Source organism: Sturnus vulgaris, chromosome 2, assembly GCF_052056855.1.
Source record: "Sturnus vulgaris isolate bStuVul1 chromosome 2, bStuVul1.hap1, whole genome shotgun sequence".
NCBI classification, from domain to species: domain Eukaryota; kingdom Metazoa; phylum Chordata; class Aves; order Passeriformes; family Sturnidae; genus Sturnus; species Sturnus vulgaris.
In genome coordinates, this window is record NC_142244.1 from 98473703 (window position 1) to 98545791 (window position 72089).

Genomic DNA, 72089 nt, shown 5'->3' on the forward strand with positions numbered 1-72089 from the left:
CGTATTGATAAAAACCCCACAAGAAATGGAAATGTACTCATATTGTAAAACTGGATCTGCACAGTCTTATTTGGACAAGTGTCAAATACTTGGGTCTGACTACAGAAGCACAACTGGAGTGCAAAAATACAGAATGCAAGTCCAGATGCATGGATCCCATTTACATCAGCTTCTGTTACATTCAGATGTGAGTGTTCTAGATAGAAACTATTCTGTTTTTTACATGTAAAATATGCAGCCTTTACAGACATACTCAGTTGTTACACTACTGTAATAATAAATATATAAGAATTGCAGAATATAATGCTGAAAGTAATAAATTTACATGATATAATGTCTTAAAAACTTTCTTGCTTTTTTATGTTTCTTTTATAGAATCATAGAATTTTTGTGTTGGAAGGGATCTTAAGGATCATCTAGTTCCAAAACACCTGTTATGGGCAGGGACACCTTTCCCAAGATCAGGCTGCTGTTTTGAATACACAAAATTGATAAAGCAACTCCAAAGCTGGAAAGAATAAACAATATATGAAGCAGAAAAAATATGTAATCATAAGACGTGGTGAAGAGTTGGCTGAATTCTCTTAATTAGGCACAAACAAAATCAATAGTAAAATGTAATTGATTATAGAAAAAAAAATCAAAAACTCCTCAAATACAACAAAATAAAAAATCTTGGTTTTCTAAAAGTATTATTTTGATCCCTATCAAATAGACTTTTCTCTTTAGAGAAATATCAGTATACTGTTTACTGTTAATATTCCAGTAATTAATAATAATAATAATTATAGTAATAATGATAATAATGAACTGCTTAATTTTATTCGTGACATAATATAACATACTGCTTGCATTGGTATCAGCACGAAGTAATAGTAATAATAACATAATAGCAATCTAGCAATATCCTTCAAGTAATCCCTAGTTAGTCTTTTTATTATGCATGAGAAAGCAATGGCCTTGTAAACCGGGTTTATTTGGATTTGGAAAAATGATTTGAGATACTCTGCAGATGCCCATTTTCCCAAAGTTTTAGGATTTATTACCTCCCAATTATCTTGTATTAGTAATTCTTCTGCAAATTCCTTGTCTCCTGCTGATCACGAAGTCATTATAGAATCTGTGCAGCATTATAATTCACCACATTTCTGAATGCATTTTCTAAGCTATCCTGAAATGTAAATCAAATGTGGAAATGAGATTTATATACAAATTATAAATTTTAATGGAACATGCTTGTTCTAACTCTATGCTTCCTAATATTCCACATGGACTTAATCAGTGTTCAGTTATTTCTGTATCCATGGCTAGCATTTAGTCTCTAGATACTCTTAAACAGTTTAACGTTGTTGGGAAAATATTTTATTTTCCTTTCTTAACTTGGCTTTCTTTTCATAATCAAATTCTTAGCCAAGAATGATACAAAGAACCTCCCACTGTTTCTGTCCAATTTGTCATTATTTATTTCATTGCATTTTAAGAACGTCGATTAGCAGTCCTTTGTTTTTCATCAGCCCCCAACCTAGATGGTTCAAACACAAGAATACTGATGCAAAACAATGGCACATTCCTGCAGTGGGAGAGTGGAAAACCAATTTCCTACCCCAGCCCAGCAGGGGTGTTTCAGCAGTGGACACTCTGCATGTTGTAATGACATCCTTCTATAAACAGCTCCAGTTTTCAGAGCTCACTCACATGGCTCTTCAGCTGCCTGGATGATTCAAAATCTTTCTTTGGTCAAACTGCTAAGTGTTCTTACTCTTATACAACAGAGCAGAATGTAAAAGCACAAATTGCTCATCTTTCCTCTGGAAATGATCTGGACCTCTCTTCTTCACCTATCTTGGTGATAAAAGATGTAACATGTTAAAACAACCATTACCCCCTCAGATTAAAGGTCCATCTAGCTTCATCCCTGATGATACCTCGTATCAAATGCCCGGGGAATTGTGAATATCTTCAAGAAGAAAATAATTTCTCAGATCTAATAATTTCAGTCTACAGCAATTTGACAGTAATGATTTTTTTCTGAGAGAGAAATTGTGTCTTTCCATTTAATGGCCTTGTTAGAGATTTTTTTCTTATTTTTTCTTAAAATCACTTTTTTGAAGAGATAGAGACTTAATATTTGCAAAAAGATTTCATAAATTTTATGACATCAACCTTATGACTTTATGACTATTTGCTATTAATACTGCTGTGCTTTTCGTGATTTTAGTAAATTATTATTCCAATTTATAAACTCTCTTTATTGTTCCTCCATTATTGGAAGAGGCAGGGTGAAAGGGAGTAGCTATTTGGAGTTTACTTCCAGGTGGTTGTTAAAACCAGCACATTACCCCAAGTTATTTAAGGGTTATGAAATCCTGAACTGATGTTTTTATAAAACAGTTTCTAAAACTGAGTGTATATGTATGCCATGAAAAAAATGTGTTTCATAAGTGCCTAAAACTTCTCTATTGCATGAATCAAAAGTTTTTCTAGTGGTTAGAGGTGAACAAAGCAATTTTCTTACAGATGTGTTTGAACTGAGCTGAACATGAAATAATATATACCTTACCACTTACAGCACACGAATGCACCAATTTTTTCACATAAATTTCTGTTTAACGATTTTATATTTTAGGGATTTAGAATATGTACTGTGAGTAATAATACTGTTCATAAGCATATTTCATCAAAACTATAAAATTTTGATTCAGTTTTGTTTGTTGGATTATCAATACTTCTAGCTAAATTATATCTCTTACTTATACAAACTGGTTGTTTCTTGGTTTTTGTTTAGGAATAATTTAAATTTCTGTAATTGTCTCAAAGATCTTAGAAAATTATTTTAGAAAATAAATCAACAGATTTAATTTTTAAATTTTCTTCTGATATAATTCATTCTCACCATGCCAGTATATGCAATTTTGTAAAAATCATCAAGTGTTGACATAAATGGGAATGAACATCCATATAGTCCTACTATTTTGTGGATTGTCTGTCCAGTGTGCATGTACTTTTAAGCTATATTCATTCCCTTTTTTCATGCTGACACCTAGACACTCAGTGTTACTTGTCCAAAGGAAGAAGTCTGGTTTTTTTTCATGATAACCAGACTACAGCTCCTGGACCCTAAGGAAGCCAGGAAAACTTCTTGTCAGGGGCTTCCTTTGCACATTTGCACTTTTGTTTTGTCCAGTCTATATTCTAATTTTTTTAACATTTTGGAACTGAATTTGCCTGGGTTAGGAGAGTCCAAATTTACAATAAGAGAGTAACTTGGCAGAGTGGGATGCTGCAAACACCCTTGTTCTTCCCTGTGGTTTGACAGAGACTATGAATCCAAATTCAGGGTCTACCACATGGGTTTTCAAATGCTTTTACTTCATTTACTTCAAAAAGACTGTAAAAAATATGCTCAAACTGTACCTAAAAATTTTAACACATTTTTTATTTCAGCTATTATTTTCAATGTGTCCATAATTTTGACAATACTTGTCTTAATATTTACCTAGCATTTGACTGTGTTCACTGTTCTGGAACAACTCTGCTTGTCTAACATACTAAAATTTTCTGTAGTAAATGCAATGCTTACCTGCACATTAAAAAATTACTAGTGATTTATTCTCAAAGGAATGAGAAGGAACATAAGAGGAACATATTAAACTTGACTAGGTCCAGTACTCACTTTCTCTGTAGTAAAATTCTCTCAGGAAATTTAAAAGTATATCTCTGAAAGGCTATATGAGAATTGGGATTATTCATCCTGGAAAAGAGGCTTCGGGTGATCTAATTGCAGCCTTTCAGTACCTGAAGGTACTTTCCTACAGAAAAGATGGAAAGATACTATTCGGAAAGGCACATAGTGACAGGACATGGAGGAACGGTTTCAGACTGAAAGAGGACAGATTTAGCTTGGCTATTAGAAAGAAATGCTTCACTGGGAGGGTGGTGAGACACTGGAGCAGGCTGCCTGTGAGTGCCCCATTCCTGGAAATGTTTAGGGCCAGGTTGGAAGGGGCTCTGAGCAACCTGGTCTAGTGAAAGGTGGCCCTGCCCATGATAGGGGGCTGGAAACAGATGATCTTTAAGGTCCACTCCAACCTAAACAATTTTATGATTTTGTGATTCAGAGAAAACAAAAATATTCACTCTGTGCAGAACAGGAGAGAAAAGGGGGGCAAGAACAAAACTACATGTCAGATTTCAATAATTATGCCTCATTTTCCAAAGTTAGTAACTTAGATTTGGTGATTATGAAGGGGACGTGATTACTTTGCCTAAGATGAGTTATTATTTGGTGAAGAATGCCACAAAACTCCATCAACAAGTTCTTGACATTTCCACACTTTAGTGCACATTTGAAACAACATCTAATTGCAAATTGTCAAATAAATTGAAACCAAATACACCATGTAGGCCAAATTCCTCTTCTTTTTCTGTCAGAATATTAGTAACTTATTATTTTGAGTATTCAATTTTTTAATTTAGTTAATAAAAAAAATCTTTTTATATATTTGCAATTCTGTTAACGAATTGCTACATATCCTCTTTGTTCTAAAATTGATTTAATTGCAGGTTCTGAGTTTAATAAAAACACTGAATTTCTAGAGTAAAATTGTACTTTACTCCTATTCCATTTTAGTGCACTCCATCCTATTAGAACAAGCCATGAATTCTCAGTATTAACTGATGAGTCACAGCAGTGACTTCAGAATCTAAAATATAATTACCTGGAATCCCAGGCCTTTTAAAGAATTAATGTTTTCTTTAAAAACTTTTAGGCAACAGTTTCAAAGCCATAGATTTTCAGGAAACATCAACAGCACCTGAGACAATTCAGTACTCTCTGACATTTGTACTAACTCTTAAGACATTGATGGGCAGGTGTTTAAAATCTTAGATCAGGTAGTCTGATAATAAACTCATTTGTGGTCTGGCTCTGGTGATGAGTCTCAGAATTCATTAAAAACTAGAAAAATTCACTCCCTGGAGCAAAAGGTTTTGCCTAGACTTTAGGCTTGACATAAACCAGAAAAACATTACATTTCCTATAGGAGTCAAAGGCTTTTCAAGAATACTGGCAGGTTAAAAAAAAAGATTCAAAACAAGAATGTGTTATTTCTCTTAGAGAATAAAAATATAAAAATATTCTTTGTAAATTTTAATGTTTGATGGAAAAAAATTAGACCCTTCAAAAAACCCAACACATACAAAGGTATTTAGGAAAATCAAGTACTGCATTTTTATTCTGTCTCTGCTATGAAAACACATTGAATAAGATAACTTCTGTGGTGTTAATTAAATATTTTAAAAGTTTTCTGGGGGAATATACTGTGACTTGACATACTTATTTGTGACCTAAATCTGTGCTTATTTTTTTGATTAACAAATAATAACTCAAAATCTTGCAAGTGAATATTGTAAATTAAGATTTAAAAAATTCTGGTTTTTTTTCCTCACTGATGATTCACATTTCCTTTTTTTTCACTTGGGGAGAAGATCTGAAATTTTGAAGTGCAAAGCACAGCTCATATTTTTACAAAGGATTCCATTTTATAAATAATTGTCTGCTTCTTTTCTACTGCTATATGCAACAAATATCAATTTCCTTCTCTTCAGTACATCCTGGATATCTATTTTTGTAATTTGCATATTTTATGGGTAATATGTTTGCCTGAGACTGATTAAACAGTTTGAGATGGAGAGTAGTTCTGGGCTAATAGTAATTTTATTTCTGCCAACACAAATCTTTGTTAACTTTGTTGAAAATTAATTGTCCCTTAGAAGTCATAGCATTGTCTTCAGTGAGATAATTCTTAATATTTTGTTTGTGTTCTTGCTCTACTGGTGACCCTTCAGAGCCACACAGGGATCCAAGAGAAGAGGAGCAGACAATACATTAATTTTAGCCGTCCAAGTGACAGCAAGGAAACAAGAGGAAAAGACAGCCAGCCTGGGGCCACCAAGCATCCAAACCCCATTTTATTAAGGATAGCTGGTGGAAACATGTCAATCAATCACATCAGTCCGGGAGGAGAATTCCACAGCCAGGAGGAAGGGAAATATACCTGAGTAAGTTTCTGAAATATGCAACCAGATACTGATTTTATTGACTGTATGCCAGCTAACAGAGTATAAATAACTGTGTTGGTCACATATCTACTAAGGAACAGTAGGAGTTAACCAGATCTCTTAAATAAGCTTATTAACAGAATATTTTTGATATTTAAAACATTTATCTATTTAAAACAATTTAAATGAAATTAATTAAAATTTATCTGTTTAAAACAGATAATGGTTCTTATCCAAAGTTTATGGTGGGTTTTTTTCTCCTATTGCCTTTAAGAAATTTTCTGACTTCTTTTTTAGTGTTAATAATGGCCTAAAACACAGTTTCAAAACTGAAATATTTCTCTTAGTGTACCTTGATTTCCTTGCTTACACATTCAGTTCTGAAGAGGCCCCTGCAATTTGCACTTGCCTTTTTAATCTCCTTCTCAATAAATATTTCCAAGAGGATAAAAAGTCTCAAGAGCTGCTACTGCAATGCACTATACTGGAAGCCAAAATGAGAGTGGCAAGCAACGTGTCTGGGCCCTGGAAGTGGAAGAAGCATTTTAAGAAAATCACCAGAAGCAATTTGAACTGTGAATTATACTGTCAAGAGTGCTCCCAAGATATGAGTACTAAATGTATTCTTCGTGGCTCTCTATTTCACTGTTTCTTAGCTTCAGAAAAAGCCTATTAAAGCTTACAGACACCTAAAAAATCCAATTTAATTCCAGCACTTGGTCACAAGAAAGGAAAACCTTACACTGAAGTTAGCAGAAACCTGTGCATTTTCATCTGATAATGTAAGAGAAGAGAAGAAACTTTGGAGTAGGAAACCTTGAGACATTTATGTAATTTCTTACCCTTAGAAGGATAACGTGAATCACCTAAATTCCTTGATTAATCAACATTCACAGAATAAATCAGACATATCAGTCTTGGCTGATTGTTTGCTTTCATTCATGTGATGAACACTCAGGTACTTAAGATTTAACGATTTAACAAGTAAAAAATCCTTTCTCTGGAACAGGAGCAGATACCAAAAATCTATTCTTGTCATGGTAATTAAACAGAGACATGGGAGAACTAGAATCTCACTTTTGTACAAGACATCTAGGCCAATGAGAAAAAGAAGTAAATGTGATCATATGTAAATGTGAATCAAAATTCACAGTGCTGTACAATAAAAAGTCTAAAGAAAAACTCATGGGGATTTCTTTGACATAAACCAGCCATGCTGCTGAAAACTGCTTTTAGGCTTTTATTTCAAAAAAACCAAAACAGTTAGATCTCACAGCTATCAAATTCCTTACACATAAAATACAAATCTATCTTATACTGCCATTTACATTTACATTTTTTGGCCTATTTTATATACCTATGCTCCAGAAATTAAAAAGTATTATGTCAGGTTCACATTGAAATAAAACTCACATTCCTTAGTGACTAATGTATTTAATTGCCTTCCAGAACAAACATGATGAATGTTTAAAAACATCCTTTAATTTTAAATGAAGAAGTGGATTAAGGCTAATTGGAGCCTTATCAACCAAATGTTATCTACACATGAGGGACTGACTCTTTGTCTTCTTTCAACAGTTCTTGCTTTAAATTAGATAATCTCCAAAACTAGTCTTCCTTTCACCACTTCTCAAATCCCTCTTCCCTACTTTTTCAGCCATTTCCAAAGGCTTTAGCCACACTTTTCTAAGACCAGACTTGAAAGTTAAAGAACAAGCCAGGTAAATGTAACGTGTGACACTGCAAAGTTTTATTAAAGCCATCGCATAAATACACATAAAATGTGTACTTCCACTATAAAATTTAATTGTTATTAATTAAAACATTTGTTTATTTCTCAAAAATAAAATGCAATTTATCAGAAACAATTCTTCTATAATAAATAGATAATATTCTATAGATAAAAAAATTAAATCTTAATTGATTAATTTTTTAATTGTAGTTCTCTTATATTTTTAATTTAAAACTTTTTGCATACTGGGAGGTGTCTTCCTGTATTCTTCATTCTAAAAATTTTCTGACAGCTTTGATTTTTTTTTTTATATTTGTCTTATTTACATTATGAAATGGGATAAATCTAACCCTTTCACGCAACTCTTTCAGAATCATTGTTTAACCATTTTCCAAGTAGAAACGTTTTGTTAAAAGATCTTATTCAGGTGCATTAATGACAATGAACAAATCTTTACCTTCATCTTGTAGTCCTAAAATCTTTAAAAATAATTTATATTCCAGTCACTTTGAAAATGCTTTTTTAAAATTAGCTCTTAACATTTTTTTTTAATAGGAGATATTCTTTTCCTTCTTATTCACCTCTCTCATATTTATCTTTATTTTAAATTGTATTTGAAGTGAATGTTACCAGAAATAGGTAAATGTGAATGTTTTATCTCAGGAATTTCACTGAAGTGTAGTCCCAAGTTACAGCATTGTTTCCAAGTCTCACAGAACTCTGCAGATGTTTTAGATACAGATGAAATAATGCATTAATCTTTCTAATCATTTTCAGTGTTTTAAACTCATGCCAAGTCTTTGGGTGCATCAGATTGTTAACACTCTGAAGTATCCTGCAAAAATATCTTCTGATATTAATGCTCTGTGCTTCAGCTACCAGGGTAACACCAAACTGTTGCTTCAATTACAGAGAAGTCGTTGAGCAAATATATTCTCCCGGACAAAAATGCTGCTTAATGTTCCCTGAGAAGCTGACATTATAGGGAAAACTTTAGTACAGTCAGAAATATGGTGACTCTTACTACTTTCCTTCCTCACATCAACCCATGCACTCTATTTGAGGAAATATATACAAGTGAAGAAAAATACCATGTTTGCTAAAAAACACCCAGTTGCTCATTTCTTTAGAATTCAAGCTGTTGCTTTCAAAGGTGCTTCTTTGCTCACGAAGTACCATAGTTAAAGGTTCTGAAATATGCAATCATTGTCAGAAAGGACAGTGCATCTCAGTTTTTCTAAATGGAAATAATCTGTGGAAAATTCTTCTTTTCTATCTTAGGTTTCTAGGCTGTCCCCTTCTGTCTCCAGAGTGCCTGTAAGAGATCTTCAGAACTGCCCAAACTGGTTTTTTTTAATGCTTTTGCTCTTCTCACCATCCACTTAGGACATAGGTCAAAAAGGGATACAAAGAATGGAATCATTTTACTCTTCTGTAGCTACCTCCAGATGACATAGTAGAAGAAAGAAAAATATGGGAACATTAAAGTTGGAAGTGATGAAAGGCTGTGAGTCTTTGAGGCTGGTCCAGGAAGCAGAGCAGTGGCCAGAAAGCCACTTCCCTTGGAAGAGTCTTGGCTGAGCAGATCTGAAGACAGAGCTTTCTGTGTCATTTCTTTGCTTCTGCATTTTGAAGATTGCCTTTTGGAACACATTGTAAATCACTCATGAACAATCCTAAAGCCAAAACAGAATTTCCTGTGGAGAAAAAACATAGTCAACCTTAGCCATCACTCATCTAAAAAGTTATCTCTATTGGTCACTGTTTGAACTTTGTTAGTGTTTTACATTGAGAAAACCATAACCTAGCAGAGGAGCATATAAGGTTTACTTTTACCCCAATTCACAGGTTCTGGGTTTTGCATTCCTATTCTAGCATCTAGTTTCTTGAGGAAAAAAGACTGATTTCAAGAGGTTCAATGGGAAAATACAGAGGACTTATCTACTTTATTCCTCGCTCTTTTTTAATATGCTTGACTTTGGTTTGGGTTTTAAGAGTAGAGTAATATTGATGCAGTCTTCACTGTTCTGGCCATGAAGCCAATCTGGCCATAAAGCTGTCTTTGTTGAATACCTTTCAGTACCAAACAGTGGTTTTATTATTTTAAATCCAGAAAGTAAAAACTTTTTGTCTTCTTGGAACATATTTTAGATGACTAATGTTTACTAGAAATCTCTACCAGAAAGAAATTAGATGCCATGTGTAATTAATTCAATAGAATTTCCCAAAAATACTTCAGTTTTCTCATGGCTAAATGGCATTTTCACAAATTGAGTTAGGCACTAGCTTGCACTAAATTTGGCAGAAAGGGATTTAGGAAAAAGTTGTAAATTCAATTGTGGCTCTGCCTTTTGAGCTCATCTAGACGGGGACAAAGATTTAGTTAATATTTTTGTATACATAAGTATAGATAAATAAGATGTGAAATGATAGCATCCCAACACATAGGAGACCCTCTTACTGCCCTTCTGCCATTTGGTTTAAAATTTAAGCTGTTATACTTGCAAATCTCAGAGTCCCTTTATCTCTCACCTTCTATCTGGTGTTAACAGGAAGTGATTTCATCGTCTGAAGTTTACATTTTTCCGTAGCAATACAAGCACAGGGACTTAAATAAGAAACAAAACTAGGGAGACTGGAGTAAGAACTATCTTTTTCCTATGGATGCGATCTGGTTCTAAATAAGCAAATGCTAGAATTTCGTCTGGCTTCAGCTACTTAAATTTTATTCTGGAGGTATATAATGAAAATTGCTACTTTCTAGTTGTCTCTGTAAAATCTCCTGAACTGCCCATGGCATTTTTCCAAAATCCAAAGCTGACAATCTAGTCTTAAATTGGTAAAAATTTGATTTATTTTTTAAGAAAATTGTATATGAAGGTGAGAGATTATTTTACATTACAAGCTTGAGTGGCAATTGCAGAGCTACTTTCATTTAACTTTTGAGTTAGTGGCATATTGTTCTTAAATCTGCTGCTCTCTTGCCTCGTCTGTAACAATGCCCCAAAGACAACAAAGAAAAAAACCTCAACTGAGTGGAGAGCTTCTCTGTGTTTCTTCTCACTCTGTTACCCCTTTAAGGTAGAAATGGTGTAGACGTGGCTATTTGCAATTCCTGTATCCATACCTTAAAAAAATGACTTCTTGTGCTCTGCTCATTTCCTAGTAGATATAGTTTATGTGCCAAATCCACCACCTTAAAAGCCAGTAATTGTCCCTCTGAATGAAATTGACAGTTTCCTATAGAGAAACCAATTAATAAATTGACTAAACAATTTTCATTCTCATGTCATCTTTGCAGGTGGTCCTTCCAGGTCTTTGCTGAGAGACACTGGAAAGGCAGCCAGAACTGTTACTCTCTCCTTTTAGTGTCCCTTTAGATAAATCAAGATTAAATGTCCTTGTTTGGCGGTCTTGCCCTTTATCCACCAAACATAATGCTAAATGCTTTACAGGCAAGGCTTGTGCAGGTATTAGAAAATAAATTTTACATTTCAGCATTTTAATTTGCCTTGGCATGGCTTTTTGTTTCAGTGCTTCTCTCCCAAGGACAGCAAATTGAGACAATCTCACTCGGTGAAGAAACGTGAATTAGAAATAATTAAGAGAAAGTAGGACAAGGTAGTAAAACATGTATAAAACTAAAGTCTGAACCTGAAACTTTACTCAGACTTAAACCTATGTGGGAATTGAAAAAAAATTAAAAGGATTGAAATTCTCACTATGCGACAGTGCAAAAATACTTGTAATGAAGAGTGGTTTTTTTGTTTCTTAGTCTTCTAAGAGAGTATTTTCACTAAAACTGGCCAGACATCTTTGAATATTGAAAGGAGTTTTCTTACACTGTAGAGTGATAAAAGCAACCTTTTGAAAGTTTCCCAGAAATTTGTGGCAGAATGTCCATTCTGAAAGGCTGGGCATTTTATTTAAATTTTTATACCTCCCATAATGTTATTTTTTTTCATAAAAATTTGTATTTAATGCGAAAGATTTCAGATTTTACAAAGAATGAATTTTGATGGTCAAGAAAACCCCATGCAAATTGTTGAAAGTATTGTCACGAATTTTGCTGTGGAGTATGCTGTAACAAATTACAGTGATTCAGTGTTCCAGTCAAGAAAGTATTCTAGCTAATATATTCCAAATGAGCTACTTTTATTCCATGAAAACCATATTTCCAAAATAAAGAAATTTCCATGGAAAATTTTCAGACACAACCCACTTCAGAGTTAAAAAAAGGAAAGCATACACAAATGTAAAATTTACTCCTTTTTTCCTATAATAGGAAAACCACATCTAGATAATGGCAAAATGAAACTAAAATAAAATGTTTAAATAAATAAATATTTAATAAAAATAGTGTCACAGTAATTGTAAATGGTTATCCTGCATTACCTGCATGTATTTCTTTTTAAGTGATGGAATACATGGAAGGAAAACTGGATGTGTGAGAATCGAAGAAGCTGAAGCTATAATTTAAAATAAACAGAGATTATATGAAGCAGCATTGCTTCCCAGACTGAGGTGTCACCAAAAAAACAGATGTGGCTTCTGTTGCCCACTTAAGTACAGTAAAAATGTTGAGTTTTGCTGTTTTGACCTCTTGATTAAGCCAATGAACGTGTAACAGTGGAATAATTCTGACTTGCTAAAGTTCTGTTAACAAAGGAACTGACATGGAAGTACTTAATAACATATTTTGATTATTTTTATGTTAGTAGGAGTAGGTAATCAAAAAAGAAATAAATTTTATGAGCTTCTATAAGACTAACATTTAAAATACTTTTTTGTTTGTTTTATTCCTTAATTGATTTTGTGCATACTATTTTCTCGTGTTCTGAGGAGTTGGACACCTTTCTTCTATTGCTTTCTTTTCCTCTATGAAGAACTTTTGCACACCAGACTGCATTTTCCCGCACTGCTGTAGATGTAATTAATGTTTATTAAAAAAAAAAGAAAAGAAAAGAAAAAAATAAGTTAAACAGAGAATTAGAGAAAGAGAGCTTAAATAAATGACACAAAATCTTCTTTGGAGAATGTAATACTTTCTGATATCATTACTTTGGTTAATAAAACATTTATTTAGAAAATGAAATCCAGGGCTTAATTTTCCTGGAAACAATTATAAATTAACGTTATGCAGCAATCACACCAATTATGCATGAGCTACAGAAACAAACACACATGACACAGCAATGCTTAGGAAATGCAAAGTTGAAATACATCATGAATACCATTTTTCTACTTCAGACAAAAACAAATGGTATCTAATTTCTCTTAGTATCTTATGCAACACCCAAAGATGCTAACTGGATTTATTTGCTTATACTGAACACAGCAAACAAATCACTGTTTGGGGTTTATATTCCTTTTTAAAAGTACATTCCATGTATATGAGAGTATAAAATTCCAGAACCTATGCTCTTTGACACTCTCTCTTAGCCATAGAAACATTTGCTCTCATTTAAAAGCAGGTCATATGATACTGACATCTACATATTGATTAGGATTAGGAACATGTTTATAGTCCATGTTTAGTAAGTCATCTAATGGTGAGGGCCTACATACAGCAGTTCTCATTAAATTTTAATCCTAAATGGGAAAAATAGGACACAATCAGTTCCTCTGATGGAAATTTTACAAATTCAACTCTTCTATTGAGACTGGCATTGGTGTGAACTGCATGGAAAATGATCTTTTTCAGCTTTGCGTTTTACTCAGAATAAACTTCAGGTCTGGAACACAGGCTTCCTGATGAGCCATTTCTGAAATGCAGAAGGGATGAGGTATGAGGTTTCAGACAACAACTATAGCTCATTTCTTTGAATTGGTTTCCTCAACTAATGTCTAGACACATAAAAGGAGACAGCCATTGAAATGCTGAGCACTGCACTGATTAACTTTTAAATGACTTGCTGCCTAGCTTGAGATGGATAAACAGGCTACAATGAATGGAGAGAATAATGACCAAAACTGGAATCCATGGGAGCCAGATTGTTGTGCAGGGAGTAGTTTAAAAATACCTAGAAGCAAATGGTGAGGATCAGTGATTGACTAAAGCCCCATTCAGGCAGTGACATCAGGATCTGCAATTAAGAGTTATGCTTCAAGGGTTTCAGCATCACTACGTGTAAGAAGGCAACAGTTGCCTGAGGAGCAGGATCCTCAGAGCTACAGGGGCTGTGACTGAACTTTTTTTGAGAAGGTGTTCTTACAGGTCAGCCTTCTTGAAGTGCTAGGGTGTCTAGGAACTGCAGAGTACCTTGAGAGGTGTGTAGGTCCTTTGACTGCCTCTGGGGAAGGCAGGCATGTCTTTCTCCAATTTAGTATTCACAGCACCATGGACTTAACATGGCTGCATCAGACTTTAAATATCCCTGTCCCAGTCTTCACTCATGTGGTTGAAGTACAGGAGATCTGTGGTCTGGCATTGTCTCTGAGGTGACTTTAAGCCTACAGATTTCACATATCAAAACATTTCAGCCTGGAAATGAATTATAATGGGTTTTCTAAAAAAAATCTAATTTTTTATCTTCCACATTTACAGCTGATGGGACAAATATACCTATTGATCTCACTGGGACTAATGTTTTCTTGACATCACTTTTGGAAAAGTTTACTCTAGAATTTCAAATACAATTCCTTCTAACCTAGAGGGCAGGTCCTCCACTGAAATAAAGTCCTGTGAATCTCTAGAGAGTTTCTTCTAAATTTATTATCTCAAAAACTTTGGTCTTCCATCTCAGAATAATGAATAAGGATATTACTAAAAAGATTTACAGGCAAAATAATGTCAATGCTTCATAATGCTTAACTGAAAAAATCATTATCTTGTCCTTGTTAGCAGATTAATTTTCACATCATCCTTGAAGCATGACAAGAATCATTATCTACATTTTACTGATTGAGAATGATTACAGCCCACATTTTCGAATATGGTCCCTTATTTGCATGATTCATTTTATGAGGTAGCAGATCCCAGTCTCTTTTTGAAGAGTTTATTTTCTACAACAGTTTTAAAGTCTTAAGAATTTTTTTTTTGCTGGATATCCTAAACTTTCTGAAAATTAAATTAGTTAACATATTTAAGAAATTTATTTAACATATCTTTTGGAATAATAGTTAAAGAATTAGCAGTAAAAAGATGCTAGAATTCAATATGGTATGAATTTCAGACCCAGCTGCTACAAACTGACCTTATCTTTTAGATCTTTTGTAATGCAAAACATGAAGAAAGAAACCAGATTATGTTATTGGAGAAAAGAAAAAAATCTTAGAATGCTCTCATTTAAAAGCAGAAGAGGTGATGACACATCATAAGTCTTCCTGAAGTATGTCATAGAGCCAAGTCTACAATCTTAAAGCTGCTGTTGTGGCCAGGTTGTGCAAGTGCAAATATCCCATCTGGTATACACAACTTGTAACAATGAAAATAGCAACCACCACAGTAAACATACAAAAAAAAAAAAAAGGAAAAAAAAGTTACTTCAAATAGCTTTAGAATTCACACCCTATTTATTCCTGTATATTCTGAAGTGTGATAACATCAAGATTTATATTTTTAAGAAGGAATCTATTCATATCAAAAGATGTGACATACCCTTGCAACTGACAAAGAAAATTGCTATTCCTTGGTTATCCCATGTCTTCACAGTCTCCAAATTTTGACTAATAAGAAAACAAATGTTATCATATGACTCACTAATGAAGCCAAAATGTGTACATTCTAAATTTGATTTGACTGGAGGATCCAGCTGGGAGCAGTGATAAATGCACAGTTCTGTACGTGCTGCTCTCAGGCCTTTTTAGTGCTTTGAATAAACTCCCTGAGTACAGTACATGAGAATTTGCACAGAAGCCTGTGCAACCTACTTGAAAGATTTTGCCCCTTTTTTCACTTTCCCTCACATTCTCTCATTTAAAAATTGATTTTTCTCCTTTTCAACCTCACATTTGTACCTTATGCTGACAAGAGCAATGTCGTTAAGGGATTTTGGAGGAGTTTTGGACAATAAGAAAAGGGAATCCTAAGAAAAAACAGAATGGAAAACTTAATGATGACAATTACATTTTTCTCCTCCTGCAGATGAATAGAATAAAATTTTAAGAATGTGCATTTAAAAGAATAATAATTATTATTTACTAACTAATATAAAATGTATTTATATTTAAAAAGACAATTTAAATTGCTAATAATATTTGTTATAGCAATAATAATATTAAATATTCTATAATACATGCACATGGGTTCCTATGAAATAAATGTATTTTATTGTAATTTTAATACTTTATTATTGTAGGCTATTATTAAAAATTAAATAATAATCTGCTAAAAAGTGCCATAACTCTGAGATGATGATATCTCTTCCCCCCCCCCCGAGTGAAAGTCCTCCTGCCCAGATGCAGAGCAATTTTGCAGGACCCGTCAGTGTGGTACTGTAATTAAATTAATGTATGGCATGACTGGAAGGGCCGTGCAGAGTGACAAAGGTCTGAACAGGGCTCCCAGAGGAAAGGTAAGTGTAGGTGGCAGCTGTGGCAGCAGTAGGTTTCAGTAGGTTTCACAAACCCCTTGTGTAATTTGGGAGGGAAATAAGGGCTCTTTCACAGACTGCTCGTTTCTGGTGTTGGGGCTGGGGGGGTGTCGTCTTTTATTTCCTTTTTTATATCTTTTTTTCTTTCAAGAAAGCTGTTTACAGTGTCTCACCAGCCCCCCATGAAGAGACAGCTGCTGTTGCTGTTACAATTACATTTTGTAGTTGTCATCGTTGGTGTTCTTCACTTGATTCTTTTTGAACAGACCTGACAGTTTGATTTCACTTGCTTTTTAAATGAAAAGCTTGTCCAATGTATCCTGCAGGAGATAGTTTAATGAATTTGAAGAACTAAAATTCCCTGGTCTTTACTGTCATGAGTACTTCACATCTAATCTGTAGGAGGCGGCTGCAAAGAAAGGAGAATCAACAAAGACCATGGTGTATGGATCCAGAGACTCCTCTGACTCATTTTTACTCTGAGGCAGACTGAGGCCACAGAGACCTGCTCTCAGTAAGGAACAGGCAATCACATTAATGAAAACAAGCAAAAGGGAAATACCACATTCTAATTGGAACCAATCACAATATTTTCACTGGTTTGTGTTGCAGCATGATTTTCCTGGGGTATGTTTTCCAAGAGTACTTTTTGGGATCCAGGAATAAACTGATGATAGAACAGGATAGAAAGACAAGCTATTTCCCCATGAGGACAGTAAGAGAGCATAGCAGATTCCCTGAGAGTCTGTGCCACATCTGTACCGGAGGAGTTTCAAGCTCCAATTTGTCCAAGGCAGGAGCAGTCTGGACTGACCCCAGAACTGGCCCTGCTTTGGGCAGGAGGTTTGATTAGAAACCTCCTGAGGCCCCTTCACAGCTCTAATGGTTCTGTGACTTCCCAACAGAAATCACACCAAAGCTTTTTCAGCAGCCATCATTAGTAATGATTTTACAGATATTCATAAATACACAGAAATCATCTCACTAGAACAGTTTCTCAGCATGAATTGGAAATCTTAGTATTTCTTCTCTTTCACCAATTTGAATATTTAACAATCATTTTGATTCTTTTAGCTTGGAATCTAATGGACCTTTTAATAAATCATTCTAGTCTATCATAGGTCTTCAGATTGATAACTTGGGAAGGTACATGATTGAGAACATTCTTGATGCTCTCTTTTGGTGGAAATTTGGCAGTGAAGAGAAATTGCATGAAATAGTTAAAAACTGACGAAGCAGAGAATGATATTGAAGTCTCCTAAGTTAGTTTGGAACGACAGAGTAAGACTGAAAACAGACTTTGAGACATTGGTACAAATTAGTTGAGAAGAAAAATACTATAATAAAATATTAGAAAGTTCTACCGTCTGATATTAGTTTATTCATTATACTTCACGTACGAGCTACAATTGGTTCCTCCATACCTACTCACCTTTTCATTAAGTCATTTTTAATTTTGTTTTTATTGTATTTAGGATGACGCCTACATTGTGCTCTGGGGTTGGTGACACAGAACAGTGACAGGACAGAGTATCACTCTTTGCCATGGACTACCTGTCAGGGTCTGTAACAGGCTCTGCCTGCCAACACTATTCATTCCCTTTTAGGAATTAGTAGGTCTGCTTTCTGTTGAGGGTGTCCTATCTACCAGCTGTAGAAGGACATCTTTATCTTCCCATGTGTAGCAGCCACTGCAATCCTCTCTGTGTTCCTCAGGCATGAAGTTGTGCTGTTTCTTGAGAAATCCCTTAGTACATTATTATCCTGGCTGAACCTTGCACCAACAATTCCACATTACATTGTTTAGTTCTTACTTGTCTTCTTCATATGGTGTGTTCAAGACCATATTGGCTTACATTTGTCCCTATGAGCATTGCTTTAATAAATACTGAGGTAATACAGTAATTTTCATTTGCATCCTACTATTTTGCTGTGTTGGAGGGCCCTATTTACAATTGCATCATTCAGAAAATAAGTATTGTATGAGAAAAAATTAATTTTAAAAATTACTTCATTATTTCTAGATCAATGAGAAGGCCTGTAAGATGACCAAACATTGGTTCAGCTCATGACAGAAATTATATACTAGCTTTCAGAAGATCACACAGTGACTGATGCTCCTCAGAAGTTAAAAGTAATAAATATGTGGTTTCATGGTATGCAAGTTAGAACCAGATAATGTATTCCAGATCTGCATCTTCTAGCCAGTTTTATTAGAGTCAGTTGCTCTTGGCTTTTGCTTTGCTCTCAGCTGGAGTCAGAGATCTCATATCTCCTGATAAACCATAACTCATTAAAATCCTTTTTGTCCTTGATATAGGCTTCATTTTGGTCTTGTACAGTTTGGATTGTTGGGTGTTTTTTTGAGGGGTGGGGTGATTGAGGGGAAAGATTGTGGGGTTTTGTTGGGTTTTGGGTTTTTGTGGGGTTTTCTGCCCCCTGAAGTTGACATAATGACACACAATAATCCAAAGTGTTTCACATTCTGGAAAACAGAGCAAATATCTGCCATCAGTCCTTGTCATACCAATCTAGTGCATCTTGTGCTCCAAATTTTTTTTTCAGCCAGTTTCTAAAATAAACACAGTTTATATAGATTTACATTTATGACTCTTGCCACTGATGAAAATGTTACTACTTCTCTCACTAGAGGGATAGAGCTTTGTGTGTCAAATCTATTACATCATTCAGCTTCAAAGAGCACATCTCTGGTGTCATTGGTGCTGTGGGAAAAAAGGAAGAAAAGCACCCAAAACCCCGTGTAAGACTAAGAAAAAAATGGGAATGCTAAGGAAACCCAGAACACAGACAGGCCTTGAATCAATATGGCCACTGGGTGTCATTGTTTACTCCACCATGTAACATTCATCCCTCTAAACATGAAACGCAGCTGGATGTAGACAAGTCTATTCAGTTATTGTCTGAAACTGGTGATCTATTTATTAGCTGGCAAAGGATACATACTTTTTTTCTTTAAGTGGAATAACCACATAGATATTAAAAAGTAATTTATCTTATTTTGTCTTGTTCAATGCTTCTTAGACATTGAAGTTTGTTTCTATAAACATGTCCATTAGTTCCTTTTCTTTTAAGCAAGCAGCTCTTTTTATAAATACATTTAATTTATTATGGAAAAGAATGACACTAGATCAATGATATTGCAAATTACAGTTCAGAGATCAGACAGACTAAGATGCTGACAGTGGAAATATTTACTCTCCTCATGACATTTATCCTTCATTTGGAAAAGCCAGCCTACAAATGTTTGTTTCTATCACACGGTATTTCAAGTTATTTTGAAATAAGATCATTTGCTATTGAATAGTCCAACCACCTTTCTAGGTCAGCACAATGAACTGAATTGTGTTTATTTTCACATCAATGAATCATGAATAAAATAAAACATGGTTAGACTTTCAACTGGTAGCTTTTTTATGTAGTGTCAAACATGATTTTACTAAGTCTGTGCTGAGCTAGAAGTCCTGGGGAGAGACATGTCAATTAAATCAGTTCCTTTCCAGCATGCTCAACAGCTTTAATAGCAGATGGATAGGAAGACCAGCTCATAAGCAGAAAGGATAATTCAGTTTCCAGAGCCATTCAGTCTCTGCTCAGGCAGCAGTAGATCAAGAGTGAGTGGACTGGAGTACCTAGATTCTTCCAGCTGCTGTGTGATATATTTGTAGCATGAATCATGCTCTTCATTAAATAGTCAACATTTGCCAAAATTCAGTGCTTCCTGACGTGTGAAATGCATCTCATACTTGCACAAATAAATAACTTCAGTACTTCAGGTCATTTACTCACTTTAAATTGCAACTGTTGATTTTTGTATGGCTGTGAAAATATTTCATAGCTGTTTTATGTTGATGTCAGAAGATAAATTTTCACAAAACAAAGTAAAGAAAAAGGCTTGAAATAGTTGTGCTTAAAGACATCAAAGGAGAAATTGAAAACAGCAAGAAAAGTATAAATTAAATACAATGAATAATAAGAATATTGTTTCTATCTTTACTTGCTAAGCTTATCAGTGCTAAAGTATTTTCTCAAAATAAGTAAAAGCCAGTCCTTTACTATACCAAAAGAAAAAGGGATCTTAAGACTGAATTGTCTTAAGAAATAAAGGCGGACAAAATGCTGCCCTCTCCTCCTGTCTGCCACTTCCATGCTCCATCTCCAGGACTGTGGTTTCTCTGTCTAAAGGCCAGTGGCAAGCTGGCTCACATAAAACACAAACACTGTGAAAGACTCAGTAGCCAGAGAGAGAGGTAAATGAATGTGATAGAATGCTAAAGGAGAGACCAAGATGAGGAGGAATACAAGCCAAGAAGGTCAGACCAAGGTATTAATTTAGGAAAAGTTGTGTGTCTGAGATAGTGTTTTTTATACTCATTTTCCTGTGAAAGTATACATCAATTTGCATAAACAGTAAACCACATTTTTAATCTATTTTGAATTATTTCCTCTGCAGAGGTTTTCTTTTAATTTGAACACACTCCCGCTATTAAGTATTTCCATTTTTTTCTTTCTCACTGGAATTGAGAGGAGATTTTTAATCAAACCTATGGTTTATCTATCTTTTCTGTTTTAATTTTTAAATTTATTTGCATGTCTAATTAAATGTGAAGATTGGAAAGAAGTCTGGATCTTTTGTTTTTTCATTTCTTTTAGTAATAAACTGCATTAAAACATTTATATTTTCCCTCACTGTAGCTGGTTCATGATAATATTCTTGAATCTTTGGCCATTCTTCTGGAAGCAGTCCTCAAGGATGGCAGTTCCATAAAGCTTAGAGGCATTTAGTATGGAACATGTAGCATTACTTTAATTTCATTGTCACAACATATTAGAAGCCCTTTCATGTTTCTCTGGATCTGTTTTTCTCAGTTTAATACCCTTTGTAATAACACTTGGGAATAAGGCACACAGTAAAAACAGATTATATCTTAAATAGAGAAAAAAAAGCTTCCACTCCTTCATTATATTGAATCAGTCTCCCAATTAGAAATAGGGGGATTGAAAAAGATTTGTGACATTTTGAACACTATGTCAATTTTAGAATAAAGTTCTAAATATTTATGAGAAAAGCTTAAAAAAGCAGCTCTCATCTCTCCAGCTCCATGTGGATCTTGTTTCTGCTGCACAGAAGGTGGTTCAGACACTCTTAGCTCTCTCTCGTCTTCTGTAGCCCAGACTGATTATAGACACTCCTGTCATTTGCTCTTAAAGAGCCACTAACTAGAAGACAGCAAATTGCTGTCAGAAGAGCATTCCTGACACAAATTTAAGATTTGGAGACAACATGTGCTTTGGATGCACTATGTATATGTACTTTGATGAGCCAGTCCAGCACACTCTCAGGTTTAATAAAAGTATCAAATGAACAGCTATAAGGAAGTCAGTTCTGTGAATTAGCTCATCTTAAGGATGTCTTGAATAGTTTTTCTTTTTTTTTTTAAGGAACACATTTGGAAGGTCAAAGTCCAAAATTCACAGGAATACATATCTCATTGAAACAAAACCAAAACAAAACAAAACACAAGAATACCTGCTGCTAGAGTAATGCTGAACACCAAGTTCATGGGCTAAGATTAAATAATGATCACTACTTTCCAGATCATGCTAGCAAAAGAGAAAATATTATTTTGTGTAGTTATTTTACTCTTCAATCTGAAGGATTATCTCAGAGATAAGCAGAATATTTGACCTTGTCCTTGTCAGATAGAGATGATGTTCAGTCATCTCTGAATTATTGTTTTATCAAATGAAAATACACCAAGTGCTTTCAACAGCATCTGACCTGGAAACACTAGGCTGACAGTGCTGTACTTCACCTATTAGACTGAGCTTCCAAAGAACTGCTTAGTGGCAGTATAGGTTAAGTATCCTTACAAGCACCTCAATTCCTCAGTGGAGTTTTCATTTTACTCCCAGACATTAAAACAACTGATGGTGGGCAATGAACAATGGCCATTAGTGTAGTGTATCATCCAAGCACTGCCTAACAAATAAAGGTACAATGTACCTGCAAAAGCTTTTGAAGAGTCTTGTACCCTCTTAATACTCTGCTGCTGCTGCCTGAGCAAAGAATATACAAATAGTTAAATGCTGTTTTATTTAATTTTTCACTCACCAGTTCATTTAAAAGTGCACAGGAGACTTGTAATCTAGCAGCTCAGCAAATGAGAATAGATTTATTTTCCATGCAAGCTCAAAGTGTTTGTCATGGATAATGATTAAAATACCAGGGCCTTGGAAAGTCTTTTCTTAATAAATGCACCCTTTAAAAGCTGAACTTCTGCTTGACATATCTGAGGGCATGTGGGTACCTGAGCATGTGTACACTTCTTAATGAAAATATAACTTCAAAAGCCTGGCTAACTATTATTCCTATATGTGTATGTATAAAGATGCATTAGAGTAATTTCTTAGTTTTATTGTCTCACCAAAATACTGCTAGCTTGTATGTCCCTGACAAATAGGAAAAATGAAAGACTTTAAAATAATATGAGCAATTTTCTTTTTCCCTTCCTTGTTCTCTCCCTCCCTTCCCTCCTTTCTTACTTGTCATACACTTCTATTCTTTTATACCATCTGTGCTACTGTCTCCAATGGCAGCAATATTAGGTATTCCACACTTCTAGCATAGTAATTAATAATTAGTGCTATAGCTGTTATTTCCATGCAAAAAGGCACCTCTGAGAAACCTCAAGTGAAATAGATTAAATAATATTTTACCTTTTAAAACAGAAATACAGGACATCAAAAATTAGGAATTTTAGGCAAGGTCATACTAGACTACTTCTTTGACTTTCTGTCCTGCAGCAAGTTAAGGTTTCAGTAATTACATTACAGCTTTCTTCATAGAGTGCAAAAGACATGCAATTAGAACTGAGGAAATATAAGAAAAAATTATAGTGAATATTTACAGTGAGGAAAGTTGGTTGTACCACTTGTACTGAAGTGATCCAGAGTAACATAATTACTGTAAATAATTCTCCCACTCTAATATTGGAAAAATATGCTTTATGAATATTTTGGTTCTCTTGGTTCCTTAATGCAAATAGATACTCTCAAGCAATGAGCAAACAGAGTATCTGATAGACCTTCAAAACAATAATCAGTGAGCTATGAAATTAATTTTCTATTAAAAAATATTAAAAGTATAATGAAGTTACAGACTGGTGGCCTAACTTATCTGTAAAACCTTAAGATTAATAGAAATCATAGGTCTTAACTTAAAAAAAAATTCACTTATGACCACCAAAATGCTTGCATAATCTCTATAAACACAACATATTTGGGGTTTATTCATGTTTATATCACAGATTTCCTGATTATATGCTGATTTCCTTCTCAGAGCCATAATGTTCTTATAAAATAAATCAGTAAGCCAACGTTTATCATTCACATCATCTGCTCAAAACAGATGCAAATGAAAAGCAAATTCTATTAGACTACCATAAGTGCTTTTTAAACAGTAGAAGTGCTTAGAAGTAGAACAGCAAAAGCATTTAGTGAGCATTAAGGGGTAGCTAGATTGCAAAATGCTGCTTGATCCCCATACAGAGAACAATAGTAACTTATGCTCTTAATTGCATTCTGTTTTATTCAAATGCATGTGTTGCATTCATTTTATCTAAATTGATGTGTTGTATGCCTGTCTGTACAGTAACAATGCTGCTTCAGTCAAAGACTTCAAAATATAGAGCTTTATTTGATGGTGTAGTAGTTGAAGATTAGAAAGGATAAAAGGATGATCTTTCATATCAAGGTTTCTGGCATCAAATCACATGGATTTAACCCATATTTTTGCTTGCATAGGAACTATGGTGAAAGAAGATAGTAAACTAAAAGTAAAAAATTGTTGTCTTGCTTGATGTGATAAGAAAGAGAATGCATCATTTTTGTTAAAAAGCATTTCACTCACCGGATAGCTTAATTTTTAAAAGATCTATACAGTATTATGACCATGGATAACATTTGTAATAGCAAGCAATAAGAATTTAGTCTCATGCTTTGTTACACATGATCGTCACTTTCTGTGGTCAGAGAAGAAGTATTTCTCTGTGCAAAGTTATATTCTCACCATAGCTTGTCGAAAAGCTTGTCTTTTGTATCACCAGGAAGATTTAAGTCTTTCTAAAACAGTAGTTGTGGGACATTGCTGTAAGTGAGTAACGACTTGGACACGATATCATGAGATACATTGGACATGATGGAACAGTGCATGGCATATTAAAATTTTTAAAAATTTCTTTTGGTCTGCCTTAATTTAATATAATTTTACATGTTTTAAAATATGATCGTTTTCTCCCTTAGTTATAAAGCATTAATTTTCCCATCTTCTAACATCACTCCCACTGGCCACTTTAAGTCCTTGGATAAGAGGAAATTAAAGGATTTATCAGTGTCAGGATAAAGAGGGGTAGATGTTAGCAAGACAAAGAATTTCCAGCCTTCAGCACATGACTCGTGTTCTTATGGAGATCTGCTCCACGTGACAAGTGACTTGAGATAAAAAATGAAAATGAGTCCTTTCAGTATTCTAATATTTCCTATAGCAGAGCTTGGAGAAAGTATGGAATTGGAAACCTGAAGCAGAGTTATGTGGCTCAACTCTGAATTTTGAAAGTCTTGCTTTATTAAATGTTAGAAAATGATACTTGTATTAGAATATGGTACATTGTTCAAAAGCAATTCCACTGTCAGAGAACAGTGTGTTCTCTTCAAACTATTCCGTGGAGAACATCTATTTTATTGAGCCTTGAATTTAAGTGACAAGCCATATAAAATTTGGCCTAGATAAAGTCTCTATAAGAAATCATTCAATATAAAAGGTTAAAATTAATTTATATCGAATTAAATACATGAGCAAAGATATTATAGGAGATTTCTAATATTGTGTCAATACCCTAATGTTCTGGTCCTGGGCTGGCTCAACTCAAAAGAAAAGCTGTTAGTTACGCAGGGTTTCAACATCCTATGAGTTTGATTTTTGGGTGTCCTTAATTTACACCACAGCCCTGAAAATCCAGGACACAGAGCAACTGCTTTTAGCTCTTCTATCCTCTTGCTAGGAAAACCAGTGACAGACTGATTCTCTCAGGCAGTCTCAGGACTCATCTTTCATCCTTAAGGCAGAAAAATGCAGAGTTGGAAGTATGAACAAGCTATGAGCTAGTTTTTCTTCCATGCTGATTATTTATATGCTAGAGAAAAATGAGCTGCACAGGTGCCATGAACACATAGTGTACAGACTGCAGTGTCAGGGAGATTCCTGTCTGTCCATGAAGGGAGCTTCAGAAAAAACCTGTCCTGTTGATAAAAGGAACCTGGACAATGGGCTGTATGTATCCCACTCTTACACCCAGGACTTGGGAGTCACCTAACCATCATCAACAAGGAATATTTCTCATCACCTGGAGTCTCTGGACCACTGCCAAGGGGCTGACAGAGGTGACATGAGGGGTAGGGGTGACCTGTGACCAGCAGAGACTATGAGAGATAAGCTTGTTCTCAACAAACAACTCTATCTGCCTGTGCTCCAGCCACTGAATCCCAAACTCAAATTAGGTACCCATTGATTTCCTTTGCAGCATGTCACTGTCACTTGTAGCATGTCTAAATAAAACTTAAGCTGTCTGAGACAAATATTTTAACACAGAATTCTCCAGGAAGCTTCAGCCCAATAATATAATAATATTTTAGTATTTCATCTCAGGGGAAGCAGTTTGCCTCACATTAAGACAATCACTCAGTTTAAAACAAGATATTACATCTCACATTTTCCTTGTTGCCAGGATAATAGGCAAAAAAAAGAGGCTGCTCTCCTTGTTTCGTGTCAATCTTTGCCTGTACCTTCGTCTTTTCACAGACAGAGTGTAACTCAAAGTAACTCCTACTGTGTTCTAACAGTGTCAAGGCTACTGTAAACTGAGCAACCATAGGCAACAGAATTAGCAGAGTAAAATGTGGTTACTGAGCTAAAGAGGGAGAGCAATGACAGCAACACACACAGACCTTCTTAGGGAAAGAAGGCATTTTATTGGGATCACGAGTACAAGCAGAGCTAAGGCAAGACAGTATCTCACTGGATAATTGAGAAAATGCCTCTGGGACAGTACTTCAGAATGAGTCTCACAGTCGGCACCAGGTGTTAATCTAATGTGATTAATTCCATTCTATTTTGACCAAATTATCATCCTGGGAGAATGTCTCTCTACCGGAGCTGAACAAGCTATCAGCTTGGGAATGGAGCTATGAGACAACCAGGAGCAGCTCCAGCCTGGGAATGATTTTCCTGGCTGTAATTTTCCTAGGTCTCTAACAGTGCGTCCACAGTAAAATATGATCTTTAAGCAATTTTATGAAGTATGAATTGAACCCAACTTATATGTACTTTCACACCAAATGCAAAGTGGTTGCTTGCTGCAATTAATATAAAATAAATTGTGCCAGTCATTTGCAATTATAAAAATATTCTGTCCTTTGTTGTTTAATTCTGAAAGGAAACTCAATCAACTAAGGTGTTGCACTAAAGCACAGGGAATGAGGAAAAGCAACAAGCCCAGAGCTGAACCAGAAACCTCTGTTCTGATGCATCACTTCAACATCACTGAGTCCTGCAGCACCTTCACTTTATGCACTCTTACGTTGAAACTTTGGCTGCTTATCTTTCAAATTTTCTTTAGAAGGTGCTCAAGCATTTTAGAGAATTGTAAATTTGCATGATTTTCTTTGCTCTGTTTTCTCCAAAGTCACGGATGAAAGCAGATGTCATCCTAAAGTCAGTTGAGAGATTTCTATTTACTTCAGTTCCAGATCTGACAGTTGAGAAACTGATGTATCAGTACATTCAAATCCTAAATTGCTTCGATAAAATAAACTGTAAGACCATGGTCTGGTCTTTTAACTGTGAAGCAATTTCTGTAATATCAAAGAGACTGTTGATATGAGTAAAGAATACAGAAATAGAATTAATATCAGAATTGTTTCCAAAGAATTAAGGAATTATTCCTATGGAGGATACTAGATTTTATTTATATAAAATTAAGTCTATAAATCTACATATAAATGCAATTATTTATATTTAGATTTAGATTTAGATTTAGATTTAGATTTAGATTTATATTATGTATATTAACTGAACTATATATATGTATGCACAAGATATAGAGGGTTTATTTTTTGTTTTTTGTCTTTTCTATAAAAATTATACATGTACATTTTTAATCTTGAAATGGCGTCTATTCTATATCACTGAAACAGGTAGATTCCTATGTAATATTAGATTATAATAGATTATTATTATTATTATTATTATTATTATTATTATTATTATTATTATATTTTTTGTTTTGTTTTTCTCTTCCTCCCTCTGGATATCTAGATACAATAACTTTCATATTTCTTTTAATTCAGCATTTAGCAGCTTTACTTTGCTAGTTAACTTTAGTCTTCCTTACCACAGTTTGTATCTGTATTTAACTATCCCCAAAAGATCAGGTACTAAGATTTCAGATATCTAAATGGCATGATAAGATTCAAAGTTAAAGAATTTAGAATGAGGAAGGGAGAGGATTTAGTTTCAAGCTTTTTGTATTAGTTTTTATATTATGAAATTGTTGTTTGAGGAGAAAGCAAAGGGCATTATAGGCAAATCATGCCCTGCTCTTGGCAATTATATCCCAATATCTGTTTCTGGAAGCACCTGTCCCTGTTTTAATTCCTCAAAGTCTCTATTTGATATAAAGCCACATATTCAGGTAAACAAAAAGTAATTTGAGTATCATGTTGCAGCCTAGTGTAGGTAACCAAAGTGCAGGTCTGTCCCCAGGAGAGGGATAGAAAAAACTGGCTCTGTAACAAAACATCTCACCCTACATATGATACAACACTGATCTTGACCTGCACACCTTGTTTTTTCAAAAATGTGTGGCAAATTAGTTTTTTCAGAAATGCTGTAACATTGGGCAGGGTAATCAAACACTGGAATGGTGTGTCCAAAGAGGTTTTGAGATCTCTATTCATGGAGATATTCAAAAGTCAACCAGATACAGCCCTGAGGTTGAATTTTGTTTGAGTAGAGGGCTTGGCCTGTGTGACATGCAGAGGGAACTTGCAGCTTCAGCTCGTCTGTGATTCTGTGATTTGTTAGTTGAGTCAGACCTTACAGTAGTTATTGATCTTACATGATTTCATAAAGTTTCTTTCCTGATAAATTCCAAAATGTTTGAGCTTGTGACCTGTCACACAGGTTGAATAGATGAAAACAAAGCTGAATAGTGCAACTGAAAATCAATATACAACGAGTACACCTGATGGATGTAACTATGAGTTAGTCGTTCTTTCAGCTGTCTGGACTCACAAAGCAAAAAAACCCCACAACCAATCAACCAAATTTACAGCCTGAAAAATATGAGTCATTAGAAATAGGTTCCAAAACATTGACAGTGAATAAAAGGATATTTTTCCTACAAATATTTCCTTTCTGCCAGAAGATAAGAGTGAGACTGAGTTTCCCAAGATGAGTTCTGAGACAATGGAAAGGATACACCAGAGGCTTGCCATGACTGTGAGGAGCATGGGACACACAACAGAATAGGAATGTTTGAGGGAGCTGGACTAGTTAGGAATTCTAAAGCATAAGAAGGAGTATGCCTGAGGTTGGTTTGGGTTATGAAGGCATAAAGAAAACTCATTTTGTTTATGGGAAACAGTAAAAGGAAGAGTAATGGCCACATATGTCACTCAGGAAGTACAAGCTAGGAATAAAAAGATGTTCAGTAGGAGGGAAGTGAACACTGAGCAGATCTGGACTCCCCATATTGGAGATTTTCAAGGCTCAGCTTGACATAACCATGGATGGCTTGATAAGCCTGCCCTTGGTCAGATGTATGCAACCCCCTTTTTTCTTCACATGACTTGAAAAAACTTGTAACTTTGGGATTTGTAAAGCAGGCACTGCAGCAACTAAGTCTCAACCAATGCAGGTGTTGGTTTTTCTTAAGTAGTGACGGCCAATAAGAGTCTTTGACAGAAAACATTTTGTGACGTGGCCCAGAGTGGTTTACAGCATCTAAACTAAACAGATTTATCTAAAAGACATATTTATTTTCTTGAAATACTATTCTATCAAAGGGCAATCTTCAGTATAAGAAGGCAGACTGACAAGTAGATATTCTGAACCCTGAAAAGGAAAAAATTAATTTTTTGAGAGCTGTGAGCAAATTAGATTAGAAGAAAGACTCCAACTGCTCTAGCATTGCCAGGAAAAAAAATACACTGGAAGAGCTAAACAAATGCAACTCTTTTAAAATAAGGCATTTGAATAGTTTTATTTATTGATTCAGATATTCAGTGGTGTTTGAGTGCTATTTTTATAATATCGTTTTAAGAGGCTGAAAGGCTAATGTGCAGGTACCAAAAAGGTATTCCTGACATGCACAGCCCTTATTCACAGAATCTAATTTTAAGCACACCTGATTTCCACTCCTTAATAAAGAGCCAGTCTTTTTATTCCTCCCTTGTTCAATGCTAGAAGGAAATCCCTCTCAATGACCATTGAGAACAGCCACAATGAAAGGATCTCAATCTTTATAATGAAGACAGACTAAAAGTAGCCTCTTAATTTATGGCCCCATGCAAAGCAGACATTTAAAGCTTACCCACCTTCAAATGACAATTGCATTTTCAAGTACTTATTTTATATCTGTGCATAATTACATTAGTATTTTGTGTCACTAAGGGCTCTTAAATGTATCTCTCCATTGTGTCAGCAAATCTCATAGTTTATTTGTATAAACTGTAGTGTAAAGATATATGACACATTTAAATGTATCCAGATTGGAAAACGTGACTGGTAGTGTACTTTAGAAGTCTTTCTACATGTCTACGTGCATCTGAAGCCAGAAACAAAAGCCTTTCCAGCTGTGACCAATACTTTACTTTCCATAATTTCTCATGGAATTCCACCCAAAATAATATTTATTACACTGAAAACTAATATTAATTTGCTGTCATATATGCTTATTGCATAATCTTCAAAAAATTTGATCTTGAAGTTTACAATCTATTAAGAACAGTTCTGTAAGTGAAAACATACAAACACAGAAAAGCAAGCCAGCAAAATTGCCTGGAACACCTAAAGGCTAACTAATCAACCATAGTGAAAACTTTTAATTTCCTGAAATATTTTCAGTCTTAAAACAGTGCTTCAAAGCAGTCTTTGAGGATTAGGTGTTTTTCATATGAAGTACAAAAACATATTTTACCCCATTAGAATAGCAGAATTATATACTAAGCTGTGTTATTCTTTTGAAATATTCAAACAAAATATTTGGTAAATTAAGCTGGACAGGTGAACTTGTTTTTGAATACTTCGATGGACAAGGGACCATCAAATATATTCTTACACAGAGAATAAAACTAAATGCAAATTCCTCTTTCCCTCAGTATCTGTCTCTCACCTTCTTTATAATTCTATCCTCCCTATTATTTTTCTATAGTAACTGGAAGCTATCCCAGTATGTCTCCTTTAAGTCACTCTCAGATCTCAGATTAATCTTCAGATAAAATTAATCCAATATAGAAGTTAATTTCTGAGTTACTGATCTAGAGTGCTTTTTGATTCAAAGTGAGCATAATCACTTCTAGCTTGAAATCACAGAATGGAAGTCTAAAACAGCTGAGTGGATAAAAGAAATTTGCTCATTAAATCTTTCAGGGAAGGACTCAGCTTTGCTACTGTTGCAGAAACTCAAGATACTGGGATAGAGGGAAGAGAGTGAAGGAAAAGACTGTACTTGGGATATACCTGCTGTTATAAGGCATATAATGAAAGTGGGAAAACTTTAGCTTATAAAATAACATGGACTGACCAAGTGACATGGCTAGTGTCACTGAAAGATAGGTGTGAATTGGTCTAGATTGGAAGGAAGAAAACATAATTTATTTACCATGTATGCTCAGCTGTTCGTCTTCCACGGGACTGTATTCCTCCCATGTATGAAAACTGAATGGGGATAATGATTTATTTTTACCAGATTATCAATCTCTCATGTCCCAAATAAATTTTGAAAAATTTTACTGAATAAAGCCTGAAAAGACAAATTTCCACTCCTATTTAGCTCATCCTTTAACAAAAGTGACACTATAACCATCCACATTATTTGAGACTATTAGGTTTACATGGAATTTTGCTGTGGTTACATGAAGTTTTCTTCTCAGCTGAGAAGATGAATTGACAATAACTTCTGCAAGTCTCAGAACTGGTCTGCTTTTGCCTTTGTGAATGTTTCAGAGAGCCAGAAACAAAAGGAAGCTGAGACAATTCAGTACCCAAGTGATGCAAGGGCAATCATTCCAATTAGTCTGAAAAAAAAGAATGGGTTAAGAACCCCACAACTAAACCTACAAAATCTTTATATTTCTCTCTGTTTTCTTCTTCAGAATTAATAAGACAAAATAAGCATGATTTTGTCCTTGTTGGTGGGTGATTTAAGGTACAGAATGCTGTTGTCATACATTCCTGAGTATGAAATGGGAACAGAATTTGAATTATATGATTTTTCTCCTATATATATATTGACTTGTGACAAAATAATTTCTTTCAGGTTAAAACAAAGGACATTATAAAAGCTATCCATCACTCAGGAAGACAGCTGTTGCTACAGATTGCATAAGGTAACAAGAAGGAGAAGTTCAAGGTTCTGTGTGGGTTGATGAATGACTGAATATCCTTCGCTTCCATGTTTTCTATGCAATTTTTTCACTTACAAAAGTGAAAAAATACCTCCAAACTGCAGCAGTTAACATGGCAAGTCACTTGGAGCAATATCTGACAGAACACTTCAAGGTTTTTTTTGTGCGGAGCAGGATTTATGTTTGATTTGAAAAAATTACATCACTGCATATAAAAGGACTATATGCACAGTATGTTGTGCAATATATATATGAAAATTTTACTTAATTTTTCAGTTAGAGGCGATGTTTTGAAATAATACATCCTTGATGTTCTTGATCAGGTTGATGTTTCATGATTTATATGTATAACAAATAACAATGAAATGCTCTGTATCTAGCTACTTTAAAATATTTTAATAATAACCTAAGCCTGTGACAAATTCAACTTGCCCCTGGTTCATCTGAAATACAGAAATTAAAAAAGGAGAGTGAAAAGATTTAAAATTTTAGAAAAAATTAGAAAAAATAAATATATGCAATTTGGTCTTCACACTTTTGAAAATACACCACATAATAGATGTTCATAAAAGAAAAAAAAGATGCATTGCCACAAGTTTAGATTTTTCATCGTGTGAATGTCAAATGCAGATATTTACCTTGCATTTTGATCTGTAGATGTCGTTAGAGATTTATGTGAAAAACAGAAGTGAACTTTTTCAGAATCATCAAAAGGATTACTAAATAATTAAAAATACTAGTATATACTCCTGCAAAAAAAATCCTTAAAATTATTTATTAATTAGTTGTGATTGACAGCGATCCACAAACTTGTCAAATAGTAGCATTTCGGTGTTGTTTGGTGCTTTAATCTTTGGATTTTTTTTTCATAGAAATTAAGATAATTTTCCCACCTCATATAGTGTTAAAATCCCTAATGGTACACTACAAAAAAGCTTTTATGTACTTCACAGCATTATTCAAGGTCAGGGACATACTCTGTCTGTACTTCAGTGTCTAGACCATGTCTGCTGTAGCAGAGACAACAGAAATCAAACAGATGTGACAAGAAGAGAAACAAAAAATCCCTTAGACACTTAGACATAACAATGAGGGAGAGGAATTAGTCAAATTAGTATCAAAAATATACCAGTGTTATGACTGTCAGAAATTAGATTTTAAAACATAGATATAGTCCCAGAATCCAAGCTAAAGCAACTTGCTAAGGATGTCAATGTGTGTATATACATAGATATGTATCTCACTTATAATATTAATATATTAATAATAATTAATTAGTATGCAAAATTAATTATCTAAAATTTACAAAGTACTCAATGTTGAGACAATGTAGTCCATTTTATATTATTAACACCAGCTTTCAGGAATTAAGAAAACTGGTCAAAGTGTTTTTCTGTGACTTCAGCTAAATTGGATCTCTTGCGTAATTAACTTTTATTTGATTCTTTCAGGACCTGCATTCAGCTGAGAAGCAAGCATTCAGCTTATCACTGTATTTTTGGCTAGTAAGCCAATTTATGGACAGTTGGAGTCTGAGGGTTTTTTTGTCAACAACAGTGCAATACATTTATATTAAAATAATTTTTTAAAATGCCTGAGGCAGCATAAATCTGGTCCCATAATGTTACAATATCTTTGTTCTGATATCTAGGCAGGTTATGCTGTAGCTGCACCTTAGTGGTGAGCACGTCAGTTATATCTGTGTCATAACACAAACCTGCTGAAGGGGTATTCAATGAAATTATAACACATTCAAAATCTTCTCTTTCCTCCGTAACATTACTGAGTCATCAATAGAAAAAACAGTACCTATTTTCCCACTTCTTATATGATTAGAATTTAATCTCAGAAGACTGTCTCAGAAACACATATTTTGGATTTCTTGCGCCAATTGAATTTTGAAGCAGTTCATATAACTGAGCAGCTGTTCTGCTCTTCTGGTTTTGAAATGGAGCAACAGACTTGGCTTCAAAATCAAGAAAACTGATGAGTTCTCATGAGTTTCCTTCAATTGTAGAAATCAATGACTCATTGCTTATTACTGCTTAGAATGTTGAACTCAGTTATGACAGGTTCATATTATCTTATAAGTTGTTTTTACATTGTTGTGGTTCACAGATAAGATTTTTAAAATAAATCCTTCTTGAAATAATTTCTCTCTCGTCAAAACCAGTATTGTTTCCATGACTTAAATAGAAAGGAAACAAATAATTGAAAGGAAATTGATAATAAATGAGCATTTGATGGTAATATTTCACTTAGTTGATTCTCAGTTTGTACAGATTTACCTGTTGGGAGAGAGACTGTATTTATTCTTGATCACTTCTAGAAAAAGAAATACAAGAACATTGTGTTAAGAGAATATAGTCAACACTATGACTTGAAATCAATGTGGATTTTACAACTGAATACAGAATGGGAATCTGGACCCTAAAGCAGCAGAGGAAGCAATTTAAAGTTAGGATTAAAAAACAGATAGGAAAATTACAAGTGTTTTCCAACTTTTATATTTTACCATTCTCATTGTCACTAGTTCTCTAGATGTAACTATGAACTGTAATGAAAACTCATCTTGCAGTCTATTTTTGACTTTTTTCGGTCCTTTTTTTTCCATCCTGTATACTTTGGGACATGGACTAAAGGGCAAATTTCTTCACTCTATATTTTGTTTTTCTTTTTAAATTTGGAGTAAAATTTTCAGAGAAACTAAACTGCTTGAGTCCATGGAATTCTAACTATGTATCAAAACACTGACATTATTTTAATTTCTGGAACTGAAAGAGGTTTCCACCTACTGGTGCAAAAAACTTCATTTTTCAGATACTTGCATTGTATTTTTTTTCTTTCCATATCCTGTCCTTTCCATGACCTGATAAGGAGTTATCCTTACTCCACATGAAAACATTTCGATAACCTCTTTGAGCTAGGGAGTTTATTCAAATAACTAGTTTTCATTTATTCATATACATATTCATATGTTATATGTAATAGTTTTTTTCCCAGTCTTCCCTATATCTTAAGTTGTTTTGATCTGTTTTTTCCTTCTCTAATCCTTCAGTCATTAGGAAATGACAAACATTAGTCATATCCCTTGTGGCTTTTGTATTTTTAGGCTGAAGAAACAATGTACTTTTAATTCCATGTTTTAAATTAGTTTTCATCTCCTTTATCATTCAAGTAATCCTTCCTTTTGTGTTCTCACATTCCCATCCATTTGTTTTCTTAAATATGAATTGAATTGTATGTATGCTATTCCTGATACCTTGTCACTACTGTGTATGCTTCCCTTTTATTACTGGATGTTTCTGTCAGCTCTTCAGCACTGCCTTTTTTTTGACTTGTCTTGCCATGGGAATACATAGCTCTCTGTTGATCAATTACTACAAGGGTTTAGTTTTTCATTCAATTGCTCCCAACAAGAAAGAAAGTTCTGCTTGCCATTTTTCATTTTGTGTTACTGATTTCCAGCTTGTATGTTTGTCTGCTCATAAATGGTTGGTATTGGGAGGAGCTGTGAAGGTCATCTTGTTCCAGCCCCCCTGCCATGGACTGGGGCACATTCTACTATAACAGGTTGCTCAAAGTCCAATCCAACCTGGCTTTGAACATTCCCAGGGATATGGTAGCTGTAATTTCTCTGGGCAACCTGTTCCAGAATCTCATCACTCTCAGGAAAGAATTTCTTCTTAATGTGTAGTCGAAACTTGCTCTCTTTCAGCTTAAAGCCATTACCCCTTGTCCTACCACTACATATCATTGTAAAAAGTCCCACTTCTGCTCTCTTGCAGATTTCTTTTAGGTACTGGAAGGTTTCCAAGAATTTTCTTTTCTCCAAGTTGAACAATCCCAGCTTTCTCAGTCTGTCTTCACAGGAGTGGTGCTTCAGCCATCTCATCATCAAAATCATTCAGTTTTTCCTCCTTTATTGCACTTTTTTTCAATAGAAGTCATCCTTTCTGAGGTGCTGCAGTCAAAACACATTACTATATACCAGTATTGGAGAGGGTTTTTTGTTTGTAATTGGTTCTTTGGGGTTTTTATAAAAGTATTTAATATAAGTGTTGTGGAGTAAAACTATTAGAGTGTTTTCTAATGGATTCCAAGAAGTCATATTACCAGTCCAATGGTCCTGTATTAATTTATACATCTAATTAACTGTAATGAATGCAAGACACTTGCATGTGTAAATACTTCAGTTCTTTATGGTTTGTTTGTTTGGCAGTGCATAAGCTTCTTGGTGCCAATCTTAATTAATGACTGTAGTGTAGATATTTGTAATAATTTACTATAACTTTGACTTGGGGAGTTGTAAGATTTTCTGTATTTGATTTTCAGTTATGCAATGTAATTATTGAGATTGTGTAGTGAAAGACAGAAATTTTAGGGCAACAGCCCATAAAATTACAAATCTGTTTGATGGAAAAAAAGTTAACATTGATCTGCAGAGCGGAATCTTGGTTTAGCTGTACCCATTAATTCTTGAATTTCTTGGAAATACACTCCAAGGACCTTGTCATTTTAGCATTTTACCTAACAGTTAATATTGCACAGTGAATGGTTTGTTAGAACATATGTTTTCTCTTTTCAGTAGCCTTTTAGTCTCTATTCCAGTTTTGCCTTCATTTCTGATATATTCTCTGTTCTCTGCTATAACAGAGTGAGGCATAATAAACCTAAATTCTTAGCACTTTCTAGGGTGAATATTATTGTCAGGATATTGTTATACATTTTCCTTTTAGCTGGGGGCCTTCATTCCAATTCTCACTACACTCAAGAGATCTCATTTGGATCTAATTTTGACTTAGGTTGGGTATATTTTCAGCAAAGCCCAATGAATATATTTGTAATGAAACACACATTGTGCTGGATGGGAAATGACATAATGCAAACAAATCTGTTGTCTTCAAAATAGCTATAGTATCTACAAATCAACCTGAAAGCTACTGTGTTTTAGATTTTCTTGCTGTTGATGGTAAGGGAGTTTAATTTTCTGAAGCTTACTGAATATAATAAATGCTGCCAGAAAAGATTTCAGCAAATGTTTTTCATTACAAAAGTCAGAATGACAAGTAAGTAAGTATAGCGAATAGCAACAGTAATGTGAAAAAGATTATGCCCTCTGGTAGCCAAAGTATTTATTTCTGATCTTCTTTTTCATTGAATGAAAATTACTTGCCCTATATTTGGAAATTTTACAAAGGTGTTAATCCAGTATAAGTTATATAAACCTGTGAGCTGAGTAAAATATAACCCCTTTTCTTGTATATATTGCTGTACTTAGAATTATATCACAAGATAATTCAGGCTGTGAGGAACTTCAGGAGGTCCCCAGTCCAATCCCCTGCCCAAAGCAGGGCCAGCTCTGGTATCCTCACAGCTTGATGTAGCCAGGCCTTGAATCCCACCAAGGACAGAGGTGACACAGCCTTTCAGGAAAATCTACTGCACTGCGCCATTGTCCCTACACAGAAACAGAGTCTTTTAATAGTTAGACTGAAGCTTTCCTTCACCCATTCCCTTGCCCCACTGTGCCACAAGCACCTCAATCTCCTTGGTGGGCTCTCGTAGGTGTTGAGTGTGTGGTGCACTGGAAGGCACCCATTCTCCAGCCTAACCCAGCCCTGCCCTGACAGTATCTCCTGCTGGGACAAATGCTCCAGCCCTCACCACCTCGGGACTCTCCCCTGAGCTTCTCACCATTTGCCTACATCTCTGCTGTGGTGGAGGCCAAAATTTGATGCAGTCTTCAAAATGCCTGAAAAATGCCACATATTTTTAAGTTTCCCAGTCCTGTCCTTCAATTCACAGACCATGTCTCTGTTCATAGACTTCAGGAGCTGTTCACCACCTTTACTTTTAGGGCACATCATGGGGTCATGTTTGCCTCACTGCCCATCAACTTCTACTAAAACCAGGTTGCTCAAAGCTCCATCCAACCTGGCCTTGGACAATTCCAGAGACAGGGCAAATTATTGAAGGGAACTGCATAAATTTGGTCTCCAGATTGCAAATGACTAATGGTATTTTTAATTTGGAGTGGTCAGTAAAGAGATGTATACATACAGTAAATGTTCTCTCATTGACAGAACAAGAGGCAAAAGGCTCAAGTTGAAATACAGAAATTTTCGGTTCTTTACTCCAGACTCATTCACCCTCACCCTCATACATCTGCCATTTGCTGAGCCCTACTTTCTTTGCATCTACAATAAGATGCTGCAACTGGTCCTGGAGTCCAGGTCAGATGAGGAGGAGAATAGAATAGAATAGAATAGAATAGAATAGAATAGAATAGAATAGAATAGAATAGAATAGAATAGGAATATTTCAGTTGAAAGGTACTACCACTATCATTAGTCCAACTGGCCAATTCCAGGGCTAACCAAGATAAAGCCTGCTATTGAGGGCATTGTCCAAATTCCTCTGTAAACACTGACTGGCTCAGGGCACTGACCATCCAACTCAGAAACCTGTTCTGGTATTAGATCTCTCTCTTGATAAGAAATGCTTCCTGGTATCTAATCTAAACCTCCACTGAAGCAACTTTGAGCATTCCCACATATTCTATCAGTTGATTCCAGGGACCAACACCTCTGAATCCTCTTCACCTCCTCTGGAAGTTGTAGAGAGCAATGAGGTCACCCTTCAGCCTCTTCCTCTCTAAACTAAACAAGCTCAAAGTCCTCAGCCATTCTTCTCAGGGCATGTCTTCCAGCCCTGTCACCAGTTTTGTTGCCCTCCTCTGGTGCATTCAAGGACTTTCACATCATTATTCAATTGTGACTGCACACAGCACTGCAGGTGAGGCCACAGCAATGCTGAATACAGTGGGATAATAATTTTGAGCAGCTGGTGATGCTGTGCTTGACCTAGGATAGGGTTTGCCCTCTTGGCTGCCAGGGCATCCTGCTGGCTCCTGCTGATGCCAATCAGCACCCCCGGATCCTTTGCTGCAGGGCTGCTCTCCATCCACTCCCTATTTATCCATAGTTGTGCCCAGAGATATTCTGTCTTAACATGCATGTCAGAACATGGCATTTTAGCTTCTTAAATTCCATCCCAATAATCATTGCCCAGTGCTCCAATCTATCTTGACACCTCTGCAGGGTGTCTTGTCCAGAAATTCAACAGCACCTTCCAATTTGATACCATCAACATACTTGCAAATGCTGCACTCACCTGCTTCCTCCAGAGCACTGATACTGTATAGAGCAGAAACAGCCCTAGAACTGAACCCTGAGGAGCATCAGTGATGACCAGACACCAGCCAGATGTGGCCCTGTTCACTAAAACCCTTTGAGTCCTCACCTTCAGACAGCTCTCCCGGCACACTATGAGATCATGTGTCCCACACTTGGACAGCTTGTCCAGAAAGGTGCTGTGAGAGAAAAGTATCAAAAGCCTTACTAAAAAGCAGAAAACTACATCCACTGCCTTCCCTTCATCTAGTAGGTGGGCAAGTTTGTAGGACATCAAATTAGCTAAATAGAACTTTCTCTTTAAAACCCATTAGGCTGACTCTACCTGATGATTGCATTTCTCTTTAAAACCTTTTGATAAGTCCCAGTATAGCCTTTCCATATTTTTCCAGGGACTGAGGTTAGACTAACAGGTCTGTAGTTCCCTGGATCTTCCCTCATGCTTATTCTGTAGATTGGAATGGTGTTCATCAGACTCCAGTCAGCTCAGGGCACATGATGCATCTTGGATGCAGTGTCAGTGGCTCAACACCAGTGCACAATCATTCCACCTCAGACCCTTGTGTCCTCTTACATGGTGTGGGCCATCCATTTAAGGATGCTCCCCACAATACTCTGCCTGAATCTATACTGCTGAGGTTTTTATATCTGGCTGTTGACAAAGGCTTGCAGTCAGATCAGTCCAGAATACTGTGATAGACCTTTTCAGCAATTTCAGGCCCTGTTTTCATGTTAGCTGCTGATTCAAGATCCATTTAAAAATTCAGTTATTCTCAGTTCTTACTTGTGTTGTTCTTTTCACCATAACTCATCACAGTCATGTCCTCTTTGCATTTGTCTCAGCTTCTGCACAGGGAAAACTGATGATATTTCCATATCACCAGAAAAACAGGATTTGTCTGAAAGTGAAAGAGAATGATGAATGGCCTTTCCTAGAAAAGGATCCTAAGGGTGAAAATAGACACAGACTGCTAAAGAATGACAAGTGTATTTTGCTTAGTCTTCAGTCTCTGGTAATGTTAAACGAAAACATTTTTCACAGATATAATTAAAAATATCTTCTGAAATATGAAAACATAATTTTTTTCTTTTATGCACATTTGCTTCATTTTCATTGCCTTCTCTGCACTTTGCTAAACATTTTCAGAAAACAAAAGAACAAATAAATGATCCAAAGATTTTGCTGCATAAAAATTTAGTGGGCTGGTCATGTGCAAACTGCCTCCCATCTTGGGTGACATGGGAGAACTAACAAAGCTTCAATTGTCAATCTGACAAATGCAGTAAATTAAATCCAAAAGTAACAATCCTGCCATGTATCAAGTGTTTGCCCTCAAATATGTAAAAGGAAAACTTCTTCCAATGTTTTTTCACAGAGAAATATGAACAATTAGGCAAAATATGAGAAAATCTTCAGTTTCCTTTGATTCAGAGGTAGTCTTTTTCTCAGTAGACAAGTCTTTTATCTATCTGGATCTTGTATTTATCTGGGTGTATTAATCTATCTATACTTGTACCTATTTGGATGTATTCCAAAATTCCAGCCTTTTATATGTACTCCATGAAAATAAAAGATTAAAACATGTTTGATCATCATAGTCTTATCAAAAAACAACTTTGATAACAGATAGCTCTAATCATACCCTCAATGTAGGAAATTAATTCCTTCTGTAGAAAGCAGTGTATGTAAACTTTTTATTATGATAGGTTTTTGAAAAGATCATAATGATTTCGATGTTGTATCACAGGTAGCTCTTAAGATTCATCAAAACCACAATTTTTCACCAGCAGTTTATGAAATTTTTGAACTGACTTAAAACATTTCCCAGGTATTCTTTTTTTCTGGCTGTAGAGCACAAAGAAAACCTCTATCTGACCTTCTTGGCTTGTACGTCATTACATTTAATTGATCAATCAGAAGGAAAGGTGGGCAGAAAAATTCCAGAGAAAGATGGGATTAGCTCAGTTGGTTAGAACATGGTGCTAATAATGCCAAGGTTATGAGTTTGATTCCCATGTGAGCCCTTCTCCAGAGCTGGACTAAATTGGACTTGATGATCCTTGTGGGTCCCTTCCAACTCAGAATATCCCGTGAAAATTCTTATTCAAGTTTCATTTAGGTGGACAACTACAACATTAAAAAAATATTCAGGAGGAAAAGCTACAGACACTGAACTCTATCTGTTGTCTCTTTTAAATTACAGAACCAAGAGTCAATGAGCATGGTTGGCCCTAGAATTACTTCTCCAGAATTGGATGGCTTAATCTGGCAATGTCAATTGTCACAATCCTAAAGACCCTAACTTTTTGTTAAACACCCAATGTGCTTCCAGGAATGTCATGCCAGGAAATTATGTTTATGCAGCAATTAAGTTTAGAATCTTCTATAGTGCCAGTGTCTTCTGACCAAAAAACCACCAAATCTAAAACAACAAATTATTATTTTAATTTTACTTTTCTGTTGTATGTTACTTTGCAGTTCTTTTCTCAAATGTAATTTGCTCCACCACTACAGCATCAAACCCGTCCAAGGATTCTGATACTGCAAAAGGGGCTTTTTCCAGCTTTTTAGAACGTGATATCAAATAGACAAAAACTTTCAAGACATTTTGAAGACAAACTAACTTATTAGCTATTATCCAATCTCATTATCTATCTCACAGTCAAAAGAAAACATTTACTAGTAAGTTCAAATACATTTACATGACAGTTTGAGACTATCATGCAGGGTAATATGATTGCAGGAAAACTATGGAAATGACCTTTTCAACATTTTTCTTGAAATATTGCCTTGAACAGCTAAAAATGATAGAGCACTGGCAGTCAACCCTAAAATCAAATGAAATCCACTGAGTGTAGGCACTGAAATAGGGCCAGAGAACCAGAGAAAATTACTCAATAAACCATTTTAGTCCCAAGCTTGTAGACAGTGACTTGAGATGGCAGGTGAACTGGTGTGAAAAAACACAAACTCATCCTTAAGCTTTCTTCCAAAGCTTAAACCAAAATACTATTAAAACTCTGAAACACCACTTTGTGAAATACTGAAAAGAAAACACTTTTTACCTCTGTCATTGATTTTGTTTGTGTGTAAATGCACACATACTCACAAAGCTGTTATTTTCCTAATAGCAATGCAGATTTATGTGCATTTTACTAACACAGTTCTAGATTCAGTCTTCAGGAGTTATAATCTACGTTATTGACATTACTGAAAAGAGATTTATTCTGACATGTGCAAATGTTTGTATATTATATGAATAATTACACTGACATGACTAGACGTGTTTTTCTTCCAAAGTCATAAAATTATTCTCTCTCTAGGAATAAACTACAGTCATTGACACAATTATTTTTATGTTGATGGCATAGTGCTAACTATAACATAAAGTATGGAAAAATCCAAAATAGTATACAAAAGAATATTGTTAAAAGTCAAAATCAATTTTTGTATTTGGTGTAGGTGTTGATGTGTTGGCAGTGCTGCAGGCATGTCCTCTGTGAGAAGAAACCAGGGATTGCCCTATGCTGGACCTAGCTGGTTCCAGATGGCTTTAAAGCAGACCCACTGCAGGACTCAGAGGAGCCCTTTCCCTGTGCCAGCCTCCCCTCCCCTCTGGGTCTGGGTAGATGTGTCTGGAGTGCATGAGTGAGGTGGAGTTTGGCTACGGGGAAGGAAAGCTGATGTTTTAATGTTTACCTCTGTTTTTACTAGCTGAATCTCTTTTCCACAGATAAATCTGCTTTGACCTTGATGGTGTTGCACGTGATATCCTTGTCTTTTTCTCACCTCATTAGATTTCTCGTTCTTGTTTTTATCCCGTTTCTCCTCCCCCATCCTGCTGAGACAGAGTAAGAGAGCAGCTGGGTGGGAATTTAACAGTTAGTCAACGTTACCACAATAAGAAAATGTGGAACCACAATCAGAAAATTATTACCAACCTTGATGATTATTCATAACAAGAAATGTGTCTGGTTTTCAGTTTCATCAATAAGTGTTTGTGGATTCCTTTAAATAATATGAGCAACATGATTATTCCTAGCCTCTCCTGATCTGCTGGCATACATCCATCTTTTAGGATAGCTGAAAGATATATATAGGAGCTTATGTTTTTTTACCTCCAACTTTTACCATGTCTTTTCTGTTAATTGTCTTCTTGATTTTTCCCATTCAGTCAATCACCAACCCCAGAGGATGCTTACTTAGAACATTCTAACTCAATCAAATGTAGCAGTACTTGACTTGAAAAGATTTTTGCTGTGGTTTGACGATGGAAGGTTTATTTCATTTAATCACATGAAAATTTCATGGAAATTGTCTTCCTCGAAGTACATGAGAAGCAGAAACAGATGCACACCAATATGAAAGCCACAGTGTTGTAATCCGACTTTAGCAGAGCTTTCAACAATATTCTAGTGTAATGTATAAGCTCAGCTTATTCTCAGGACCCCCAATAAAATAAAAGTTTATATTAATTTTTTAGAAAACTAAAACATAATAGTATTTTCTGTACTTTGGGAAGGAAGACAATGGGTTTTATTGTTGTTATGTTGAGACCTCTTTAATTATAATATTTGGTATGTTACAAATTGATCTTTCAGACTCCTTTTGTATTGTTAACAGTTAACTGAACCAAATTCAAGTATTTTACTTAATTCATCTGTTCATTTGGCTTAAAATTGTGCAAAGACATTTAAATTCTGTGGTTGTATCACTTTTTTACTCTGCTCCTATATTTTAAAAAAGATATTTTTTCAGTGTATCAAACCAGACAGACTAGATAAAGAACGAAAGTATTGTTACAGACAACAATAACCATGAAAAAAGGGAAAAAATTTCATAATATTTTGATATTTAATCCTCACTTTATTATCTGGATATCTTGCTTCAAGAGTTTAAGACCTCCAAAGTAGTACTTACTTCAAAAGAGAGAGAAAGTACAAGTACAAAACATCTCTTGTCTAAAATCTAGTCTAAAATCACTTCTAGTATCCCTGGGTTTGTTTCCAGGTTAAAACCTCTGGAACATATAAAGAAATGCTGTTTTCTTAGTTCCATTCACAAGGATATTTATTCCATGAGTTTGGAACAAGAGTACGGAAAGTAAATGTTTTAGTTTTATAACTTTATTGGTTTTTTTTAATATTCTTAATGGTAATACTACAAGTGAACTTTTCAATTTTCCTAAGTTGTAAACATGAAAAATTTGTTTTAGCAATGTAAACATTAAAGAAAACAGAAAACATCATAAATGACATATATACACTGAATCACTTATGAATGTATGTTATACAACTTAATTATGTTTTTTATAATGGACCAGGGAGAACAATCTGTAGACCAAATATGAACACTTATCTTAGGGGACAAGATTACATTACTGTGATTGTTTTTGAATAACATAATATGCTATCTTGAATTCAAGTGAAATACAAAGCTGAAGAACATCAGTTAAGGCTATCAAACCTGAAACAACATACCACAATAAATTAAAATAAAAGCAAAAATCTTGATTTTACACAGCAATAAGCTTCTCATATTTTATTAAAAAGACATGTGGTAGTCTGTCAAGCTTCTATATTTTAAATTTAAATGAAAATTTAGTGCCTTTTCCCTTTACAGAAATGAAAATTAAAAAAGTAAAAGTCTCAAACAATGGCACACACATTAAATATTATGACTTTGTTTATTTCTTCAGAATAGCTTTTTTACCCCAGCAAATACTTATTTTGAATAGAATAAAATAAATTTTATCTGTTATAATATGGTCTATATCAAATTCAAGGACTGACCTGTCTCTCAAAATAGTTTCATTGGGATACATTTGCATTTTTAATCTAGTGAAAGATTAGGCCGTAAATATAAATGTGATGCAGCATGAAAGGTTTTGATTGCATTTATACATAGACACACCTAAAGCATTCTTTTCATAAATGATAGTAAGTCACATTGTTGTAAATGTTGTCAATCAACAATTTCCACAAAATGATAGTTTTAATAATAAGTGGTAGAGTGCTTGAATTCTGTCATGAAGAATGATACAATATCTTTTAAACAATAAAATTATTTATAGGAAAGCTTTCTAAAGGCTTCCTGTTGCATATTAATCACGTCCCACTGCTAAGCTGGAGCAATGCTTTGTTTGTTATGGTTGTTGCAGATGAGTGTTTGGCCACTCAAAGAAACACTGTCAAAAGCATTGGCAAAAGCAAGTTTTAATATGAATTTGTGAAAGTGCAGCTTTACACAGTTCAATGGAAAGGTTCATTGTTTTACTTACTACACAGGTTGGGGCAGACAGGAAGATCAAAAGAGAAACAATTTGGAAAGATTTATACTGAAGCTGAGAACACAAAAGAGGCAAGGGGTGCCAAAGATACAGATGCAAAGACAAGAATGCAGAAGGGTTTAGCAACACTTAATAGCTAAATACTTTAACATTTGGAAAATGATTCAGTAGAGCTCACTAAAATTATAGCATTGACTTAATTATAGATTTGAGATAGTAACGTTCTTATCACAATCAATTCACATGCCTACAGGAAAAGCAATGTATGTACCTATTTCTATGTATGTAAAAGTACCTATCAAAAATTCCCCTCAGGTTACTGAAAGACTCATGTCATATCCCACTGCATTTCCCCAAAGACAAGGGTTGCACACTGAGGAGTGTGGACATGTGTGTGAGGGATATCCATCCAGGCCTTGGCTTCCAGAATGGTTCCTAGAGTACTCTGAAAGGTGCTACCACAGCCTGCTGTGGTCCAGAGAGCTCAAAGGGCTTCACTTAGGAATGCTGTCTATAGCACCCCAAGATAACTGAGGTTGGTCATCAGCAAGTTTCCACCCTGGCCATAACCCCAGCCCATGGCTAGTGGGGTGTCTCACAGAGGGCAGTACCATGGCACTGCTCCACCAAGACTGCAATGGATGCACAGGGGTCCTGCCCCACTCAGCCTAGGACTCAGGTACACCATTTCCTCAGACTGCAAAGGATAATTGCTCACCCTTTGTTCCCATCTGGTTTGGGCATAATGATGCTTCTGGTAGTTGGTTAGTCCCACCTCTACCATTTAAGAGTTCCTGATATGACCAGGGCTCAGGTCGTGTGGTCAAGGGAAACTTCCCCACCCAGCTAGTTCAGTCAGGGCTCATCAGGAGATTCTGAGACCACAGAGCTGGCCTCAGGATGGGAGCCAAGGGCTGGACCACCACAGGGATATGGACTTAAAAATTATAAGTGTCATAGTGTCATAGCTTCACTACTGCAATTAGAGAAAAAAACTTTCATTAAAAATGAATGGGATAGCTGGCAGTATTAGAGTAGTATTTCAGATAATTCATTCTTTCTCAAAAAGGAATGCCAAATACCAGCCATTAAACATATTTTCTTTCATCAAGTGTACATATAGCTAATATACAATGATCCTTGTTTAAGAAAAATAACATATCTTTTAGATGTAGAGCTCTGAAACTGGTTTTCTCACCAATACTGCCAACAGCACAAAACCTCAAAGAAGTACTGTGTTTTTAAAAAAGCAAAAGAAAAAGGAAATGTTCTTGGATAAAAGCAATAGTTTTATCTTTTTATTAACACTTAGATCTGAAACATGCACTAATTCTTGTTAATCACTACTAATAGATTTAAGTAGTGCCACATGAAACCTTGAAAAATTAAATATGTATCTCTAAATGCCTGAATAGCTTTGAAAATCTTGTCCAGATGTCATCTTGAGATCTTTTCAAACAGGTGTCAGTGGTCCTATAAGTTGCTGAAATACAGTATTTTCTGTGAAATATAGTTCTATTTGAAAGAAAAAACAAAGACAAGAAAAACAAAAAAAACCCTGCCTAACAAACAAAGAAATAAGCAAAAAACAAAACAAACAACAAAAAAACCAAACCAAAACAAAAACACCCAAAAACCCTAAAAAACTAAAAAAGAAAACAAAACAAAAAACCCCCAACAACAACAACAAAAAAAAACCACCAGAAAACCCCCCAAAAAACCAACCAACCAACAAACCAAAGCCCAAAACCAGAAAACAACAAAGAGAAAACCAACTCAAACCAAAACAAAACAGAGCCAAAATGGAAAATAACCCACAACCTTATTAGGCCAGCAATCCCTGTGTGCAGTCTACTGAGCTAGGAACAGATTTCACCCTCAGCACATTGGAGACTCTGCCTTTCCCAAATCTACAAAACAGGCACATGGAGCCATGGAGAAACATGAAACATGGAGTTTCAGGAGACTGGTTTTGTTAATGAGTTGCAAAATGACACACGGTTGCCAGTATAAGCTACCAGTTGCAAGAAAACTAGAAAAACTGACTTGGAATATTTGTTAATGGCTTATTCAAGCATTTCCTCTGAAAAATTCTCTGATTTGTGACTGTGATTCCACAGAAGCACAGCTTTGCTAACTCTCTTTTACTTCCCTTTGACCAAGAACAAAGCAGTCAGTCCTCTGAAACAGCAGGCTGAAATGATGTAAGGGGAGAAGTTGGATGATGCAGAAGGAGAAGCTGGAAGAAGTCTCAAGGATGCAAGGGGGAAATCCAATTGCTGTCTTCAATAACCCAGTGGATTGCTGGGTTATCCGAGCAAGATGATTCCTGGAGGCACACAAACAAAACTACAGGAGTTGATGAACACAAGCTGCAATACAGTGAAGTGTGATTCAATATAAGAAAAAAAGTGCTTATAGTGAGGGTGGTCAGACTCTGCAACAGATTTCCATATAAGTTGTGGGATCTCTGTCCTTAAAAAGATTTAAAACTTGACCTGACAATGCCCTGAGTAACCTGGTTTGTTTGTAATCTTTTGAGTAGCATGTTGACCCAGATAATATTCAAAGAAACCTGAATTGTTTTGTGATTCTATTATTATATGCGCTGATAAAACATGTTTAAGTGCTCCCTATGAAAACAGAATTGCAGTTTTTAAGTTTATCTAAGCAAATTTTTTTTTATTTTACACTTCCACAACCCTACAATTCTGGTTAATGAAGAAAATTTTAAACTAAATAGTGGTTTTCAAAATTATTAACTTTTAAGCTTGCATAGACCTAGATGATCTTTAAGGTCCTTCCCAATCTAAACCTTTCTATGATTCTATGAATATCAACTTCCTTTTTTTTTTTGTTCCTGAAAAAAAAGGGAAATTACATTTATTTCCCCATGTTTAAATCAACTTTTAAAAAGAGATCTTTTTCCATGGTTTTTCCAATTAAATATTTTAACCTAGATGACAAAGCCCCAGTTTTAAAATATTTGGAAGTTGTATTCCAAATGTGATTAAAATAATCAATTACCTGAGGTAGTTTAATTAACAGCCTAGTAACACCAGATTCCTAGTAGTAGCTATCTGGGGGCCTGAGTGGAAGAAAAGGAAGGGCTGAAAACATCAGATTTATTCCATCACAGTACAAAAAGCCTTGTGAAAGATGAAAAAACATGTTTAAGAGGATGTTTTCACTGGCATGTTGAAGGGCATACAAACCTGATTTCTTCAGGATTTGTCCTGGTCCAGCTCTACCTAATAAATATATTAACATCTGGCTGATAGAGAATGTTATTATTAGATCTGGAGATCATACCAGGGCTGTCAAGACTGCCAGGAATATGTACACAGAGTTTAACATCATCTTGGATATTGGTGAGAAAAAGATGTAATTCACTACAGAGAATATATTGCTTTGCAGTCAGACATGTTACACTGGGGAAAAAAAATCAGGTCTAAAAATTAAACTATACTGATGTCAGTCCTTTAGAAAAAGACTTACGGGTTACAGTGGATCACAAGAACATGAGTCATCAATGTCACCCTTCTGTGAAAAGTGGAGATATTATACAGACAAATGACTTTTCTGCTTGACCTTTCTGCTCTGCTCTCCGCTGACAAGACTTCAGCTGAGTATTTCTCTGGTTTTTGGCAGCCCTTCAAAAACCTCTTGAAACTACTGGAGAGACTCCAGAGAGGTTTCAAAAAATTACTACAGGAAAGATTGAACAAAATGGGAATGTTTAAATGAAAGATTGAAAGACCAACATGTTATATGACAGCAGTGTTCAGGTACAAGATGTGCTGAACAATTGGGCAGTTTTTGTCTATATTAGTGTGGATAAGAGAAAAACCACTTGAAAAACACCACTGATATATTAGAACAGATTGCCTGGGGAGTCTCATTTATGAGAAGTTTTCAAGAAAGGTTTAGTAATCGTATGTCCTGCTTGATGGGGCAAAGAGAGTTAGTTGAAAATTTGGTTTTGGCCTGTTCTGTCTCAGGAAGGTGCAAATCAGCCAGTCTTTCACTCTAGGCACGAGCTTCTGGGGAGAAGGTGAAGGAAATTCCAGAGGATGGGAGCTCTCAAAATAACAATAAAACCTGTTTTCGAATTTACACTCTTTCTCATCCTTAGGTCTTAAGGGAAAAGCAGTTTGTTTGCTTCTAATGTGAATAACAGATCTAAATTTTCACTGTTTTTTAACATCAACTTGCCTATATTATTTATGAGGGTTAAAATGCTATATTGTCTAAAATTAAAGAAGTTGTTAGTAGAAAGAGAACAGCAGATATGTCTTCTTCCCTCCCCCACTTTTAATCGCATATGTAGCAAAGAGTCTAAAACAGGAAATTTCGTTTGGTCTGACTATCAAACCCCAGTGTTCAGAATAAAACACTAAGCTGGCAAAGGACCTGATTTTTTCATGCTTTTGTTTAGCCATGGGGAATGTCAGAAATGTAATGAATAATAATCTGGCCCGTGCCAGAGGGATGTCAACTGTTCCTGAAGAAGAGCAGTATTGTCTTGGGATAGGACAAAAAAGTTATGTGTGGTGCTGCATGTTATTTCAAATAATCCTCTCGATTATCAATTTTACACAATTGCTTTAAAACCCATGAAGAGATACATCTTCAATAAATACAGGACACAGCAGGTACCATGGATACATTTTTTATAAGAGATCACCACTGAATGAAGATTATTGTTTGATTAAATTGACTGCCTGATGGTGAGGCTTCCAACAGATAAACACAGCCAAGAATTTAATCAACAAACTGCATCATATTTGCATCTATTCCACATTCTGTCTACTTAGAGAAGGAACAGATGCAGACTCAGTAGGAGTCAGAAGGCAAGGAATCAATAGGGAAATACTCTAATAACAAGAAGTTTCTGAATTTATAATCCAACCTTGACCTAAATATGTTTAGATTCTCACTCCAATAGTTCTCTCAAAGTGATGGTCTCCAAAATCCATATTCTCTCTATTTAACTATGTCCCTTTGCTGGCATCATTAGTCTAAGTGAAATGCTGAAATAAATTCTCTTTTTAAGCCCTTCTGACATATGCTAGTGCAGATGTTACCCTAAACAGCTAACCTCTGCCTGTGGCTTATTTTAGTGGTTAGCCTACATCTGCTTTATAGGGATTTGCTGCCCAAAGTAAATAAATAAACAGGTCTGTTTCAATCCATCTAGGGCACAGAAATATAACTGCCAGACTCCTTTGTGAGGGAGCCACCAGACTGCAGGATCATTGGATGCACTTAGGGAACAGCATTATCCTTTACTTTGGCATTCCAAGTTGTGCATGGGCTTGAGCTGGAGGTGGCTCATCCCATGTTCACAGAAACAACTGAGATAAAACAGCTGGATCACAGACTGGCTGTGCCAAAATGCTTCCAGCAGCTTCCTCAATGTTTTGCCAGAACCTGGAAGCTGCATCACAAAGGCAAGGTATAACAAATGGCTCCTCCTCTTTGTACCCATGTAGATGGGCTCCCACTTTCCCTCCCCTTTTATACAGCCCAACCTGTCTGGTCTTAGTTTGGCAGCTTACTCCTGACTAGTTGCAAATAAGAACTATGGGAATGAACAAGGGGTGGTACTTACTGGATCGTCCTCCCACTGAGTTCTTTTCACAGAAATGAGAGTCAACAAAGAAAAAACCATCACTTTATGTATTCCTTTCTTCTTTAACAATTTCTTAGCATTGTTATTATATAAAAGCAATCACAATTCAGGAATAAGAGCTTTACAGAAAACTTCAAGGAACAGGCAGCTATTTCTTACTTAAAATTTAGACAAAATAAGAAAAAACTGTCAATATATTCTTTTACCTTGGTACAGAAGGATTTGCACAAAGTATTTAGTTACATGGATATATTCAAAGCACAGAGATTTATGTAGAAAGAGATATATAAAATATGCACCTGTAAATACATCATACTGAAAATATGCATGTGTACATATATCTGTGAAAGTGTAGATATATGCAAATATATATATGGCTATGTATGGATATGTAAATTATATACTTTAATTTAAAAAAACCCTTGCTTTCATATGCACAGTTTTATTTTGAGACTATAAGTCTAAAGACTGTATTTGGAATAATTAAATGTGTGGCTGCAGACTTAAAAATAAAACCTTAATGGATAATGAAGCTATAGCAGCCTAAGTATATTTTATGTTACATGGTTTTGACCTTTACACAGTAAGACCTTGCTGAGTATCTTGCATTACTCATAGATTTTTTTTTTCCTCTGGCTGGGGGATTTAGACTTTCACCAGTCGATCACATGGTCAATGGATTTCTTGATTTTTTTCCAATGTCAGGACAAGAAAATTTAAACCTTTGCAATCTGACAACTGTTTAAAGAGTTGAGGCTGTTGATTATTTGGATTGGAATTCAGTTTGAAGGAGTGCCTTCCATAAGTTAGGTTCATCTTTCTCAAGAAAAATTCAGCTACTCTAGGGGCACATTTTTCACATGGAATTTGTAATGTTATAAGTAGGATCCCACAATGGTTAATAGGAAGATACCCAGGCATTTTCACAGGTGGGGTCTACTGGAGCCAAACCATCTTACAACAGGTGGGAAGAACCATCCTCAGAAGATGATTTTCTCCTTGCATGGCCTCTAGCAGGGCAAACAAATTATGGATGTGTATGTCAGAGACAGAAGATTTTTAGATATCTAGAACTGTCTGAGATGAATTCTTCCTTCGGTTGCCTAAACTCTCTTATCTTCCCAGAGCCTGAATTTTCAGGTAAGGGTAAGCCCGCCAAGTTCTCTTTCTTTTGTGAAGTTGGACAGTGTATGGGAATGCTATTCTGCATTCCTTCAACAGAGAAGAAATATAACCTAAAGTGGGAAATTTTTTTTGTTCCTGAGTGAGGTATATATAGTCTGTACATTTAGTATATTGGATCCTGTTTTGTACTTTTATTATATTCAGCATAAAAAATAAGCAACTTTGTTACAAGTGAAAATTGTTTCCTATAAAAGTAATTTTATAATATTTTATACCTCTGAGTAGAATTTTCTTCCCCTAATACACATTTTCTAGTTTAATTGGATTAATTATTGAATGTTCATATTTCATAATCAGTAAAATAGCTCTTGGCTGTTGCAAGAAACAATGTAATATGTACACATAACTTATGTGAAATAACTCCTTATATTTATTATTTTATTTCATAAAATCAAAAGTAGAAGTTTTCATGTTTTTCATCACTGCTGAGTGACTCTACCAAGTATGTAAAGATTCAGAAATGCTGATTTTTTTAACTTTCCTAGAGACTGTATTCCCATTGCTTTTGGAAATCTGGTGGAATACATATAAAGGATTTTAATGTTTGTGGGGAAATAAATGAAATGGGTTCTTTTTTGATTGATTCTAAGGAAATATATGAAATAAATTTTTCAGGAGTCTGTTATCAATACTAATACAAAAATAGGAAGGTTTGGGTTGGAAGGAACCTTAAAGGTCATCTAGTTCCAACTCCCCCCATTATGGGCAGGATCACCTTCCACTAGTCCAGGAAGCTCAAATATACAAAAACATACAAAAGCATATTATATACAAAAAATATACAGATGTATAATGCAAAAGTAAGTAAAAAAAAAATATGTACATACTATAATAGTTTATCTAACCAAACAGCTGAAAATCCTATCAATAATATTATCAACAAGGAGTACAGTAAATCTAATTAGTATTATCATGACATGCATGATGAATTATACAATATTTTCTAAAGTTAACACACTAGGTACTTTATTCCAGTATTTAGAAACAAGATTGGCCACAGCAAAGTTTCTTCCCTTTCAAGAAAAAAAATGCTATATTATTCATGTAGCTCCTGTATCAGGGAGCCAAAACTAATTTTTTGAATTAAACTTCTCTTGACAGAAGTGACAGCAGGTTTAGAAAAATCTCATTTTAATTTGCTTTCTCTTGTTTTTGTTTTAACCTCTTCCACATCACTGCAGAGGAGAAATGCTGTAGCTGAACACAGCTTCAGTCTGTTGTTCTGTACTTACACAAAACCTCCTTTCTCTTTAAAAGTAATCTCAGGAAAAAACAATTTGAAGTACTCAGGGTGTATTAACTTGCTGACTCAAGATTCAGATATTATTGGGTTGTTCTTGTAAGCTACTTGACCTATTGATGAACCAAAGTACATGTTCAGATTAAAGTGAATGTCTGAATCCAATCAATAGTTTGAAATTTTCTGCTACATCAGGTTTGATGATGACTTTTCAAGCTGTACTATATCCTTTTGACAGATTAAATAAGTATATTCATAGATCTTGTGGCTTTGACAAACTAATCACTGAAGGTGAGATATATATCTTATGCACCTAGAAGATCTTTGCCACATTGATTAGTTACCTCCAGGCACTGCAGCAAGAAAGCTTCACATTTAATGCCTGACTACTTCTGTCATAGGTGCCAAAAACATTGTGATAAAATGGTTTACTGGGTAATGCTCAAACTTGTGATAAATAATTCTGATCACTGATGCCAAAAAGGAAATGGTTTGAGGGTCTTGGTTATTTTTAATAGTACTTTTTTATTTGACTGTTATTAAATTCAGTTGATGTATTGTTTACAGAAGGATGTGAGTACAAGAAAGAGTTGGGCCCACCACTTTCAAAGACTAGTCAATGTGAAACAGTTGTTGGAGGGTTATCAGACTGTTCTACTCATGGAGGCTGTCACTGCTTCAGTAAAGATGTGGAGGAATACGTGAGGTTGATAAAAGACAGCAAACACTGATGATAAGACTGTGTGCAGACAAAATATTTGCTAGAAGTTGTAAAGTGTGTTGCAATACCCCAAGTGAGAGATTACAGTACTTGTTTTTACTTTCTGTCTCTCTTATTCAGAGCAAAAAAGATAATTTCACAAATCTAAACAAATTTAAAATCCAAATTCCTTATGATAGCCTAGTAGTAAATATCTGAATGTCAACTGGTTTCCCGTTGTGATTAAAATATTTTCTGAGATTCTCTTTGTTTTTTTGATATAGCATGAGATTCCTCAAGTCATAGCAAGTAGTTTAGACCTTTCAGAATATGCTCTGAGTTGAAAAGAATGATTGAGAGAGCTACCCAGCCTTCAGCAATGCAACTAAATTTTCAAAGCTGCAAGGGTATTGGAATTTGATTCCTTATAGGAAGAATTCTATAACAATTCTAAAAGAAAACTTTTTGCATTTTATAGATAAGATTTATGATAAACTCAATTTCTTCTTTGTCATTCCCTGTTTTGAATAGGATTCAAATACAGAAGCATCTAAAGTAATAGTGCTGGCAGTGCATTAGTATTAGAAATGCAACTCATATGATTAAACTGGAAATTTCTGTAAAGGAATGCTGTAATCTTTCTATATTGCACTTCACCTTAACATTTTCAGACCAAGTACAAAGGCGCACTTGTATGCCAGTGACTGTGCACTGAGAGCAACCTCTTAGAAAGGCTTTCAGCTCTAAGTAGATCAATTTTCTGGTGCTACAACAGTTTCTGGATTAATATAATCTCAGGGAAAATTAAGAGAATGTGTCCACCAAACCCTGCAAAATGACAGATTTAATTTATGACAATTTCAGGGATCTTTTTCCTTGGGTATGTGGTTTCACCAATAGCAATAAAAAAGTAATTCCAAGCCTTTCAAATAGTTTTACCAGGATTTTGAGGACTAAAGCCTGGATACTCAGACCCTCCAGCACAGATATACATATAGTCCTTGTGCTTGATACTTTGCTGTGGGTGATAAGGACTGGATGCCGTAACAAATGTGTAAAGCCTGGTCCTGTGAGAGGCAACATAATCCTTGTTTGAATGAAACAGCACATTGAAATGAAGAATGAAGGTCTTTTATAGTGCTTCTGAATGGAAATACAAAATTGTGTAACCTTGATCCTTTCTTTGAATCTTTCAAATTTACAATGTTTGCGAAGCTGATAACAGGAACTTTTGTAAACATCATTTTAGATTATTCATCCTTGACTGCAAGCCTTTCTAGATATATGGATATTTTTTTCCATTGTTGTTTGTGAGAAGAATACAAATGAACAGTCTCATTCACATACAACACATTTAAGAGCAAATCCTAATCAGTAGCACACATGTGTTCCATTATATTATCTCTGCAACCTTTTGAGATGCACGTCTAGCCACAGAGCAGTCCTGCCATGGACATCTAAGTCTGGAGGCAAGGTACATCAGGCAGCTATCTGGCACAAGGAATTAGCTATTCTCTGTCTGTCACAACACAAAAAATACATCAGATCAGGTTCTGGATGAAGTCTTCACCTGTGGAGTCAGTGCCTTGTTAATTCCAGAATGATTCCACATCCTCAGCTTGCATTTGAACCTCTATCTGAGGAACTCAAAGCAGAAACTGACCATGAAGAATAAGCCCATAGTGCCTTAAATCCCTCCATGCAATAGAATAATTATCTCTGAAGCAAATCTTACACCTATTTCTATTTGTCTTAAAAGGAACCAGCAACATCTGTATGATCCCATTGAGATATTTTATAGCAGTTCCTCTGCTTCTACAACTTTTCACAGACGGAGACAATTATGTAGAGTACTACAAAATATACTATCAGGGCATACATTATTTCCAGTTTATGCACTATATCACAGTAAGTAAGAATGTGGAGATGGCCTTGTAGTGAATATTAGAAAGGCTGGTCAGAGCTAATCTACTAAAGCAGAAACCTGTGCCATCCTATCCTTCCAAATATAGGACTTACAGATAAGGAAAAAAACCCCAACATGTTAAAAAGGAGTTATGACTTGCAAATCTTCTAGATGTCACAAACACAATACCAATATAAATTTAAAGTAAACATAAAGAGGAAACAACAAGAGGAAACCAAGCCGTGATATACAGAGGTAAAAAAGTCATACTTGCATCCTTTTTCTCTCTGTGCGGTAGAGGTTTCTACTCCAGGTGCAAACGTGATCTAATTATAATATAAGTTATTATCTAATTGGTTCCTCTCAGTACTTTTTAATGTGATTTTGCTTTTTTGTTTACACTGAAAATTAGGTCGTTACTGTATCTTTCATATTGATAATAGCATTTCTTTTGAGAATTGCTGCAAATTGTCTGTCATATTACTGTGTGTGGTGCATGCAGAAGTAGGACTTTTCATCCTGGTAAAGATAAGCGTAGATGTCAAAAAAAGCTAAGAGAGGTGTTTAAGACGTAATTCCATAAGACAAGTTATACTTTGACCTATATTTTTTTCTTTTTGTGTAACAACAAAGAATCATACTATCTGTTGGGGTTAATTAAAATGCAAATCAATCCTGCAAGTCATGACACTTTGTCAAGATACAACTGTAATTTGCCTTGTTCAAGGAATAAATCTCTGGCATGATAAAAATATGAACTGTTTGGAATGTAACATTTTGATGAACCAGCTTTTCAAGGAGAATCCTTTGATTTTCTTCTTCTCTATTTGTATGAGACTATGTCCAAAGTTACCACCATAAAGAAATTTGCTTATAGCAAATAAAGCTACTAAACTAGCAAACCTAATCTTAGAGACTTGAAGTCATCCAGAAACTCAGATCAAATAATAAAACTGGAAAGTGAAAAGAAAACCTGCCAGATTGTATCAAGAATGTACTGTTGGGATGTTAATTCCTAGCTAGTTAGTTTAGTGTAAAATTCTGTAATATGTATAGTTTCCCAGCTTTATTGAGGGTTCTTGACTTTACAGTATTTGTTGAGTGGTAGGTTTGGTTTCAATTAAGTGGTAATTTGCTTTACATGCTCTTCCTAGGTGGTCTTGGAAGACTAGTTGTTTTATTAAATAGAAACACTCTGAAAAAGACCAGGTTTGAATATAATTTTAAATTTTCTATTTGAAAAGACAGTCTATTATTGTACAAGTTACACATTTTTTATTGAGAAAATTACAGCCCTTTACAGGCGATTTAATTAAAATTGGCCATGAATGTAATGATGCACCATCACTATATGTTGCTGGGGTTTAGGAATTCATTCCTGCTTCTTGCTTTGCCCATTCCTTGCAATGAAAAAGAACCTTGTGACACTGTAGGATTCTACTTAAAATGAGATAATTAATCCAACTGGAATTCAGATTTATTAGTGGGAACCCAGTGCAAGCTCCATACACTGTTTGGCTCCGAACACAGGCAGAAGGACCCTTGATTTACCACTGAATTTCAATGTAAATGTATTCCACTGCTGGAAGAGGAAGATTCATGAGGTGTCTGTTGGACTGGGATTGAAGCCCATAGTAGGTCACCCCTACTGTGGGCACAGCATGTCTCCTGGCTGAGAGGTGCTTTTCATCTTGTTCACATGGAATTTGGCTGTGGATGCCATTGCTGGGTGTCACTGGGTCAGGATACCAGAACTGGTTCATTGCAGATCTGGGCTGAAGTGCAATGACATTTCTCTCATTTGAACAATTTGGAGAGTAGGGCTTATGGCAAAGGAAGCAAAGTGAGTCACCAATAACAACATGAAAAATTATTTTTTCCATTATTTAGAATCCTTACCTTCATCTATTGTCACCTGAAAGCCAACAAAGGCCTGCTCTTGATCATGCCATAGGCCAAAATTATGCTGGCCACTTGAATCTTGAGCTGCAATTATAGTTATCATCAATATAGTTTGGAAGACTGCTTTCCTGCCATTTCCTATGGAATTAGAAATTCCAAATACAAATTCAATGTTCATAATTCTTTTTGTACGAGGCAAAATATTTAGGGGATCAAAAAAACCTGAATCTATTTCCTATAGTAGAATTGAAGGAAATAATACCTTCTGTTCAAATATAATCTAGGTCTCTGTTTTAATTCCCAGCATGTCTTTAAAGAAGGCACTTCGTCTTTCTCTGCATAATTTTCCTTCCTGGAAAGTGAAGATAAGGAGTTTTTCTTTTTTCTCTTACACTCCAATGTACTAAATTTTTAAAATATTAACTTAACATAGCATTAATAAAAATAAATCTGTGACTCTGTAGTTAGACATACAGCAACTTAATATTTTGTTTTGCAGAAAAAACCCTCACATTTTTCAAAGGTTTTCATATGACTAATTTCAAATGCTTTAGCTATGTTTTTAGCCACAAAATAATACGTAAAACAAACTTGATTTTATTTCATATTTTTTCACTTAATAATTTTTTATTTTCTTACTCTTTCACAGATTATAGTAGTTACAGTCATAAATAAAAGAGTCTTATATAAGGGTGGTCCTAAGCAGGAAGCCAAAGCAACATGTCAGTCATGCATCCAGAAGGATTGGAAAGAATATATGATTGTTTTTTACCTTATGATATACATTGATACGCTATGATATACTGGTGCCTTTGCTCTATTAATCACATACTTCATAATTTTAATAAATAATTTACTTGACTCAGAAGTCTTTTTTAATTTCAATGTCTATCTTAGAAATATTTAGTATATTTTTTAACTCTCCTCTGAAAGACTGGAAGCTGTCTACAGTTAGAGATATCCTGCTCTTCTGAGATAGCTGCTTTAGAGCCTGGCTTTTTTTCTCCTAATTTCCTTGAGGTATAGTTCACATCTTCACATCATCCAGAATTTTCACATAAATCCCCTGTTATTGTTGGAACATTTTTTTCTTGTCTTTCGTCTTTATCTTGCATATAACAATGAATTTTTTGGTTTGTGGTTGTGGCCTGTAGTTAGCAGTATGTGTAAGAGCAGCAGCACACCAGATCAGAGGCTCTAAGAACCTTTACAGTTTAAATTGTTCGTCCTGTGATAACAGAAATAAAAGAACCCAGTTGCTGATGCATTTCTTTCAGTCTTTTAGTTTTGTATGGTATGATACTGTCAACATTTCATCTTTCAGCCTTTTTATGTACATCTTCTTTTTTCTGTTCTTATAATGATAACAATAAATATATTCAATAAAGAAAGGAAAAGCCAGCAATAAATACAGAATTAAAAAAAAATAAGATCAATAATTCCTCAACAGCCTGTGCTCTGAAAATGACAATTCCCTGTCTTGTCTATCATGCTTTCTTTGTGACTGGAAAGATGACAGTGAAAAATATTTTTTGTTTCTGTTTTTATTATGAACTGGACTAAAAATGACAACATTGCATTAAAGTTTCAGTATTGACAGTGCAGAACAAATATAAGTAATTATTCAAAATGTAACATGACTAATCAACTACTGGTTTAGGTTCACAACTTATTAAAGCACTCTTTTCCATTGTCTTTCTTGTTGCCTTTCTCCAACTTGCTTCACATTAAGTTGTTAAAACTAATGTGGCATTTAATTCTATATAAAGATGAGATTCTAAAAACCCCAAGAATGTCAGGGCCCCACAGGGAATGGCTGCTCCAAGGACAGCAGCTGGGAGCTGAGAGCAGTCCTAGCACACAGGTCCAGCAGGACATTTGCCAGCCTTCCCATGCAAGCCTTGCCAGGTCATGCACAGCACAGGAGCAGGGCTGCGATGGGGACAGTGACCTGGGCCAGCTTAGACACCTGCAAAGCCTTGGAAAAACAGCAGTGGTGTGGACCAAGGCATGGCCAGGATTCAGCCCACAGGTTAGGGGAAGGAAGAAGGCTGCTGAAATGGGTGGCCAGGGACAAACACACCTACAACAATATCCAGGATGGAGCCAAGGCAGATAACCTTCCAGTGTGAGGGTGTGCCAAAAACTCTGAAACTGAGCTATTGTAAGATATTTTACCATAGACATCCTGAAGTCCTGATTGCAGTAGTGGTAATTGAACCTCCTAGCCACAAGTGTCTTAGACTGAAAAAAAGTCAGGGAGCAGAAAGACTAAAATCACACCAAAGAATGCAGCAGCTTGATCAGATTGACCCACCAATATGAAGGCAAATGCAAAGGCAAGATGAATTCAGACTTTGGACCTCCTAAACATCTGCATCTACTCTGCACACTGTAGAAAATCAAGGTCAGGCTTGTTGAATTTTCAAAGAATAAGTCACTGTTTTTCAAGTTTCTGAACAGTATTTAGTCTCAAGTCTGGCTGTTCTGTTGTTTTACAATGTCTTTCTGGGGAATGACTACCTCTCTTTGGATATATTAAATACTTAGGAAAATTTCAGATTTATTTGGAAGATTATGAATGTCTAGTAATTCTCAAAACACATTTCCATGCAGCAAAAAACATAGTCTAGAAAATTTGCTTTTGAAAAATCTAGTCAAAATTATATCTATAGAATAGACAATACTAACTATATAAAAATAATATTTTTTTCCAAAATGGTTTAAAGGAAAGAAAATCTGATCATTAAATAAGAAGATTGTGTTTTAAAATCATCATATCATAATATTTTCTTCGAGTTTTTTTATACAATGACCAGTATCCAATGCTATTGATCTCTATAAAGTGGTGAGAATAATTTGCAGGAGGTTAAAGATATACAGAAAGAATATAGTCAGTATTATTATAAAAATAATAGGTGATGATTGCAATAATAATGATGTGTCATGATCTTCAAGCTTATAATATGGAAAAAAGGAAGAAAGTAAGGTTTAACATTAAAAATAAATGTCAGAATTCTATAGAACATGTTTAAATGTACACTGTCTTCCTCATGTTCAATACAAGATATATTGTTCAGAGTAAAAGAAGAAAACAATAATTTCTTCCATTTCTATATCTTCCTTCCAAAATTCCTCTTCACAGGGCTTTCAGATGGAACAGCAAATGGGAATTCCTGTTTATCTAAAGCAATAATCTACAACAACCTTTATGGGTCCTTTCCAACTTGAGATATTGTACAAGTCTGTGATTAAAAAATGACTCAACAACTTTTGTCTAATCGAAAAACTGCAAAAGAAAGGCAGATGAAAAGAGTTCATTTTTTCCACTCAGATGACAATTGAAGCTTCAACCACAAAATTTACTGTCACATGAAATCTCACTTTCAGCAAGTATTTTGAAAATAGTTACTGAAAACAAAATGCAATAAATGTTTAAAGAAGTGTTAATTCATGTCATGTGAGCTGTGAGAAGAGTAGCAAAAGCATTATGAAATATGATCAGGGACATGTATTACCTATGAGACTAGGGCTGCACAAAAAGTCACCAAAACATAATTTATGCAATATTAAATTGTTATATTTCTTAATTGTTCATAAGAAATTACATAATAACCAAACCATTTCCCATAAACAGGTAAAACCAAGGAACGTAATATAGAAATGGGTGATAACTGTATAAAACGGAATGTTCTTATTGGTGTAGCAATGTGTCAGGAAAATATGGCACGATGAAGAATGCCTCTAAAATATGAGACCCTGCCATACTAGAGCCTAGTGGAGAATTCTCCTCTCCAACTTTTTCTATTTCCACGTGCTCAGCAAAGGCATCAGGAGCTGTGACATGCACTGATCTAATGACAGGACTGAGAATCTTGGAGTGACCCTACTAGCAATGTATTCTTTCAATACACCCCAGGTCATATTCTAGCAGTCCCTGGTACAAATCTATCTTGCACTCAGACTGGTGTGGGGCCTGGGCTGCAGGACATGTATCAAACTCTAATCTGGCTTCCTAGATAACAGTGAAACTTTAAACTTTGGATATCTGAGCAAATACACTCTCAACAGCTGTAACCAAGTCTATGCAGACAAGGCTTGTGTTTTGCTAATTGAGGAATTATGGTATAGATGTGTGTACACTTCCACTGTTAGTCTGGAAACAACCTATGGAGCTCTATATCCACTCCCAGCTTCATCTGCCATGTACTTTCTAAGGCACTGTCCTGCTTTAAATTCATATCTAGTTTAGCTATAAAAACATGGTAAGTTTCAGTTCCTAATTCAGCCAAATGATATTTGGGTATGCAAAACATAAATGTCTATTACATGAACCAGCTGTTCAAGCCCAGCTGCCCTTCTGTGGGTGTCACCCACTGCATCAGCTGCTCTCATATCTGGAGCAAGGAATGGGGATAGCCAATACCTTAAAACTGAACATGTGCTGATTTTGTGCTGAACATAATTGTGGTGTTGACTATGCACTGAGCTTAGGGTGACTATACTTAGATGTGTCTGACAGATGTTAGTGGTAGCTAAATCTCACTGTCTGTATGATAAATCATGTTAATTTTAGATTATGCAAATAAAAATACTTAAATGGGACCCTAAAGTAGGCAAAGTCAGGATCTGGCTGCCTTTCTTTAAGTAAAAAACCACTTCATCAGATGACAGAATAACTTTCAGCTATTTCTATATTATAGGTACTTTCTCCACTTCAAATTTTCTTTGCAATTAAGGAGAAAGTTATGTGTTTGCTTATAAAACTGCTAACAGGCTTCAGAGAGCTTCAGAAGCCAACTCAAATATATTTTTTACACACAAAAAAATAAATATCAGGCACTTTATAAAGGCCTGAAAGAATTCTGTGACTCTATAGTTACTGAATATGCCTTGCATCAGGCTGAAGTCCATCTTCAAGACTGATTGCTCAAAAGAGGGAACAGTATCTGTAACTTTCTCACAGACAGGGCAGGTGGAGGTCAGTTGCTGTTCTGCACAATGTGGAGCATCTATAGCATAAATGCTCCCTGGATCTGTAATGAGCTACTTGGAAGTCTGCACTGGCTCGGTGCAGTGAGGAAAGGATCATGTGCCTGAGTGCTGTGCAGCCCACCTAAGGTCTGACCTTGCTTTTGTGAAGTGAGGGAGGCTTTTTGTCATTAGCTTAAATGAGAGGAGGAGTACTGTAATGAACTGGGCATTTGGCTCAGGATTTATCCTCAACTAAAATAGTGCAGTGTATGCAAAGACCTAAAATGAACATGTTTTAAAAAACAAGCAGTTCATACTCCCACAAAACATTCCATTTATATGACTTTAAGATATATGCTCTTCATAATAAATGCCTTCACCATAACAGGGAATATATTTATGAACAAAGGCTCATCAGCTGGTGGCTTAAGAGTGCAAAGCATGAAAAGTTCTGCCTCCTGCTTTTAACTACTGGCGTTCTTTACAGTTTAATTACAACAGAGAAACTGAAGATTCAAGTAGGATTCGTTTTTTGCTCTGAACAAAGTAGACCTCCTCCTTCTAGCCCTATAAAGATCATGGATTTTTCCAAATGTATTAAATTGCCAGAGAGCTGCTAAAGCATGTTTCAGGGCATGAGTCAATACTTGGTATTCAATAAGTACGTCTCATTTTGTCTTTAAATTATTGACACATATGTTAAGAAAAAAAATGAGTTATTATGGTTTTTCAGGCTAAGGATCTGACCTCCTTTTCTATGTTTGTTTATGTAACATCTGTCATTAGCATTTTTAAGCACTGTAAAAAAGAGTACAAACCATATAACTTATAAACACTTACACACAAAATATTTACAACACCAAAGATTAAACTGTGAAACAAAGCTTATGCAAGAAATGTTTACATTTCTATATTAGCTATTACCAAGAAAATGTGATTTATCATTGAAATTAGGATATTAAAATGTCTCAAATTTATTCACACCACAATGCAAAAGAGTGTTCTGGCAATTGCCCTATTTTGATGAATGCACAATGCTTCTTTTTATTTCCTTTTTTTTTTTTTTTTGTGAGAGCAAAATAAGAAGTGGAATATGAATAAAAAAGGCGGGGTGTTAAGCTTTGCAAGTAAAGATTTATTGCTGCATTTTTATGCTAAGTTGTGCTGCAAACTTTGTGATCTTTATAGTTTTTGATTTGTTTACAGACAGAGTCTCTAGCATTGGTACCCTGAATTTTTTGTTTAATATAAGCACTGTTTCTTGACACCTTCTGGAGAAAACACTGAAAATAAAAAAAGACAGAAGATGCACATTTTTAAAAAGCCACTGTGGAATATGTACAGATGGGCTTTCACAATGACTGTTTCAACAAAAGGCTAAATGTGTTTAAATCCATGAAGCATTTTTCCTTCCCTTCCCTTAAGATACAACCTATTTTATGTAGTTCAGCTGAATAAATTTTATAGTGGTATGGAATTGAGAAAACCAGCATCAAAACCTTAATAAATATAGTTTTGAATCTTTTAAAACGAAGCTGTCTACCATGGTTTAGCAAGCATGGCACATTTTGGAAAGAAAAATATCAGAGTAACACAGAAGTATTTTAAATCCAAATTTTTCTCGGAAAGCAGGATTTTATTTAATGCTTGGGGTTTTTTTTCCTATTTACTGCTAACTTTATTTTCTACCCTAGATGATGGTACAGTTTTTTACAGTGTGGTATGGGATTGATTAGAACTGAAGTCTGACCTGCTGTGTGCCATTTCACTGTGGCTTCTCTTCTCCTTGCAGTCTGATAATACCAGCCTGACAAAGCCTTGCCACGATTGCCTTTATTTACTTACTGCTCCTTCTAAAAATAAAGATTTCTGGGGAGCTAGAAACCCTGTCTCAGATTTGGAATTCTTATTTTGAGGGTAACTGTTATCTTTCATTTTGTTTGGATAGGTTTCATAACCTTTATGGAATTAAGTTTCCTATTTCTGAACAAAAGTTTCAATGTTAATTTTCCTCTTTATTGGCAAAGGGAAGAGGTAATGGGGGAAAAACAAGCATTTTGTTATTTTGAAATAATTTTTTTTTCCTATAAATACCATGTGCGAAAAAGTGCCCTTCATTATGGTTATTTGTCCTTAATAAATAATAAGGTATTGCATACAGAAAATGTTGCAATATACATCATTAAATGCAAATCATTAGGACAATACCCCCGATCTCTAAGGAAGAATTTAAAGGGTTTTATGCTGACGTTCCAAGGGTACCAATACTGCAATACACAAAAAGAAGTAGAAAATGTTACTTTGTCATTCACCTGAAGAGAATTCATGGTGCTGAAAAAGGAAAAAGGAAAAGAAAATTATAACCAACAATATGTTAAAGCGCTAAGACAACAAAACCAGAAAATATTTTCTCTCTTCAGTTTTCCCTGTAACCTTGTGAGTGTCTCATAAGCTGCTACTTCTCACCTGATTTCCTATCCTTGTGGTAAAGACCACCACCAATAACTGCCTTTAAATCAAATTTTTCTGCTACTATTTGGTCTTCTAGTTGGCTTCACTTCCAAATAACAGTTGATTTCATATGTCACTGACAAAGTAAAGCTAAAGTATCATAGATCTGAAAGCAGTTTAACTCCTAAAGTTTATAAAGCAGGACCTATTGTAAGAAACAATAGAGTAGTATTTTTAGGTTTTTAGTCAGATCTCCCCAATACATTAACTATTAGAGGCTCTTAATGCCATAATTTTGGAAGTCATAAGTGATTTAAAGTGTTCTTAAATAGTAATGTTGGGAAGGTCTACTCTTACATGGGGTAAGTAGACCTCCCCTGTGTGAATATGAGCTTGGAAAATCAGATTAATTATTCTAATGCAAATAATTAACATAATCACAACTTAGAAATGAAAACTTGTATAAACAAAAGGCAATTTGGTGATATCTGGTGGGTAGTCATGACTGTGAGAAGATTTGGACAAATAGAGTAATTATTAACCAGACTGGATTGCTGCATACCAGCATAATGTCTTCTGGTGTCAATATCAGAAGAATGAAATATTCATCAGGGAAGACACATCAAATCTCCATACTGCTGTTCATACATACATATATGTCCCTCCTTAACTGTCTTAATCAACCTAAAACTAGATGCAGCTTGCATTGCTTCCAGTGGCTTAAGACTGTTTATGGCATTATTTGAAAGATAGTTTCTACTATCTTTTGTGCTCTGTGTTTCTGGTCTGCTACCTGTGGCTATGAACTTGTCTATTTCTGGCTGTACATGGCTGTACCACTGTGGAAGATGCTTGCCAAAAAAGTTTATCACTTTGATGTTAAGCTAAAACAACTGCAACAGCATGACAATATAATGAAACTAGGTCTGAAAATTATCCAATCTTTTGGGAAACTGAGCTCAGCTAACGTGAGTAATGGCTAGTTGCTTTTCCTGTTGAGAAAAGATCCCTAAATTTTTGCAGTGCCTATAAGATCTTCCCACAGTTCCTGCCACCATAAAGGAATAATTCCAAATATCAGTTACCAAAATTGCCTCTAAGCAATTTAAAGGACAAGAAAAGAGAGCATCTCAATTAGTATGGTGGAGAATAAAATAATTAAATTAGTTAAGACACAGTCCTATAGCTTGGATTCCTATTTTATCTCTGCAACTGTAGTTTTCATGTGTTCACCTCAGTACTTCAATGTCATCTTAGATTTTAAATTGAGTATAAGTTTGTTCTAAGCCCAAAGCAAAAAAGCACAAGCAGACAAAAATCACAGCAGACAGGACATGCAATGCAATGATATCAAGCAAAGCTCTCTTGAGACTTAAAGGCTAAATCCCATTCAATTTTTCATTCCAGAGCTGAAGTAGTCCCTTAGAGAAGAGCATAAGGTTAATATTAGGTTTATGAGGTCATGTAGATGTATTCTGAAATGATTTATTAAATCAAAGGGTATATATGTGTAGCTACACATTTCCATCCACCCTTCCTTCAGTTTAGATACAGCTTTTGAAAGGCAGCCACCTTCAGAGGGCTGGGTGCTCATGGCAAGGACACCCCTTTGCCATTTCATTAACAGAAACAGGAAGGTGAGCTTTCAAGTGCATAGCAACAGGCACACAGAGTTTTTGGCTCCTATTGTTTTTCTGAGGAAGCAGGAAAAAAACAATGCCTAAGTCATCCTCATTTCAAAAATGCAATAGATGGCAGGTAACATTCATGGGCAAGATGTAGCTATGGTGATAAAAAGGTCTCATGAAATGATGTGACCTCTCCTATAGGGTGACACAGAGCACACAAGGCACAGCAGGCAGGCAGAGGTCTATAACCAGCTGCTTCTTCCTCTCCCCACTTCTACAAACCCTGCCCTAGTTTCTCATCTAGCACGAGGCTTGTATAACAGGCTGCTGCATTCTCACTTGTCAGCAGGATCTGAAATTGTTTAATAGGGGGTTTACTGGGGAGTGGTCTCTAGTAATTTGGATTTCAAATGGTAAATCTATAAGTGATGATGGTAAGCTCTGACAATAATGTTGCAGTCAGTAGACACAGCAGAATTGAAATTGTCCGTGCACAGCAGTATTGCTACATTCAGAAATAGAAGTTAATGAAAGAGCATTCTGGGACTGTGAACTCTATCAACAATTTACAGGCAAATGCTTGTAGTTAAAGGCCTAAATATGGTCTTTATTACAGTTTCAGGTTGCTTCCCTTCATCTGTTACAGCTGCCTGCAATGCAGAAAGTATTCCCTCTCCTTTAAATTGTCTCTAAGAGATCGAAATGAACCTGCTGGAGAAGAGTTGTAACCATTTCCAATGAGGTCTTCACAACAGCAAATGACATTATCATACTGATTGCACCGAAGGTGCTGATGGCACTTTAGACCAGCACAGACATTTTGACCAAGATCAAGGGGCTTTTACAGGTATCATATGTAAGTTACAACCAGCCTGAAAGTAAAACTGAAATATTAGTGTTCTCTCAAATATTTTTTTTGTACTCTTAGTATAGTAGATTAGGTGATGAATCATAGAAACATCTATATGTTAATTTTCCACATATTGCATTATATATGATCCCTTGAACTACAAGCTTTTAATTCTGTAATGGTAACTGGTGACTCCTGATCATCCTTGAAGTCAATGCTCCCCAAAGACTCTTAGTAGGTAGCAGAAATGGATGTGCAAAGCATGTACTGCAACCAACATAGTCTGAAAATCAAATATCACTTCAGTTATCAAAGCTCATCTAAACTGCAACAGAAAAAGCTTAAAGATTGTTTTCTGCAGATAGTGCAGTATTTTCACAATATAGCTGGACACCCAATTTACTCAGTGTCTTTCAAGACATCTCTAGAACAAACTAGAGAACATAGCTTTCCATTTCATTGCTCTTGCTCCCTTTTAATCACTTCTTTCTCTTTTTTCCAACCTTGGTTTACTGTCCTAATTTCTTTAACACTTCCCTTGGCTTCTATTAAGTTATCTGAAAGGTTTATGTGCTTTCTTGCTAGACAATTTCTTCCCAGCTCCCATGGCTCTACTTTTAATAACTCTGATACATTTCTCTGTGTATTTCTTGGTCTACATTTCTTCTGGGTCTTTGATTTTTTACAGCAAATGGTGACTTTTATGAAGCCTTGTTATCACTGCCACAAATTCACTGTAGAAAGCAATCAGCCCAGCTGCTAAATATGATCTTAGAGTATTACAAGGTCTCCAGTGCCCTTATTAATACTATTATAAATAATTAAGTACTTTGTACATTTTTGTAATACCTGCTGAAGGTGCAAAGGACATTAAACATCAAATCTTTTTCCTAGTATCATATAATCTGATTTTTTCTTCTGTAGACTTAAAATAAGGTTTACTCTACTAGTTTTGCCATTAATTTGCTGTGTGGGGCTGTCTGATGTCTATTCCTTTCTTCATGTCTCGGTTTAACCCAGTGATAAAAAGGCTGGGGAAATATGAGCTATGGTTAATTAAAATGTCATGTTAGTATTTTCATGACATTCTCTTCTAAAAATATGCCATGTAACCAATCAATTTGGAATAGAAGAATAAACGGAACAAGACAGGAAAGATGATATGATGGATTGTATTGATCCAATAGTGCTGTGTACCACAGTTCTGATAGACTGGAAACGCTCATATAGTCACCCCCATTAGATGCCATAACCATTGTCAAATTTTGTCTAGAAAGGAAATCAAAGAAAGCAATACATAGATAGCCCACATGACAAAACTACCAAATGATTTTGTCTTCATTTTGATACAGTATATGACAATAGGCCACTTGTGCTGTAACACCAATTTATTTTTGAAATAGCATCAGAATATCATGCTGGAGCAAGCAACATAGAGACAGTTACTGTCCAAAAGGGAATTCATCCTAGCACAAACAGTGTGAGGATTGTTATAAACACATTTTAGCAATCAGTGACTACTGGAACTCTATACCCACCATGTACTCATCACTGAGTGGTTTGTACTGATCACAATGTAGCTGTACTTTGAAAAGAGATTACAAGAATATTGATAGTATGGTGTTCTAATTTTCTTACAGAAAGTACTCTCTGCCCCTAAAGATTGTGCTGGAAGAAAGTATAATATTGTTTGTGAGAACATTTGACAAATGGGCAATCTAGGTGAACAGAGTTGGCAAGGTGGCTTGATAAGATTTAAATCTGTTGTGCTAAGGAAGCATCTGCTGTGGAATGGCTCCCTCACAATAAGCTCTATTAATAACTTATATTTGCCGGTGGCATATGGTGTTACAAAAATATATTTGAATGTTCACTTAGTTACATGCCAGACTGCCACAGAAATTAGGCTTGATTAATGTTGCCAGTGGGACTACTACAGATTTTCAAGTTGCCTCTAGTTATTCATCAGGTGCCCCATGTCGGTCTGTGGCTTCTATGAAAGCAAGACACTTACAATATGCTCACAGCTTTAGCATCCCTATCAGTGCTTCTGTAGCTTGATTTTCTTTCTTGTTGGCATTTTTATTTAGTTTTCTTTCTGGTTTGGGGGTTTTTTGGGGGGGCTGGGATTGGTGGTTTTTTGTTTACTTCGTGGGATAATATATCCCAAAGGTCACAGAAAAGCCTTATCATCAGGAATAAATTCAAATGCTTCAAACATTGCTCTGCTCAGCTTTGGACTTGTCAGTTTATTAATACAAGAGGAATTGGGCAGAAACTTATGCACAAGAAGTTCCACCTGAACATTAGGAAGAACTTCCTTACTGTGCAGGTGACTGAGCACTGGAACAGGTTGCCCTGGGAGGATGTGGAGTCTCCCTCACTGGAGATACACAAGAGCCATCTGGGCTCAATCCTGTGCAATGTGCTCTGGGATGGCCCCACTGGAGCAGGGAGGTTGGACTGGCTGACCCACTGTGGTCCCTTCCAATTTTACACATTCTGATTCTGTACTTTCAATTTGTACTTTCAATTCAACTTTTTCAATTTCAATTCTGTACTTACAATTCACTGTGAATTGGGCAAGTATTGAAAAACTATCACAATCATTTTGACTGAGGAAACCAGATCACTGCTGAGATACTCCTGATCCATTAGAGAACAGATCTCAATGCTGATCAGCTCCACATATCAGATTTTTAAATGCAGTATGTCTCAGGTGAAACATTTCAGGTTTCCTGTCTGTGGAGCACTTTACTGAAAGCAGCTTGCAGAAGGCAGAGCTTAAGACATGCTGAAATACATGGGCCACACTTTATCAGACCACTTCCACCAACCTCTTAAATTATCTCAAACACAAAACTAAAAGGGCAGTCAATCCTGTTTCAGGAAATCCTTGTTGTTGCTAAAGTAAAAGCCTCATATTTATGCCAGTTGACAGCAATAGACATACAATGAAATTGCTGAACAAAGTGCTGAAAAAGTGAATAAATGTTGCAGTCCACATCTCAGAGATATCCCTTTCTTAGACTTGCCTATAAAAAGGGACTTTTTAAGAGTAGGTTCATTTCTATTGACTTCAGTTATGAACAGGATATCTTATAATACCATGAAGTATCCAGCGTAGGCTACTATACAAGCCTAAATGAAAATTTCAGGGCTTACCTAAAGCAAGAAAAGAATGGTTTATGACTGCTTGATTCAGCTCTTGGCAGTGACATTCCTATACTGATCCTTCACAGATCACTGGTAATAATTACCCCACCTGGGGTTAGCTGGCATTAAGGCACAAGTTCATGAGGACTGACTTCACATAGGATATTTTATTTTTATGGCAATTAACCACCCTGGCTTTACAATTTTTAACCACTGCCTTCAAACTGCCTTCTGGCATCATATATGTTTATGGGCAAAACACAGAAGTCATTTGGCACTTAGAGTCAAATTTAGCTTTTTTTTTTTTTCCTTCAGGGCTGTAGAAGCAAAAACAACTTCTAGATCTGTGCTAATGTTTAATAATTTATTTAGAAAATAAAATATTCCCTTACATGTCTTTTAAAGAAATACTTTTTTGGTGTTTTTATTTTATTTTGCTGTAATTATTTACAAGAAAGAAGAGTATAGAGCAGTCACAGCACCACAGGACACTACGTGGGAAATCTCTCTTTCACTTTCTTGGGTAGTTTGACTGGCTAGCACATGAGTAAATGTAATTCAGGACTATTAGTCCTGTGAGTACTGGTATGGTTTCTGTGAAATCAAGAGTAGAAACATTCAGAAACTACACTGATATTTCATGTCATTGAGTCACATGGAAAGACCAGACAGAACACACAAATATGCATAAACAGAGATTCTGCATTCAGGGTGATCAGATCATGATTTTTCATGGCAGTATGAAACATTTCTCTCAATTGCAATTCCTTAGATTCCAAGGAGGGAGGGTCAGAAAAGCAACAGCTTTCAAAGACCATTTCTGTTATGGAATAAGTTCTCTAATTGCATTGGTGCAGCCAAAGTATGCAAATTCATTTCATAGGTTTACTTAAAACTAGCAATGTCCAGCATTTAATGATGTGTTTTCTCTTGCACCAGCAGCAA